The sequence below is a fragment of the Leptodactylus fuscus genome, chromosome 4, assembly GCF_031893055.1.
Source record: "Leptodactylus fuscus isolate aLepFus1 chromosome 4, aLepFus1.hap2, whole genome shotgun sequence".
Taxonomy (NCBI): Eukaryota; Metazoa; Chordata; class Amphibia; order Anura; family Leptodactylidae; genus Leptodactylus; species Leptodactylus fuscus.
The window spans coordinates 178176802-178237612 of record NC_134268.1 but is presented as its reverse complement, the minus strand read 5'-3'; the positions used below and the strand labels follow the sequence as shown (position 1 = coordinate 178237612).

At 42.7% G+C, this 60811-nt stretch overlaps 1 protein-coding gene across 1 annotated transcript; it reads left to right on the top strand.

The window, feature by feature from the left end:
* The first annotated feature begins 3537 nt into the window (after positions 1-3537).
* On the top strand, positions 3538-47587 carry SNX10 (sorting nexin 10). Its single transcript, XM_075269832.1, has 7 exons — positions 3538-3638; positions 31842-31900; positions 35429-35512; positions 35744-35844; positions 36893-36991; positions 45835-46038; positions 46531-47587. Exons 2-7 carry the CDS (start codon positions 31877-31879, stop codon positions 46634-46636), a joined length of 618 nt encoding a protein of 205 aa, XP_075125933.1. The 5' UTR covers positions 3538-3638; positions 31842-31876; the 3' UTR covers positions 46637-47587.
* Positions 47588-60811: the final 13224 nt, after the last annotated feature.

Genomic DNA, 60811 nt, shown 5'->3' with positions numbered 1-60811 from the left:
AAAAATTAAAATGGTTGGAGTTTTTTGTGCAGTAGTTGCTGGGTGCTGAGGAAGGGGGTGTTTTGGTTGTCTGTCTGCCCCTTCCATTAGCTTGAGGACTGGGTTGAGCACTGCAGATCCCCTATATTCAGTAGACTGGGCACTTTCAGACACAGGGATACCTAATGTGTATGTGTTTCATAGTAATTTTCTATTTTTATATGTATTCTAGGGAAAGGAGGGATTTACAACTTTTATTTATTTTTTATTATATATTTTTTCAAAGCTTCTTTTTTTTCACTATTTTGTGGGAGACTCTATACATTACTATTGCGGCTGGTCATAGACACATGCTACATGCTACATGGGGCACCAGACAATTTTTTTTTTCTTATCATTTGTTCTAGTCATAATTTTTAATGCTGCAACAGACAGCACCAATAAACCATGTATGAAACCATACTGTACTTTTTTCTGGTGAAACAAATGCAGCGTATTCCATTTTTTGTCGTATTATACAGATATTTTCCTCCAGAAGTGTGTTGCAACTTTTCAAGGCTGTTCCTTTATAGTAATGCTGATATGCAGTAAATGTTAAAGGGGTATTCCAGCAACAAGAAGTTACCCCATAAATGGTAACTTGCTGATCAGGTAAGAGTGATGTGGTCCTAGAAACTTGTCCGACAGGGGTCACAGCAGCCGGACCCCACCAATCAGAAAACTGCAGTGGGAAAAATAGAATTTCTTGTGGATTTGGCATGCCTATGCACTAGTTCTCTGAAAACTAGATAGGAAGGAGGAGAAGCTCCTACAAGTGCACAGAAAGCTGTTTTGTACAAGCTTCTCCTGTCCTGGACATTGCAGAAATCTGTGTGCTTGTTCTGTGTTCTGATGTGTTCTGTTCCAATGACACAGAGCACCAGACACTCCTTCAGAGAGGCATCAGATGGCATGCTTGTAGTGGCGAGGCCCTAAGACGAACATTTGACATGTGGCCCCCCTTCTAACTAACCACCCTAAAAATAAAAAAAAATCAGGGGCCCTCAGGGCCCCCTAATGTCCCAGGCCCTGCATACTCAGTTGTGTGCATCGAGCCTTATGCTGAGGCCACAGATTGCAGATAAGTTGCATTTTTGCTGCTTTTTGTGAGCCGCGTGAGAAGTAGCTTCAAAATAATAAGCAATATAAAGGAAGCGCTTATAAATTTCCCTTTTGCTAATTTCTCTTCTGGTTTCAGGTAAAAAAAAATAAAGTTGCTAAAGGGGCTCTATCATAGGCAGGGCAAGAGTCATTTTTAACTAATCACATCCTTGCATAGCCTTTAGAAAGACTATTCCACACCTACCTTTTGTATGTAAATTGCCTCAGTAGTATTTGAATAAATCCGTTTTTATTCATATGCTAATTAGGTTCTTGGTGCACAGGAAGTTATCAGCCAGCTCTCCTCTCCCTGCTGTGTGCTATATACGAGAGCAGGGAGGAGGAGTCTGCTGCAGCCTGTGCTGTATATACAAAAGACAGTACACAAAGAGACTTCCCGAATGCACGGAGAAGGCTAATTAGCATATGAATTATCTGACCCCCTGTATAAGCAATGCCGCCCCTGCTACCGCTTGTGTCACCCCCTCTACCTCATAGATTGTAAGCTCTTGCGATTAGGGCCCTCAGTCCTATTGTGTGAAATGACTTTCTTTGTAATGCATCTTTCTGTCTGTATTTGAACCCTACAAATTGTACAGCGCTGCGGAATATGCTGGCGCTATATAAATAAATTTTTTTTATTAATAATAATAATAAATTTTATTTATATAGCGCCAACATATTCTGCAGCGCTGTACAATATGTACATATGAATAAAAACAGGCTCATTCAAAATCTACTGAGGCAATTTACATACAAAAGGTACGGGTGGAATAGCCTTGCTAAAGGCTATACAAGGATGTCATTTGTTAAAAATGACTTTTTCCAATGATAGAGCCCCTTTAAATGTGCAAGAAAAACATGTGTGCAGGCCGAGTCTTTCCTGATGAAGGGGTCTGGTGCCCCGTTTCATTCTGATGATTATAGAGCTGGTTCTATTCTTTACGGAACAGAATGGAAGCCACCATTGAAGTCAGTGCTTTCCGCTATGAAATCAGTCCTTTTTCACTTGGTCGTGTTCATGTAGCCTCAGCTGCAAGGTTCAAGTGTAAAGGGGCAGCACGGTGGCTCAGTGGTTAGCACTGCAGCCTTGCAGCACTGGAGTCCTGGGTACATATCCTGCCAAGGACAACATCTGCAAGGAGTTTGTATGTTTCCTCCCACAATTTAATGATATACTGATAGGGAATGTAGATTGTGAGCCCTATATGGGACAGAGACGCTTTACTGACATTGTCTGTAAAGTGCTGTGAAATATGATGGCGCTATATAAGTAAGCACAATAAATAAATGTAAAGAAAATGACTATAGATTTCTTTACAGTTGCATCGCTAAGACTCTGTTCATATTTCCTCCTGGATTTTTGTTATAAGAACAGAAAAACTGAAATCCCATTAGGGATGAATGCCTCGGATGGACTCTGTCGTCCAGGACTACACTGGCTGCCTATTCTTTATAGAATAAAATATAAAGTTATTACTCTCATCCACAAAGCTCTCCATAATGCCGCCCCTCCCTACATTTCCTCCCTCATCTCTGTCTACCGCCCAACCCGTGCTCTCCGCTCACTCAATGACCTAACACTTACATCCTCTATTATCAGAACCTCCCACGCTCATATACAAGACTTCTCCCGAGCTGCACCACTCCTCTGGAATGCTCTACCCCGGACAATCAGATTAACTCCCAATTTCTACAGTTTCAAACACAAACGCATCTTTTCAGACAAGCCTATCACAATGTCTAACGTAAACCCTTAACCCTCCTCTGTCTCCGCTCCCACACTTCCCCACATGATATGATGTCATCTAAGGATAACTTTATCTGTCCAAGCTCCATCCACATGTTACAGGACACGACTGTCAACCGCTCATAAAGTCACCTCTATTACAAAAGTGTCTGACCTCTGCATAAGCAATGTCGCCCCTGCTACCTCTTGTGTCACCCCCTCTACCTTATAGATTGTAAGCTCTTGCGAGCAGGGCCCTCAGTCCCATTGTGTGAAATGATTTTCTTTGTAATGTATCTTTCTGTCTGGATTTGAACCCTACAAATTGTACAGTGCTGCGGAATATGTTGGCGCTATATAAATAAAATTTATTATTATTATTATTATTACATATAATAATACAACTTTCCTGTCCATTATTTTTGGCAGAACCTCCAACGCAAATGTGAACATATCCTAAAGCCCAATGTATCACATATTAAAGGGTTAACTAATTAGCTGCAGCACAACCATAAGCCACAAAGTCACAGCTCAGAATACTGTGTGAGAGTGATGTAAAGCCTGCTATGAATCACTAGTCATCACGTGACTGAGCCTTTCCTTATCTCTCCCCACCCCCTCATTCTACTGCCAATGGTTTAACCCAGCGACCTGGAATTCTTTCCCGGAAGTGTGTAGATGCCGATAAGTGGGCGTGGTCTGAAGTGATAGATTAGAGATTCCTGAGTCATCACGTGACAGTGTGAGTTAGCCGGCTCCAGCTGACAGCAGAGCAGGGGGATTCACCGCTGTAAGTACATGGCTCGGCTCATACAATGAATGGGGATATTGGCGGACACGGGGAGGACATGTTCTTAGTATGTCCTGTGTGTGTGACCAAACTTCTGCTCCGTGTGCACATGTGTGTGACTTCACTCCGGCTATAGCACACAGGTCAGAGGTCAGGTGACTGCCAGGATATATATGGCACAGAAATACGACTCCCACACTATTGTCTCCCGTAGTTACATCAGCAGTGTGAATAGCTCACAGTCTATCAGTATAGATAAGGCTCTATTCACACTTATTTGTTCTGGGCTTTATTTCCCCTATAAGGTCCCATTGACCCTGTGTATGTGGAGTGTGACCCCATGGTATATATGGGCTGCTATATGTTGCTGTATGGCATATTGGCTATAATGCTATCCATATGGTGGTATACAGTAGATAGAACATATACTACATGCTGTGTGTTACTCAATATACTACTGTACAGTAAGTACATCAGGATATATATGGCACTCATATATGGCAGTAATGATGTGTGAACCGCCCCTATGGCTTTAACTCTCAGGACCATGCAATGTGTTGCCTTATTAGCTGTATTGAGAAGACTTAAAGGGGTTGTCCAAATAAAATTATATTATTTTATAAATAGTCTGGAGCGGTGTGGGAAAGAATCACACTCCCCTTTCCTTGGTGACTGATTATTATACTCTAGTATAGTAGAAGTTTGTGGCTTTGGTCGGGACCTGAAATGTCTGGGAACTTCTATCGAGAACAGGCAGTCATCCCTATGTATGTGGAATTTTATTAGCATAAGAGCCAATGTGGGACACTTATATTGTGCGGATGGATCTATGGCATGAATTGGTGGGGGAGTCGCCCCTTTTGATCTACCCAGCCCATGGTACCCTTAATCCACCCTGCTAGTAAGTAATATATCTTACCACTCCTTAACTTATTCTGGACGGTCCGCTCTTCCTGCAAGGACGTAGCCCTACCTCTGCAGCGTTAAGCAACTACACAAAATCATGCAGGTGCAGAACCAGGGAGTCTGCCGTAAGTACAGCCAGGGCTCCTGTAGAGAAGATGGGGACAGGTTATTACAGTCCCTGCCTTACTGATGTATACAACTACGACGTGGTTCCCCTCTGACTTGGCGGTCACATGATCCGATGAGGGCCTGGAACTGTAAGAGCTGCTCAAAGGCTGGTCATACACGACCGTAGTGGTTTTTGTGGTCCGCAATTTGCAGACCCGAAACACAAATTTCACTCTAAAAACTCATTACGCAGATGTCCGTGCCCATCCGCAACGTTCCGTGTGTATCAGTATTATGTGGATTCGCAAAAACCAAAACACACCACAAAACACACATGTTGACATCCGCAATTGCAGATATACGCTGATGTATGTTCAGTGTATATCCGCATAACTGCACGCGCCCATAGACTTGTATGGGACAGTCCGTGCTGTGAAAACACGGCCATTACGGACATGCAGTATACTGTCTGGACCACTGTTACGGCACGCCACACCACGGACAAAATCTACGGTGGTGTAAGAGGCCGCATAGAAAACAGTTGGTCCGCAATTTAAAATCCGCACTTGTGGACCATTTGCGGCCTTAAACTACGGTCGTGTAAGACCAGACTAAGGTGTGTAAAATAAAAAAAAAAAAAAAGCCATATCACGCCCACATCACAGGTACCATAATGGAGAGGACACTGTGTATATTACAGCACAAATGTGAAACATACAAAAACCGAACACACTTCCCCTTTTTTGTTTACATTTTCCCGTGTGTATATATTAAGTGTTTCTCTTTGTGAATCATTACCTCTCCTACATAGAGGATGAGGTTGGATGAAGACATCAGTCCATCTAGTTTAACCTATAACCCTACAGTCCCCTACAGAGGAAAGCAAAAAAAACCCATGAGGCTCATGCCAATTGCCCCATTTCAGGAGAAAAAAATTCCTTCCCGACTCCATCTGGCAGTCAGTATAAAACCTGGATCAACGTGTCCTTAAAATCTAGAATTGATAACCCGTAATATTGTTCTCTTGGAGAAAGACATCCAGGCCCTCATTGAATTTTTGTGACGAAGTTGCCATCACCAGTTCCTGGGGCAGAGAGTTCCAGAGCCTCGCTGTTCTTACTGTGAAGAATCCCCGAATATGTTTCTGGTGGAACTTTTTCTCCTCCAGACGTAGAGGATGTCCCCTTGTCACTGTCACTGGCCTAGAAGTAAAAAGATCCTTAGAAAGTTCTCTTGTATTGTCCCTTCATGTATTTGTACATTGTTGTTCTGTCCGCCAAAATCCCTAAGTCTTTTTCATCGGCACTGGCAGTCTTACCCAGTAATTTACTGTTAAGTACATAATCATACATCTTATTTCGTATTGCTAAGAGAGCAGTGTTTTGCCAGTTTGCCAATGAGCTTGGGGACCCCTCAAACCGAATCCTAAACGCATAATAAAAAAAAAAAAAAAAAAAAAGCAGTTACCTAAGAAAACCTGAAGACCCCATAGACTGTAATGGGTTCTGTCTGGTTTACGCTCGTAAAATGCGGAGAGAGAAAAGGGCTGCTTGCAGGACTTTCCTCTCCGCATATTTCATAAGGATAGGGGAACGGAATGGCCCGAATGCAGATGTGAACCAGGCCTTAGTTTATGTTATATGTTATGTTAATTTCCTTCAGTTTTTTCTTGTTGCCTTCTGTTAGGGATCCTCTCCTATTATATAAAAAAAATGTGTATATTAGGCCTTGTTCTGGTGTATTTGGGTATCAGTGCGTAAGTAAACAATGGGGTTTACTAGCTGCTGGCCTGGCTATTTCGCTGTAGAGGGGTCACTGTGAATCCCTATAAACTTTCCTATTATGTTGGTATTAGGAGCATTCTTGTGATCCACAATTACATAAATTCCTGATAAATGTGGGGTCTCTCCTCTTGGAAAATCCCCCCGGAGATTACAAGGGTCTGTATCTGGTCACTTGTGTAAAAGGTCTCTCTGTTCTAGTGTATGGGCGTTATGGAAGTGGCTGGCAGGCAGGGAGGTGGACTAGTGGTCAGGGGACCACAGATCACCCCATAGGTGTGACTTTGCCACAGTGATCTCCAGGTTTTTCCCTGTACAAGTACCTGAGAACCCGTACTGGTGGTGTTGTTACTTTCATACATGGTCCTTTTATTGCGTTATCGCCAGATATTAATGTGAGCAAACATGGACATAAGGTCAGATGCGTAATTCCAGGTTAGGACATGATCGAGCTGCTAATGGATGTTTACATGGTGAATGTGCAACGCTCTGCACTTCTGCTTCCTCTCACCAGTCTTCTCCAGCTTTGTCCTGTTGCCTCCGTTTTCTCAGAATTCTGAGTAAGTTTTATGAATATGCGCCACTCCCCTGATAATAAACTTGTTCGGAATTCAGTTTTTTTTTCATTTCTATGTTGCTGTCTAGATATGTGAGGAGACCTTAGACTTATGTTTTTACGGCAGACAGTTACTGGCTATGACAGGTTTTAGGACAGGGTTAGCTGTACAAATTTCTTCTGTTTCTAGACACGTCACAGGTCATCTTCAGACCACGGCAGCGGCACGGCTTGTGTAACCATGAGCTCATGCCTTTGGTAATTCTGTTAGGCAATGTGTAGTGTTTGAGGTTGTGAAATGTCTAATTTCAATTTTTGTTTTACACAATTGATGGCTTTTCACATCCACTTTCAAAGCAGTCTTAGAGAATGATGGGGATCTCCACTGATCCCAAGAACCAGGATTGTGGAGTCGGTAGAAAGATATTCATCACCTCACCTCTCCTTCTTTACACATAGCACACAAGCAGTGCTCAGGGAGCATCACTCAGACTTCTGGTGCTCCGTGCTGGCTAATTAGCATATCAATAAAAGTGAATCAATTCAAAAACAGCTGCAAGGATTAAAGGGATTCTACCACTAAATCGCTTTTTTTGTGTGCTTTAGACGTTGGAATAGCCTTTAGAAAGGCTATTTGTCTCTTACCTTTAGACGTGGTCTCCGCTGCGCCGTTCCTTAGAAATACCGGTTATAACCGGTATGCAAATGAGTTCTCCGCAGCAATGGGGGCGGGCCCCAGCACTCAAACGGCGATGGGGGCATGTCCACCGCTGCCAGAGAGCTCTCTCCAGTGACGCCTCTATCTTCAGCTGCAACCCCGCCTATTCCATCTCGGTCCAACCTCGGACGCCTGCACAGTACGCTCCTGTATTGAACTGCAAGAGCGGCCTCCCCAAAATGGCCGCCAGCCATTGTTCAATACAGGAGTGTACTGTGCAGGCGTCGGAGGTTGGACTGAGACGGAAAACAGAAGGGGCGAGGTTGCAGCTGAAGAAGGAGACTTCGCTGGAGAGAGCTCTTTGGCAACAGTGGGGATGCCCCTATCACCGTTTGAGCACTGGGGCCCACCCCCATTGCTGCGGAGAACTCATTTGCATACCGGTTAAAACCGGTATTTCTAAGGAACGGCGCCGCGGAGACCACGTCTAAAGGTAAGAGACAAATAGCCTTTTTAAAGGCTATTCTGACGTCTTATCCACAAAAAAAGCGATTTAGTGGTAGAATCCCTTTAATGACTAAAAGGTATGTCTGGAATATCCGTTCTAAAGATAAGGAAAATGTATACTTGGTTAAAAATGAGTTTTCCCAATGATAGAATCTTTTTAATAAGTGCAAGGACATCTGTATCCTTCTCTAAAGTTTCTTATATTCACATGCTCTATTCATTTATGAAAATTTGTGTATTTCTGGAAAAACCACGGTGGAAATACATCCTGGCTTTTCCCGCAGCACTTTTCACAGAAAGCCAGCAGAGTTTACCGCTGTGGACTTTCAGCTTCAATTATACAAATATGGAAACCGCCAGCATTTCCATAGGTGTAATTGACTTCCTTCTATTTCCAAAAAAGCAGCTGCTTTGGAAATTGCAGCATTTCTGTGGATATTTTTTCTACAATGTCTGCATGTGATTCCTTACAATCCCATCCCCTTTGCAGCAACTGTGAAACACCACTTTTTTTTTTTTCCATCCCATGGTGGTTAAGCAATGTGGGGCCCCATCCTCAAGGTTGTTTTACCAACCAAGAACAAGGAATCTCAGATATTTTTTTGTAAAGAGGCGAACACTCATTTGCCGCAACCCAGAGGGAAGATGAGAGTTGTAGTGGGGATGATATGCCACCTGCTAGGCCGAGTACACTCCACCAAGCACTCCAAACCCGCTACTGGGCCGGACACTGTCAAGGTGGGTACTGCAGCACCACCAGATGGTGGTTGTGGGTTGCCCTGGGGCATTTCCAGTTGGAGAGGGGCCTCTCCTCTTTGAGTTGGTGTGGTGTTGGTCGGAAGGGCCGACTCAGGAGGCCAGAGATGCAGTGAAACAGGTAAGTTTATTGAGCAACTGCAACAAAAGTAAATGCAGCTTCCAGATGGAGGTAGTAATACAACACTGTCCAAAACCCCAGCCTTGGTTATAGGAGGGTGCCCTGGTATGTTACAGGCTCTATGGTATACTTCTCCTCCTCTTGTGCCTGTCCCAGATGAGGATGCTGGGGATAATGGTGCAGGGAGTTCTGACAGGGATCTGGTTACCTTGTGGTTAGGCCTGAATGAGTTACTCCTGTCAGTAACCTCCATTGTTGCTCCTGTCATGTTCTCCAGATGACCAGACAGCGGTGCTCCCTTACTCAGGGCTATCTCTGGATGAGCCTGGGGCAGAAGATAATCCTCTTTGAGGCTATAAGGCTAGCTGTGGGACCTCAGTCCAGCTGCTGGATGTGGGGATACTCTGCGCTCTGTCCTGCACTAAACTCTAGACCAGGGGTAGGCAACCTTCAGCACTCCAGCTGTTGTAAAACTACAACTCCCAGCATGCGTACTTGCCCTGCTCTTCTTGGAATGCTTATGAAAGTGAATGGAGCATGTATCAGTATAATTATGTGTGTGCTCATGTGTTGTTCCCAAGTTTGACCAGTGCTATTTTTATAGCAGTTTTGTATATGCTGCTTGATACTTGCGTCATGTTTTAATCTTTTTATCTTGTTTACAAACTTTTATTAACTTACCAATTCTTCGTCTACTATAAGGTCACTTGTGCTTCTGTCTTATCCCGGATACTTATGTAAGTGCTTCACATGACCATTGGGATCTGCTGAAGAGACAAGTCTTTGGGAAACTCCACATGCTCTTCTCCTCAGAGCTCTGTGCTACAGACGCCCACCATATAGATGGGTATACATATATATATATCTCATACTTCAGCAATCGCTTTAAAACACCTGACAATGGCACCTGTCAAGGAGTATGGTATTGTGGTGTATTCATACTGAATCATCTCTAGAGGGTTTTGAAAACCTTTAAAAACCTTATTCTGCCTTCCATTGCTTACAATCCCTCTATCTGCCTCTTTTCAGCACGTTGAAAATTGCTTTATGCGTCTCCAATGAAACACTTGCACATGGCCTCACACTGCTTGGCCTCTTTGTGTGATTCTGATCACATTTGCAAATATGTTAGAAACCTAAGTAAGGATCTGAGTGATTCTGACACAGGTATGATAGTGAGACGACTCTGTCAGAGCATCTTCAAAATGGCAGCTCTTGTAGAGGGTTGTTCCTGGTATGCATTGGCTAGTACCTACCAAAAGTGGTGTTACAAAGGAGATCTGGTCACAGGGTCATAGTCCAAAATTGTCAGCGGTGATGGAATATGGGTATGGAAATGGTTATCCAGAATATCGTTTTGAGGAACTGCTATTTAAAGCATGCACAGCATATCACGTTTTCCATGTGAAACCTAGTAATTCCAAATGTATGGATGTGTTATGTGCAGTGTGTATAGGGATTCCTATGGGATTGTGAACTGATCAGTACGGAGATGAGAAATATTCCGCTTTTTCTTTCTTTTATAGAACTGCCTAAAACCACTTTCATGTGCTCATCTGGCTGCACCCAGAGGTTAAAACCAATTCTACAGATATCCTAGACTCCTATAAAGGTTTTTTTTAGTCTCTGAAAAATTCTTGTGTGTCTTAAGGGTAAGTTCATACAGAGTTTTTTGGTCAGGATTTTGAGGCCGTATCTGCCTCAAAATCCTGACCAAAAAGACTGCTCCCATTGAAATCAGTGGGAGCCGCTAAAAAGTGAAATTCTTCAGGCTGTTTCGACTCACGATTCCAGACTAGGCCCATTCATTGGGCCTAATCCGGAGCGCATGCAGTGCACCAGCTTTCAGTCGCAGCTACCCGGCATTTGGACCGAAACCTGAGGCGGTCTCCGACTCAGGTTCCGGTCCAAAAAAACCTTGTCTGAATTTACTCTGATACTCATTAACCTTCCTTGCACTTGTTGTATGTATTAAAGATTGGCGGCAGTGATTGTAGACACTTTAACCCCTCAGATACTTTAAAAAAAAAAAAAAAACTAAGGGTGCATTCACACTGAGTAAACGCTAGCTTATTTTGTAGAGTAAAATTACACTTGTAAATTTTGCTATCCCATTGACTTCAATGATATTTTTTTACAAGTGTAAAAATACGCCTGTAAAAAATACGCCTGTAAAAATACGCCTGTAAAATGTCATTGAAGTCAATGGGATAGCAAAATTTACAAGTGTAATTTTACTCTACAAAATAAGCTAGCGTTTACTCAGTGTGAATGCACCCTAAGGCCTCGCGTAGTGCAACACACGGCAGTTTTCCCCACAGCGCTTTTCACATAAAGTCTGCAGAGATTTCTGCTAGAATCCAATTCACTTTGCAGGGACTGTAAAACGCCACTATTTTTTTCACGGTGCTTATGCCACAAGGGTCCCCAGCCTAAAATTTGTTCATTTCCCCCACACTGTAATCTGTTACATCCTGAACAAATAATTTTTATTTGTGCTGGCTCGGACTGTCGCCATAAACTTCTGGACTGCTCAATGTAGGGGATGGTTCCTCCCCCGATACTCTTACTATATTCATGACCATATTAACACAATCTCTGGTTGCTGACATGACAGAAAATACAATCTACAAAGAAATAGCCTTCTATTCTTTGAAGTTGTGTCTCCGGGAATCTGTGCTGTCATGAAACTCTACTGAATGGGTGTATTATGTGTGGTGTGGTCTACATATTACATGGGAGATGGAGCAGTTGTTTGATCTCTGTAGGTTACGTCTTTGTGCGGTGCTATTGAAAGAGGATTTCTATTTCTAGACAGAAATTCACAAATTCCCGTTAAACACGCAATTACACCACAGCAGAGAAGTGATCTGGGCTAGGAAAATGCTCCATGGCCTACTAGTGATTGCTCGTTCACATCTGCGCCCGGTCTCTCCTGCAGGAGAGGGAAACCTGCAGGACTCTTTCATACCCATTTTTTTGAATGGGTATGAAAAGATGTCCGGCCATGAGCGCCGGTGAGCGTTTTATGCTCACCGCCGCGAAACCGTTTTTTTTTTAAAATCGGACATGCAGTACTCTAAAAAACTGGTTTCGCGGCAGAAGACGGAAAGCTGAGAACGGACTCCGGGCGCTAGTGTGAACCTAGCGTCACACTGACTTGGTCCTCCTTGGTCTGTGTAGATATATTAAGAATCCAATGTAGTAGTTGTCACAGAATTCGGAGTTAAAGGGGTTGTACAACTACATGAAATGGTTGGCCTGCAAACAGCTGATCTGTGACTGTCCCGAAAGTCAGGACTTTACCAGGCAAAAATTGGTAGCTTGTCATAAAGAGATTATCCAAAACCTTAAATTGTCCAGGAATTTGGAATTTAGACCATAAATATGTGATGGGAGGGGGTCGAGAAGTAGGGCCCGCAGTGATCATCTATACAGGTCTACTTCCTGTAGCCATACTATGGGCAGCATAGGGCTGGATGCAGTTGGCTCCCCTCCCTGTGCTGTGGCTGGGTGCTGGTACTGCAGCTCAGCATATATTGACTTCAGTGAGAGGTACTGAACGCCTGGCACTACACAAGGCACAGAGCCAACTGCTTCTAGCTCCCTCTGTTTTATATAGTGCGGCACTATACAGTTGACTATTGGGTAGGGAGGGGGCACCTCTGATCATCACCACAATCAGAGAAGATCCATAAATACTAAATTCCTGGACATCCCCCTTTAATAACCTTTCCTTAGTGGCAGTGTGCATTGGTGACCACTCCTCTATTCACTTTATGGAACTGCAGACCCCTGTACTCTGTCAGTTCCATTGTATTGAATGGATAGGAAAAAAAAAAAAAAACTCCCTCTTTTCTTCTGATGTGACTTTGTATTCCCAGTGGTGTCCCTCATTGCACCCATTATATGTCTGCCTATCCACTGTCTGCAGTAGCCGTCCCTTATATTTGGCAGACTAGTTTGGAATTTCCCCTCACCTGTTGTCTTTTTACTGTTACGCCCTTGGGGATTTCGGTGTCTGAAGTAACATTGGGCTTGTATTTCCTTGTGCATAAGGAAGTGAAACTTTGTTATAGTTTGATATCCTCCATATGAAGTGAAGCCCGGTTAGAGTTACGTATAGACATCTTCATTCTTGGGGTATGTAATCGGAACACCCTTTGAGCTTATATTATACATTTTATATCTGCATTATATTAACCCATGGAGTCCTGGCATTGCTTCTGGGTCACGTTCTGCATGAGCTGATGCTGCAGGAGCAATATTACCAACTATGTGGAATGACCAGCTTTTGGAGGTATAGATAGAGATATAATATATAAACACATGCTTTGTTTTTAACCCCTTGTGACCAGGGGTTCTTTAGCTTATTTTGATGTATTCTTTAATGTCTCCGATTTAGAATATGTAATATATATATATTTTATTTTTGGCCCTGAAAACTTCTACATTTTTTTGCATCTTTATTTCCCATGCAGTACAAGTAACACTCCAAGCTTATTTCCTTGATTGATATTACACGGATCCCAAACTGTTAAAGTTGCCGTCTTTTTGTTATATCATGCTTGTGCAACAGTGGCATAACTAGGAATGGCGGGGCCCCGTGGCGAACTTTTGACATCCTCCCCCCCCCCCCCAAAGACCTCGAACGACCCCCCTCCTCCGCACTCTATTATGTCCCTTAGTAAGCCCAGCACACAGTATTATGCCCCATAGTGGCCCCTGCACACAGTATTATGTCCCTTACTGGCCCCTGCACACAGTATTATGTCCCTTACTGGCCCCTGCACACAGTATTATGTCCCATAGTGGCTCCTGCACACAGTATTATGTCCCTTACTGGCCCCTGCACACAGTATTATCCCCAATAGTGGCCCCTGCACACAGTATGAACCCCAATAGTGGCCTCTGCACACAGTATGAACCCCAATAGTGGCCCCTGCACACAGTATGAACCCCAATAGTGGCCCCTGCACACAGTATGAACCCCAATAGTGGCCCCTGCACACAGTATGAACCCCAATAGTGGCCCCTGCACACAGTATGAACCCCAATAGTGGCCCCTGCACACAGTATGAACCCCAATAGTGGCCCCTGCACACAGTATGAACCCCAATAGTGGCCCCTGCACACAGTATGAACCCCAATAGTGGCCCCTGCACACAGTATGAACCCCAATAGTGGCCCCTGCACACAGTATGAACCCCAATAGTGGCCCCTGCACACAGTATGAACCCCAATAGTGGCCCCTGCACACAGTATGAACCCCAATAGTGGCCCCTGCACACAGTATGAACCCCAATAGTGGCCCCTGCACACAGTATGAACCCCAATAGTGGCCCCTGCACACAGTATGAACCCCAATAGTGGCCCCTGCACACAGTATGAACCCCAATAGTGGCCCCTGCACACAGTATGAACCCCAATAGTGGCCCCTGCACACAGTATGAACCCCAATAGTGGCCCCTGCACACAGTATGAACCCCAATAGTGGCCCCTGCACACAGTATGAACCCCAATAGTGGCCCCTGCACACAGTATGAACCCCAATAGTGGCCCCTGCACACAGTATGAACCCCAATAGTGGCCCCTGCACACAGTATGAACCCCAATAGTGGCCCCTGCACACAGTATGAACCCCAATAGTGGCCCCTGCACACAGTATGAACCCCCATAGTGGCCCCTGCACACAGTATGAACCCCCATAGTGGCCCCTGCACACAGTATTATGTCCCATAGTGGCTCCTGCACACAGTATTATGTCCCATAGTGGCTCCTGCACACAGTATTATGTCCCATAGTGGCTCCTGCACACAGTATTATGTCCCATAGTGGCTCCTGCACACAGTATTATGTCCCACTGTGGACACCCATAAACAATTATTATACTCTGGGGTCTTTTCAGACCCCAGAGTATAATAATCGGAGACCCGGGGAATAAGAACATTAAAATAAAACACAGTTGCTTACCTGTCTCCCGGCTCCTATGCTGTCGCCCGCGCTCACGTCCTTCTTTAATGACGTCGGATGTCACATGACCCGGGAAGCAGGCCGGGTTCATGTGACGTCAGAAAAAGTAGGACGGAGGCCTGGCAGGATCGCGGAGAGGTAAGTAACAGTTTTTTATGTTTCTTACCTCTCCGGTCCACCGATCATTATACTCGGGTGGGGGGGGTGGGGGTTTTGCAAAGACCCCCGAGTATAATGATAGCCTTTGTGGGGCCCGCGGTGTCACTTGCCGACCCCGGCCCAGCCAGGATCGGCAAGTGAATAGGGCCCGTAACAGCCTATTGAAAAAAAAAAAAACGCAGCGGTAGCGGCTGTCACCAGGCCCCCTAATGGCCCGGGCCCTGTGGTAGCTGCCTCCGCTGCCTCTGTGGTAGTTACGCCACTGTTGTGCAATAATAACGGTTAGTGACAACGACTTGGTTGGGTGCAATAAAGTCTAACGTCTATGAAAAACAAACATGTTGCTCTATTTTATGGGGCTTATACATACTACAGTGAATAACCACAATGTGGCACCTTTTTTTGTAACAACCGTTTTAAAACCAATGAATGTTTATGGGTCTATTCACATCTATTTTAATGTTTGTTAAATATGAAGTAAAGGGAATACATTAATACAATTTAATGTTATGCCCAAGATTATAAAGTATTCCAGATATGGTGGGCAGTTGGGATATAAAGTTTATATTAAGGTGACTCTATCACCCTCCCCTTCACCTGGATAGAGCTGGTATGCCCACCACACCTCACATTCCCAGGAGGGATGAATACGGGTGTGGATGGAGGTCATACAACAATATGACTTTATTTACTAGTTCTTTTATGTACCAGAACAACAAAGCCCAGGTATTGTGTTGGGTCTGCCAGGAGGTGGGATAGAGTACACAGTGACTTAATCAGTATCTAATTCTTTTGTGTATGAGAACAAAGACTTGGTGTTTGGGGCCAAACCATAAGTCGGGATAAAAGGAGAACTCTCCATCTGGGAATACACAAGGACGGTACATAAATACCGTTATCTGATGGATCGACCAATCAGGATGGGCCACATTTTAGTCAGTGGCTATAATGTGGATTAAAAAGAGGCTTCAGAGGGCATAGAATAAATTAGAAGCTTCTCACCACCAGAAGTCCTGAGTCCAGACCATCTGACTACGCCAACACAAGCAGGGTTAGTATATTCCTTTCCCTTACTGTATTGTCTTCTTCATACATAGAAGTATGCTTAGTCTGGACATTGTATTGTACATTTCTGTTGACTTTGTACTCTAACATCTAGTATATTACCGTTAGTTAATAGACATATTTTATTCTATTCTACACTAGGCCTACATTGTCATATTGTGGAAGGTAATAGAGATAATCGTTAATACAAGGGAAAAGGTGAAAATAAGGGAACAATTAATATTGGTTATTGGTTGTAATTAGATATTAATAACCAATTTTTATATCCTTTTACATATGACTTAAGACTTTTTTAAAAAAAAAAAAAAAAAAAAAAATTTGTTTATTGGATAGAGTTAAATATTACTAGTGGGAACTTAGTTGTTACGAGATGCCCAGACATCCACGCCTTCCCGTATAGGCCACGTGTAGGCTTTATTCCACTAGGGGTATAAGTGTCAGATACTGGGGTTTGAAAGTTCTCCTACTTTATGCTCGATGTGAATGAAGTGCTGGTGCGACAAAAGCTACGTTCTCTTCTTCGGTCCTGCCACAATAGCAATCTCTGGCAGTTCAAGAGCAGTAAATACAGTGGTGGTCAAGCAAGCCCATCAGATCTTCATCCACACAGAGCATATGGGGATGTCTCTCCCCTCTCCCCAATTGTCTATGGTAACACAACCCCTTAAGCTTTTCATTTTGTAGACTGGTGCATGATACATGGCCTGACTGGCGTGGGAGAGGACAGATTTATAAAGAGTCTGTGGCCACTTCATAAATTTGTCAGGGGGTCCCAATAAGCCAGAATGGAACTCTATGCCAGGTAGGAACTAGTATACTTTGTCCCCAGAAAACTGGTGAGCTTTTAGTAAATCAGCCAGGCTGGTGGCGGGTGGGGCATGGCAAGAAATGTGTCTTAATTTCCTCCCACTATGCCATTTTTCTGGCATAATGGGAATGACAAATGTATTGGGTATAAATTTTGTGATGCGCAGACTCGATACATTTTTGCAGCTCTTCTTGCTGTCTTGATAGTTGCATTTGGTTTTCATGGCAGCTCCTTTTATGACAGTCATATACAGTAATCTGCCAGATTATAATGTTGTTTCCAGGAAGTTGAAGACCTTGTCATTTGAGACTATGGAACATTATTAATGGGTTCCAAAGCCTCTAAAATATAATTTCAGAATAGAAGAAAATTCTATGGTCAGTGTTATAATGGAGCTCTATAGCTCTTATGGTCTTGTAGTTTACAGTATATAGAGTGGAGCATGAGACCATAACCTTCCTGCAGACAGAGATGATACTGGCTCTAGCTGCCAATGTCGTACTGTGCTGAGAAACCTTGTGATTGGGAACGAAATATCAAAATATTCACAAATAAGTTGGTGTCTGTTCAGAAGTCAGGAGGCTAAAAAGCAGCAATATGGGTAAAAAGAATTGCTTGGTATTGTACACAATCGGATAGAGGTGCAGCGGTGGCAAAAAGTGTCTTTCTGGTCTGCTTTTTATAGGAAAATGGTCAAATGTATCATAAAGCAAGTCCATGCATTTAGGGTCTTGCACAGTGTACCAGGAAAATACCAAGGACCCACCCTTACCTGTAGATAAGATGTGGGCATGTTGGGTTTTTCCCTGGCAGTGTTCTCCTGTTGAATGGACTCTGCCCTATACACGTGTTTATGGGGAAGTCAGAGGATCTAGCTTTTGGCTGACAGCTCCCTTTATGCGTTGCATACAGAGACTGTGTTTTTATGGGCTTATGGCCTTCTGTGTACAGGGTTCTATTAATACTACTTGTTTGTGTTTTTCTAGTTGTAAAAAAAAGAAAATAAGACAGTCAATGTTTTAATTCCTGGAGATCCTTTTTAAGACTATAAAACTGTTATGAATGACGCTCTTTACACGTTGGAAGTGAAAATAGGAACATCTTTTCTTTCCTAGAAGACCAGCAATTCTGACTACAATTTTCTGCGAAATTAGAGCTGAATGCAACAAATTCTCCCCCCCCCCCCGCCCCCCGCCCCTTCCCATTCATCCTATGTTAGAGGCTTTATATTGGAGGATCGAGCACTAACATGATAGGTTATCTTCAACGCAGACGCCTTCAGATGTAATGGATAAAGTTACTTTCAAATGGGAGTCAGCAACACTTCATACATTAAATTTACATAAAATTACATACATTAAATTCTACATAAAGTGAATCTGGGGAAATCCTGGGGCTTGGTAGCTCCTAAACCTATAAGCTTGCTACTACCACTAACTTTAGGGCTAGTTCACACGGGGACATGGAGGCGGATTTTGACAGCGGAATTCACGTCGTAATCCGCCTCCATACAATGATAGTCTGTAGAGGGCTTGCTTTTTTTTTTTTCGCTAGCGTTTTTTTTTACGCTAGGCGAAAAAAGAAGCGACATGACCTTTCTTCAGGCATTTTCCGCCTGAATAAAGCAATAGAAGTGAATGGGAAGCGCGAAACGCATGTTTTTTGCGGCCAGTTCCCTTTTAAGGGATGGGAAAACCGCCTGGCCTTGTTGGAAGCGGTTTTTACAAGAAAACATTCCACAAAAAGCGGGCCAAGGTCCAAAAAATGCTTCCTAATTAGGAGGAATTTTTTTCCGGTACCAAAATAAGCCCACATGTAATTTATGTGTGAACTAAGCCTTAAGGGTTTTTTTTTCTATGCTTTGGCTATTGTATATTAAATATGTCAGGTTTGTACAATTACCTTTTGTGTTACAAATTGATAAACTATTTTACATGTCATCCCTCTAATGCAGTGGTTCTCAGCCTATAGTAAATGTACTGCAAGGGTGTGCACGTTATAGCTGGCAACCACTGCTCTGGGAGTGGCACAGGTTCTGAGGCTCCTGGGGCTAGTACCATCTTCAGATACTGACACACAGTGGCTTCTAAACACAGTCTGACATCAGAAGACTTAAGGAGCCTTCACACGGAGTAAACGCGCGTGTATTTTTGCAAAATACACGTGTAAACATAAGACTCCCATTGACTTCAATGATATTTTTTACACCTGAAAAAATACGCATGTAAAATGTCATTGAAGTCAATGGGAGTCTTATTTTTACAAGTGTATTTTGCTAAAATACACGTGCATTTACACGCCTTAGGGCCCCTTCACACAGAGTTTACACTTGAGAGGTAAGACCCCAGACTATGATAGAAGTGTTTGGAGTTCGTGGGCCGTGGCCTTACTTACCAATCCCTATTCCTGCTCGTAGCCGCCTCCACTTCCTTTGAGCAGGAGCGGGGATCAGTAAGTAAATGGGGCCTGCTTACTGCTGGGGTTACTGCAGAAGGTAATGACCAATAAAAACAAAACAAAACGGTATTTACTACGCCACTGCTGAGGAAAGATATTATCTGATGAGTGAAAAGTTGATGGATTCTTAGAACTGTGTGTGTGTCTGGCACTGGAGTTCCCACAAACAAAAGGATTTCCTTGGTACCTATGCACGCCAGTTTTTGTTTGCCACTCCACATCAAAAGCAGGATCTGTCACATGATAAACTCCAGTGTCTACTAGGGGTGCTCTGTAAATGGTTTTCAGGAGGGGCTTAGTAACATTGAGAACTCTGCTCTAATGCACAGATAAGACTGCACCCCCTCGGGACCTTACGGCCGAGTGGACTCATATTGTACCTATTGTGCTTCTTCACTCTGTCTCCTCCTTGTTTGCAATTTCTCTTTCACCTGTTTGCCCTGTTGCTGGACCGTGTTGTGCCTTTCTGTTTCGGATTGCTCTTCCTCCTTTTCTCTGCCTCGTTGGCTGGTCCGGCCTGCTGATTTATCGCGGTTGTTGCCCCTGGTCCCTCTGATGCCAGTTTTCCTGTGTGGACTTTGTTTACCCTGTTGGCACCTGACCTCCTGCTGTGTTTCCGATCTGTGCCTTTGACTGCTGCCTTAAGTTTTTTTTGCCCTGCTGGTGGCTGTGGTTGGTCTCGGCCCGCTGCGGCTCCCAGTGGTGTTTGCCACCCCCTCCTCTGTCTTCTTGCCTGGTTCCTCCTTGCTGCCTTATGTTGCTGCCTGGGGTGCGGATTGTGTGTCATGGTTTACGGCCTCTCCCCCTTTTCGTTAGGATTGGCAGCTCTCTGAGGGCGTTATGCGGCACGTCCTCGAGACCTGCATTAGTGGGTTTTTTCCCACGGTTCTTTTTGTTGTCCGCTCTGGACTAGCCTGGAGTGGTCCTGCTTGTTTGTACTTCCCATCACCCTGCTTTTGTATCTTGTCTTTTGTTTTTTCTCCCTCGCCCCCTTCTTTCTCTTCTTATGGAGCCCTGGTCTTCGGCCCTCTCAGTCATCCTGTTGTGTGGAATGGTGGCATTTTGGAGCTCTTTCCTAGGGAGGTTCTGGTTCTCTTCTTATATCCCTTTTATTTCTCTGCCTGACTCCCCGGGTTTGATAGTTCTTGCTTGTCATTGGAGGATTTAACTCTGGTCTTGATATCATCGGTTGTACTCTCTTGGATTCCTATCTGTTCTTAGCCTCCTGGCGGTCGCTCCTTTGTCCCTCCTTCTCCTCCTCTCCCCCCCCCCCATCCACCCTTCCGACACCTTTCTTCCTTTGTCTTGTTTTGCTGTGCCCATGTGTGTGGTTTACTTGGTGGGTCCATTGGTTCTGGGCCTACCTTGTTATTGCTCTGCCTTGTGTTTTGCTTTTTTGTAAAATGCTTATAAATAAAGAATTTATTAAAAAAAAAAAAAAAGGACTGCACCCCCTCCCCTGCCTAATGGAGGGGGGGGGGGGATACCAAAGTTGCACAAGGTTTTAGAGCCAACAATGATCTTAGGCTACGTGTATATGGCCATGTGCAATCTAGGTCAGTAAAAATGGCACAGATGACACAATGATTGGTAGCTTAGTATCATTCATGGGTTTTCAAACCGATACATTGAGGATGAATTGAGAGGGACAGGTATAGGACCCAAACACACAGCTGTTGTGGATAAAGTTACAGCCATGTGCATGAGGCCTTTACCCAAATGATGTATTATGCAAGCAGCGCCTAGGTAAGTATAAATAATAAAACTTTTACTCTAGATGGGTGCCATAGTGGCGCTTGCGAGCATTACTATGGTGCCTATCTTTTTATCTATATAATGTAGAGGTTTGTATTATTTACACTTGCATTGGTGCCGGTTGCCTAATGGCAGGTCAACCCAAACACATGACTATGCTGTATGTTTACAAGCGAACAGCGTGTACCATGGATGCGGTATTACAACATGGTGTTGATCACTGATCCCAATAAACTTGCTGGTCTCTTGTAGCTGTAGACAGTTGTGTGTTTGGGCATACACTGGTCATTCTGCTGGATAATAATCTGGGACTGTGAATGTTTACCCTGTTTTATGGCATCACTGCCCCCCTTATCACCCTGTTATGGGGCTGTATCATTGCAGGTAGTAATGTATTCCTATGACCGCACTATCTGCATCATCCATGTACTGTGACCCGGGTATTGTTGCGAATGCTTTTTCTTACTACTATGATGTGTCAGTTTATTATTAGAGATGAGCGAACACTAAAATGTTCGAGGTTCGAAATTCGATTCGAACAGCCGCTCAATGTTCGTGTGTTCGAACGGGTTTCGAACCCCATTATAGTCTATGGGGAACAGATACTCGTTAAGGGGGAAACCCAAATCCGTGTCTGGAGGGTCACCAAGTCCACTATGACACCCCAGGAAATGATGCCAACACCTCTGGAATGACACTGGGACAGCAGGGGAAGCATGTCTGGGGGCATCTAACACACCAAAGACCCTCTATTACCCCAACATCACAGCCTAACAACTACACACTTTACACACTCAATACCACCTCTCTGACAGTAGGAAAACACCTTGAAACATGTGTATTTGGCACTTGCAGTGAGGAGAGCTTGTCACCAGCAGTGAATTTGGCCCTTGTAGTAAGTTGAGGTTGGCACCAACATTTGTTTTGAAAATCAGGGTGGATTGAGCCTCTAACCAGCAGAGTTTGGGCAAATTCATGGTGGAGGGAGCCTCTAAACACCCCAGTTTGGGCAAATTCATGGTGGAGGGAGCCTCTAAAAACCCCAGTTTGGACCAATTCATGGTGGAGGGAGCCTCTAACCAGCCCAGTTTGGGCAAATTCATGGTGGAGGGAGCCTCTAAAAAACCCAGTTTGGACCAATTCATGGTGGAGGGAGCCTCTAACCAGCCCAGTTTGGGCAAATTCATGGTGGAGGGAGCCTCTAACCAGCCCAGTTTGGACCAATTAATGGTGGAGGGAGCCTCTAACCAGCCCAGTTTGGACCAATTAATGGTGGAGGGAGCCTCTAACCAGCCCAGTTTGAACCAATTCATGGTGGAGGGAGCCTCTAAACAGCCCAGTTTGGGCAAATTCATGGTGGAGGGAGCCTCTAAAAAACCCAGTTTGGACCAATTCATGGTGGAGGGAGCCTCTAACCAGCCCAGTTTGGACCAATTAATGGTGGAGGGAGCCTCTAACCAGCCCAGTTTGGACCAATTCATGGTGGAGGGAGCCTCTAAACAGCCAAGTTTTGGGAAATTCATGGTGGAGGGAGCCTCTAACCAGCCCAGTTTGGACCAATTCATGGTGGAGGGAGCCTCTAAACAGCCAAGTTTTGGGAAATTCATGGTGGAAGGAGCCTCTAACCAGCAGAGTTGTGGGAAAGCAGGGTGGAGGGAGCCTCTAACCAGCAGAGTTGGTGGAAATCAGGGTGGAGGGAGCCTCTAACCAGCAGAGTTGGGGGAAATCATGTTGGAGGGAGCCTAGTATTAGCAGAATTGTGCAACGCTTATGGTGGATGAGTATGAGGATGTGGAGGAATTGGAGAGGTTGAGTACAGACATGGAGTTTCATGTTGGGGTGCTTTACACAGGTGGGCACAAAAATGAAGGCTCTATCCAGTGGTGGTTCATTTTTATCAAAGTGAGCCGGTCGGCACTCTCAGCTGACAGACGGGTGCGCTTGTCAGTGATGATGCCACCGGCTGCACTGAACACCCTCTCAGATAGGACGCTGGCGGCAGGACAGGACAGCACCTCCAAGGCATATAGGGCAAGTTCAAGCCACAGGTCCAACTTCGACACCCAATACGTGTAGGGCGCAGAGGGGTCGGAGAGGACAGGGCTGTGGTCGGAAAGGTATTCCCGCAACATGCGCCTATACTTCTCACGCCTGGTGACACTAGGACCCTCCGTGGCGGCACTTTGGCGAGGGGGTGCCATCAAGGTGTCTCAGACCTTAGACAGTGTGCCCCTCGTTTGTGTGGACCGGTGAGAACTTGGTTGCCTACTGGAGGAACTGCCCTCCCTGCCGCCACTGTCACATGCTGGAAACATCTCCATCATATTCTGCACCAATTGCCTGTGGCAAGCATTGATGCGATTGGCCCTCCCCTCTACCGGAATAAAAGACGAGATGTTGTTTTTATACCGGGGGTCAAGGATAGCAAAGATCCAGTACTGGTTGTCCTCCATGATTTTGACAATACGCTTGTCGGTTGTAAAGCACCCCAACATGAACTCAGCCATGTCTGCCACAGTGTTAGTTGGCATGACTCCTCTGGCCCCACCGGAAAGTTCAATCTCCATTTCCTCCTCATCCTCCATGTCTACCCATCCGCGCTGCAACAATGGGACGATTCGAAGTTGCCCGGAAGCCTCCTGTATCACCATCACATCATCGGACAACTCTTCTTCCTCCTCCTCCTCCTCCTCCTCCTCCTCCATTAAACGCAGTGAAGCGGACAGATGTGTGGACCTACTCTCCAGCTGTGACGGATCGGATGCTATCCCTAACTCCTCTGTGTGATCTGAGTTATCCCTGATGTCAATCAGGGATTCTCTCAGAACACACAAGAGCGGGATTGTAAGGCTCACCATCGCATCCTCAGAGCTCACCCTCCTTGTGGACTCCTCAAAGACCCGTAGGATGTCACAAAGGTCTCTCATCCATGGCCACTCATGGATGTGAAACTGAGGCAGCTGACTTTGTGGCACCCTAGGGTTTTGTAGCTGGTATTCCATCAAAGGTCTCTGCTGCTCAACCACTCTATTCAACATCTGAAACGTTGAGTTCCAGCGTGTGGGGACGTCGCACAAAAGCCGGTGTTGTGGCACATGCAGGCGTTGCTGGAGAGATTTTAAGCTAGCAGCGGCTACTGTCGACTTGCGAAAGTGGGCGCACATGCGCCGCACTTTCACCAGTAGCTCTGGAACATTGGGGTAGCTCTTTAGGAAACGTTGCACCACTAGGTTGAAGACGTGGGCCAGGCATGGAACATGTTGGAGTCCGGCAAGCTCCAGAGCTGCTACCAGGTTCCGGCCGTTATCACAAACGACCATGCCTGGGCCCAGGTGCAGCGGCTCAAACCATATTGCCGTCTCATCGAGGAGGGCATCCCTCACCTCGGAGGCAGTGTGCTGTCTGTCCCCCAAGCTGATCAGCTTCAGCACAGCCTGCTGACGTCTACCAACGCCAGTGCTGCAACGTTTCCAACTCGTAGCTGGGGTCAATCTAACAGCGGAGGAGGAGGCGGTGGCGGAGGAGGAGGCGGTGGCGGAGGAGGAGGCGGTAGAGGAGGAGGAGGAGGGGGGTGTTCTTCTCGTGTCCCTGCCAGGAATGTTAGGCGGGGAGACGAGGTACACCGGGCCAGTTTGGGAAGCAGTCCCAGCCTCAACTACATTCACCCAGTGTGCCGTCAGTGAAATGTAGCGTCCCTGTCCGCATGCACTTGTCCACGCGTCGGTGGTCAAGTGGACCTTTGTGCAAAGCGCGGAACTAAGGGCCCGCCTGATGTTGAGTGACACGTGCTGGTGCAAGGCGGGGACGGCACACCGGGAGAAGTAGTGACGGCTAGGGACGGCATAGCGAGGTGCCGCAGTTGCCATCAGGTCCAGGAAGGCGGGAGTTTCAACAAGCCGGAACGCCAACATCTCCTGGGCCAGCAGTTTAGCGATGTTGGCGTTCAAGGCTTGCGCGTGTGGGTGGTTAGCAGTGTATTTCTGCCGCCGCTCCAATGTCTGAGAGATGGTGGGTTGTTGTAAAGAAACGCCTGATGGTGCCTTTGATGGTGCAGGAGAAGGAGATAAGACAGGACCAGGGGAGGATGAGGTAGAAGTCAACAAAGTGGCGGAGGCAGATGAAGTGGTGTCCTGGCTCGTCCTCTGGAGTGCATCGCCAGCACAGTCAGCAGTGGCAGTGGCAGAGGCAGAGGCAGAGGCAGTGGCAGTGGCGTGAACGGCAGGCGGCCTTTGTCCTGCCGTTGCTGCCTGCCACTGATTCCAGTGCTTGGATTCCAAATGACGGCGCATTGAAGTGGTGGACAGGTTGCTCTTCTCAGAGCCCCTAATCAATTTCGAGAGGCAAATTGTGCAGACAACACTATATCTGTCCTCGGCGCATTCCTTGAAAAAACTCCACACCTTCGAGAAACGTGCCCTCGAGGTGGGAGTTTTTCGGGGCTGGGTACGAACTGGAACATCTTGGGAGATTCCGGGTGTGGCCTGGCTTCGCCTAAGCTGCTGACCTCTGCCTCTGCCTCTAGCTACCCTTTTTGGTGCTGCACCTGCCTCAACATCCACACTACTTTCCCCGCTTGACATCCCCCCCTGTCCAGGTCGGGTCAGTGTCCTCATCATCCACCACTTCCTCTTCCAACTCCTGTCTCATCTCCTCCTCCCGCACAATGCGCCAGTCAACTGGATGCCCTGACGGCAACTGCGTCACATCATCGTCGATGAGGGTGGGTTGCTGGTCATCCACCACCAAATCGAACGGAGATGGAGGAGACTCTAGTGTTTGAGCATCTGGACACAGATGCTCCTCTGTTAGGTTCGTGGAATCGTGACGTGGAGAGGCAGGTTGAGGGACAATGAAAGGAGCGGAGAACAGCTCTGGGGAGCAGGGACAGTTTGGGTTATTGTTCTGTAAAGCTTCGGAATTTTGGGAGGAAGGAAGACAAGACTGTTGGGTAATAGGAGGAGAGGAGGCAGAGTCTGACTGGCTGCTGGACAATGTGCTGTAAGCGTTCTCTGACAGCCATTGCAAGACCTGTTCCTGGTTCTCGGGCCTACTAAGGTTTGTACCCTGCAGTTTAGTTAATGTGGCAAGCAACCCTGGCACTGTGGAGTGGCGCAATGCTTGCTGCCCCACAGGAGTAGGCACGGGACGCCCTGTGGCTTCACTGCTACCTTGCTCCCCAGAACCATTCCCCCGACCTCGCCCACGGCCTCGTCCACGTCCCTTTCCGGGAGCCTTGCGCATTTTGAATTCCTAGTTAGAAATTGGCACTGTATACCAGTAGTAAAAATTGTGGGTGCACGTAACCCCAATATATTCTTTGAATTCCCAGTCAGACACTGGCACTATATGGCAGTAGCAAGAAATGAGGGTATTTGTATTCCCAATATACTCTTTGAATTCCCAGTCAGACAATGGCACTGTATACCAGTAGTAAAAATTGTGGGTGCACGTAACCCCAATATATTCTTTGAATTACCAGTCAGAAACTGGCACTATATGGCAGTAGCAAGAAATGAGGGTATTTATAACCCCAATATATTCTTTGAATTCCCAGTCAGACAATGGCACTGTATACCAGTAGTAAAAATTGTGGGTGCACGTAACCCCAATATATTCTTTGAATTCCCAGTCAGAAACTGGCACTATATGGCAGTAGCAAGAAATGAGGGTATTTGTATTCCCAATATACTCTTTGAATTCCCAGTCAGACAATGGCACTGTATACCAGTAGTAAAAATTGTGGGTGCACGTAACCCCAATATATTCTTTGAATTACCAGTCAGAAACTGGCACTATATGGCAGTAGCAAGAAATGAGGGTATTTATAACCCCAATATATTCTTTGAATTCCCAGTCAGACAATGGCACTGTATACCAGTAGTAAAAATTGTGGGTGCACGTAACCCCAATATATTCTTTGAATTCCCAGTCAGAAACTGGCACTATATGGCAGTAGCAAGAAATGAGGGTATTTGTATTCCCAATATATTCTTTGAATTCCCAGTCAGACAATGGCACTGTATACCAGTAGTAAAAATTGTGGGTGCACGTAACCCCAATATATTCTTTGAATTACCAGTCAGAAACTGGCACTATATGGCAGTAGCAAGAAATGAGGGTATTTATAACCCCAATATATTCTTTGAATTCCCAGTCAGACAATGGCACTGTATACCAGTAGTAAAAATTGTGGGTGCACGTAACCCCAATATATTCTTTGAATTCCCAGTCAGACACTGGCACTATATGGCAGTAGCAAGAAATGAGGGTATTTGTATTCCCAATATACTCTTTGAATTCCCAGTCAGACAATGGCACTGTATACCAGTAGTAAAAATTGTGGGTGCACGTAACCCCAATATATTCTTTGAATTACCAGTCAGAAACTGGCACTATATGGCAGTAGCAAGAAATGAGGGTATTTATAACCCCAATATATTCTTTGAATTCCCAGTCAGACAATGGCACTGTATACCAGTAGTAAAAATTGTGGGTGCACGTAACCCCAATATATTCTTTGAATTCCCAGTCAGAAACTGGCACTATATGGCAGTAGCAAGAAATGAGGGTATTTGTATTCCCAATATACTCTTTGAATTCCCAGTCAGACAATGGCACTGTATACCAGTAGTAAAAATTGTGGGTGCACGTAACCCCAATATATTCTTTGAATTACCAGTCAGAAACTGGCACTATATGGCAGTAGCAAGAAATGAGGGTATTTATAACCCCAATATATTCTTTGAATTCCCAGTCAGACAATGGCACTGTATACCAGTAGTAAAAATTGTGGGTGCACGTAACCCCAATATATTCTTTGAATTCCCAGTCAGAAACTGGCACTATATGGCAGTAGCAAGAAATGAGGGTATTTGTATTCCCAATATACTCTTTGAATTCCCAGTCAGACAATGGCACTGTATACCAGTAGTAAAAATTGTGGGTGCACGTAACCCCAATATATTCTTTGAATTACCAGTCAGAAACTGGCACTATATGGCAGTAGCAAGAAATGAGGGTATTTATAACCCCAATATATTCTTTGAATTCCCAGTCAGACAATGGCACTGTATACCAGTAGTAAAAATTGTGGGTGCACGTAACCCCAATATATTCTTTGAATTCCCAGTCAGAAACTGGCACTATATGGCAGTAGCAAGAAATGAGGGTATTTGTATTCCCAATATATTCTTTGAATTCCCAGTCAGACAATGGCACTGTATACCAGTAGTAAAAATTGTGGGTGCACGTAACCCCAATATATTCTTTGAATTACCAGTCAGAAACTGGCACTATATGGCAGTAGCAAGAAATGAGGGTATTTATAACCCCAATATATTCTTTGAATTCCCAGTCAGACAATGGCACTGTATACCAGTAGTAAAAATTGTGGGTGCACGTAACCCCAATATATTCTTTGAATTCCCAGTCAGAAACTGGCACTATATGGCAGTAGCAAGAAATGAGGGTATTTGTATTCCCAATATACTCTTTGAATTCCCAGTCAGACAATGGCACTGTATACCAGTAGTAAAAATTGTGGGTGCACGTAACCCCAATATATTCTTTGAATTACCAGTCAGAAACTGGCACTATATGGCAGTAGCAAGAAATGAGGGTATTTATAACCCCAATATATTCTTTGAATTCCCAGTCAGACAATGGCACTGTATACCAGTAGTAAAAATTGTGGGTGCACGTAACCCCAATATATTCTTTGAATTCCCAGTCAGAAACTGGCACTATATGGCAGTAGCAAGAAATGAGGGTATTTGTATTCCCAATATATTCTTTGAATTCCCAGTCAGACAATGGCACTGTATACCAGTAGTAAAAATTGTGGGTGCACGTAACCCCAATATATTCTTTGAATTACCAGTCAGAAACTGGCACTATATGGCAGTAGCAAGAAATGAGGGTATTTATAACCCCAATATATTCTTTGAATTCCCAGTCAGACAATGGCACTGTATACCAGTAGTAAAAATTGTGGGTGCACGTAACCCCAATATATTCTTTGAATTCCCAGTCAGAAACTGGCACTATATGGCAGTAGCAAGAAATGAGGGTATTTGTATTCCCAATATACTCTTTGAATTCCCAGTCAGACAATGGCACTGTATACCAGTAGTAAAAATTGTGGGTGCACGTAACCCCAATATATTCTTTGAATTACCAGTCAGAAACTGGCACTATATGGCAGTAGCAAGAAATGAGGGTATTTGTATTCCCAATATATTCTTTGAATTCCCAGTCAGACAATGGCACTGTATACCAGTAGTAAAAATTGTGGGTGTATATAGCCCCAATTCTATTGCTAGGGGACTTGCAGGGTATTTCTGGGGTGAAGGTGGGGGGGCACACCGTTGGAACGGGTATCGGGGTATATATCGGGTATACGGGAATACACTGACAGTGTATTCCATTCAGGATCCTGGGAAAGCTGGGTTGCGGCGATTGAGCCCGTCAGTGCCACGTTACACTGACAAGCTTCTCCCTGGAATTTAGCTCTTACAAGAGCTGTTGGTTGTCTTCTCCTTCCTATCCTAGCCTGTCCCTGCCTACCCAGAATCTAAGCCCTAGCTAGCTGGACGGAAACCTCCGTCCTCGGTGAATTGCAAGCTCAGAATGACGCGAAGCTGGGCGGCGCTGTTCTTTTAAATTAGAGGTCACATGTTTTCGGCAGCCAATGGGTTTTGCCTACTTTTTTCAACGTCACCGGTGTCGTAGTTCCTGTCCCACCTACCCAGCGCTGTTATTGGAGCAAAAAAGGCGCCAGGGAAGGTGGGAGGGGAATCGAGTAATGGCGCACTTTACCACGCGGTGTTCGATTCGATTCGAACATGCCGAACAGCCTAATATCCGATCGAACATGAGTTCGATAGAACACTGTTCGCTCATCTCTATTTATTATCCTTTGCGTATATTTTGCCACTTTGTTATATTACCATATACATTATCCCTTTTTGTTGCTTCGGTGTGTTTATTATCCCTGTGATGGAATATCACTGTGTATTACCCAGAAATAATCCCATAGTATGACATCACTGCGCATTTTTAAGGGTTTAAAGGGGTCCAGTTTCAGCAAATGTTTGTATGCTGTATTCAATATACTTTCTGTATCCTCTTCACTTTCTTAGATCTCTGCTTGCTTGGATTCAGTGATTACTTCAGTAGATAAAAAATCAGTTATGTACATGTGATAGACACACGGGCGCATGGCTCCTTACTGTCACGGAGCCGTAATCTGACATCTATGGGAGGCTCCATCACTTGATGGTGGCCAGACCTTTATCTACTGGAAGTAAACAAAGTGACAGCAAGCAGAGATTAGGAATTGATATTGAAAGTAACCTAAAAAAAATTGTGCAAATTTATTGTACAAATATTTACTAAAACTGGACAAAAAAATAGGCCACAACTGAAAGCAAAATGTGTAAAAAAACAAAAAAAACAAAAAAAAAAACTCCTTAACGTCACTTTAGGTTTGTAGTACTGGTATCCTCATGTGCCCTCTTAGGTAAACATTACTAGGTGCAGCTGCAACCACGAAGTTTATAAGCATTTATTAGTGTCCAACCACAACCACTCAGACCCCCACCGATCTTCATGATGGGGGAATCCCTGTCTGACCCCCTACAGCTAGGAGGAGTTTGCGTTTTGTGGTGAAGGCGTGTGTACACAACATAAGTCATACCGATACCCCAGTGGATAGGTGATGAATGCTTTTAGCTGGAATACCCCCCTCTGGGATATGTGAGGGGCAGAGGTTTCCCCTACATATGATGGCAGTACTATAAAGTACATGTTCCTACATACGTCATGTATCACTGCCACTAATACATTAGATCTTTGGTGTCCAGAGCCTGCACTAGCTATATCACAGTATTCCTTCCAATGTCTCTATACTGCTGACACAGCAATGCAAAGCACTATGGCACGTGGATGCCGCCTGCCCCCACAATCTACTGTCCAGGTTTCGGACATCTTTCATTCTGTCAGTCTTTAAGACAACCTTTTAAGACAAACAAGAAGCAATGGGATGAAACTAAAGGGAAAGAGATACAGATTAGACATTAGGAAAAACTTTCTGACAGTGAGGGTAGTGAGAGAGTGGAATAGGCTGCCACGGGAGGTGGTGGGCGCTCCATCAATGGAAATCTTCAAGCGGAATCTGGATAAACATATAGCTGGGATGATTTAGGAAAACCTGCACTCGCAGGGGGTTGGACCCGATGGCCCTTGAGGTCCCTTCCAACTCTACCATAAAATAAAATAAAAAATAAAATAAAACAATCCGTCATGTGCAAAGTAAAACCAGCGTCAATAGTATGAACTACCTCTGCTATAACCCTGTGTGTCTCTGGACCCCCCAGTGTATAACGATGAGATGTAGGAGCATAGTAGCACATTTTAGTGATGGTAGTAAATATTAATATTCTTATCTGGAGTGGTTTTGGTCTTTCTAGCTTTTTCTTGCTCATTCTGGCTAGTAATGTTTCATGCATGGTCTATTAGAGGTACAGGCAGTGGGAACAAGGCTTTCTGTGTATATACTCGATGACGTTTAACAATGCTTTCTTGTCCTTTTAGGTTATTTTCTTTGTCACACTTGACCTACGTGAAGTATGCTGCCTAAGGAGCGTAAAGGGGTAAGTGTCCATTCAGGATAAGTGTGCTCCAGCTGTAAGATGCCCTTGTTTGATAGAACTGAGGCTTATGGATGACTCCTATCAGAAAGCAGCACAATGATAGCAAAAAGTGGGACATTAAACATGCCGTATACCATTTTTTATAGGGGGTTTATACCAGTCTGTCATCACAATAAATGTGGTCAAAAGCTACTGCTGCATCAACATGGTTAGACATGGACAAGGGGGCTCATATTTTGGATAACCAGACTCTGCTGCCACTAAATACTAGATGTTAAAGTGCATCTGAAATAATGCAAGAAAGCAAAAATTCTGCTTGCTGCCCTACTATTGTTCATAGTGACATGCTACCCAGTAAGCTGCTTATTCAAGATGGCCTCTTCTCTATTTACGCAACTTCCTTGATAAACTTATTATAGCACCATATGTTTTCCATGCATCAGTCAGGGGCGTAGGTAAAGGTAGCATTATTCCCTAGGGCTAGGTGGCTGAGGGGCAACAGGGCTTTTTTTTTTTTTTTTTTACCACCTAAGCACATCCCATTATAGTGAATGGCACTTGGAAGGTGGGATACAGTCACAAATTCTGATTTGGGGCCCAGGAACTTGACATTATACCCCTGGTAATAGGATTTCTAGGCTACTTCTTACCATTTTTATTGGCTCAATATGGTCATGGAAAATATTGATAGTCAAAAAAATTATGGGTGGCATGACACTTACCATAGGGAACCAGAAATGGTTGTTCTATGGCCAGCACTGATGTGGACCCTTATGGATCATGCAAATGGAGGTCCTGGAGACTATTGTATGGGTGATGTGATGGCATGTGTGATCACTATTCACATCTGTCAGTCCTTTAGAAATGAATGGCATGGTAGCCTTGAATGTTGGGACTCTGGGACCCTATTCTTATGATCACTGGGGATTTGGATCAGGGATAAGTGGGGTCTATAGGGAAACCTCATTTTTAATGATTGATACACTTGGAGTATGTAACTTGCATGTGACTCCTATGTCAGGAATTTAGCTTTATTCTCTTCATTTCTCTTCTGTGAATCAGCACACATATGCTTTTCTCAGAAGAACCTGAAGGACGGCAGTGACTTGTTACATGCTGGGAACTATTAATGATTTACCTTTTGTTGAGTCAGGTATCAATGAAGGGAGCTTAACTGGAGATCCCTTAAGTGAGATATATCAGCAATAACCAATGAGTCCGTTGTCAAAGAAAGTGCATAGAAAGTGTGTGTGTGTGTGTGTGTGTGTGTGTGTGTGTGTGTACGGACATGTGGTGGTTGGACAATTATTTTTTTTCTTTTTGGTTAACAAGGTCTCATAAGGTTGTAAACTGCGTCATTTTTATGTAAAAGATTGTTAAAAATAATGTCTATGTGTCACTGTACTTATGGTGGCGGGCTGATGAAAAGGTATATCTAATCCTAATGATGGTCTCTACCTGTGGTCATTGGCCGCATCAGTGACACAACCATCAGCTGAGCAGCTTTTTCAGTGTTAAGGGATCGGGAAGTGGAAAACAACAAGGACCCATTAAGCGTAAGAATATGAGCAGAGTCACTACAATGGGTGAAATGGGTCCCCTCTATTACTATGATTTTGCCTATTATTGCTTAGCAAACTCATCTCTCTCATCTGCAGAGAGATGTTATGACCACTGGTGAACTTTTTCTCCTCCCGACCAACCCCCACCATAGACCCCGACTGACCGACATCCCCCCCTTCCTCCTGCATGCACTATTATGCCCCATAGTGGCCCCTGCACACAGTATTATGCCCCATAGTGGCCCTTGCACACAGTATTATGCCCCATAGTGGCCCTTGCACACAGTATTATGCCCCATTGTGGCCCTTGCACACAGTATTATTCCCCATTGTGGCCCTTGCACACAGTATTATGCCCCATTGTGGCCCTTGCACACAGTATTATGCCCCATTGTGGCCCTTGCACACAGTATTGTGGCCCTTGCACACAGTATTATGCCCCATTGTGGCCCTTGCACACAGTATTATGCCCCATTGTGGCCCTTGCACACAGTATTATGCCCCATAGTGGCCCTTGCACACAGTATTATGCCCCATTGTGGCCCTTGCACACAGTATTATGCCCCATTGTGGCCCTTGCACACAGTATTATGCCCCATAGTGGCCCTTGCACACAGTATTATGCCCCATTGTGGCCCTTGCACACAGTATTGTGGCCCTTGCACACAGTATTATGCCCCATTGTGGCCCTTGCACACAGTATTATGCCCCATAGTGGCCCTTGCACACAGTATTATGCCCCATTGTGGCCCTTGCACACAGTATTATGCCCCATTGTGGCCCTTGCACACAGTATTATGCCCCATTGTGGCCCTTGCACACAGTATTATGCCCCATTGTGGCCCTTGCACACAGTATTATGCCCCATAGTGGCCTTTGCACACAGTATCATGACCCATTGTGGACCACCCATGAACAATTATACTTTGAGGCTTTTTTTAGACCCCAGAGTATAATAATCGGAGACCCAGTGGAGGATACAAACAGAAAAAAACACTGTTGCTTACCTCTCCTGGGCTCCGAAGCTGTCCCTGCAGATGTTGGCCATCTTCAATGACGTATGGGACTTCACTTGAGCCAGGCTTGCGTCGCAACGTATAATGATGCAATGCAGCCCATGTGACTTCAGAGATGTCACACATGTAGGCCTGAAACCTGTCGGGAGAGATAAGTAACAATGCTGTTTTATGTTTCCTCACCTCTCCTGGGCCTCCAATCATTATAGTTTGGGGTCTGAAAAGACCCTTGAGTATAAGAATAGTGTTTGTGGGGCCCACGGCTTCACTTACCGATCCCGGCTCCTGCTCACAGCAGCCTTCGCAGAAGGAGAAGCGATGGTGGCCATGAGCAGGAGCCAGGATCAGAAAGTAAACTGGGTCCGTAACGGCCTGTTCAAAAAAGAAAAAAAAAAAGCCCCTGGGCCCCCTAATGTCCTGGGCCCTGTGGCAGCCACTATTGCTGTATTTGTGCCCCTGGTTATGACCACTCTTTTTGCTGGAAATAGAATTTATTTATTTTTTCTCTTGTAGGGTTACTGATGGGATGCTATAAGGGATTCTGTCATGTGTATATGTGTGTGTGTTTGTATGTATGTAAAATTAGTCTACTTCTATATCTATATGTGTGTGTTCAACTTTTACATATATTTATACATTGTATGTATAGAAAGATATGACTGCCTGGCATGACACAATCCTGCTCCTGTTCTTTGATATTCTCCCTCAAAGCTTCTTTTCATGGGGTCAGTCCTGATGCAATCTTGGAAAGAGTCTCTTGTCCTCCACAAGCCTAAAGCAGAATTTCCAAGTCCTGTTTAATCTGGTGACTTCAGCACTGAGGTTTTTTTTTTCCCTCTTCTGCTTTGTAATCCTATAAAAGTACTTCCTCTTGTAACTCTGCATTTCTGAGTTGCTCCTCGTGCAGATTACTTGGTGCAGAGCTCTGACCTTACACTATGCTATTACAGGAGACCATCAGCGTGTGGGTGCGAGATCCTAAGATTCAGAAAGATGTCTGGCATCCCTACCTGGACTATGAAATCTGCATCCATGTAAGCTTATTGGGACTTTCGTGTATTTTATAGATATTATGACTTATTTTTAGCTTGGATGACTTGTTTCCTTATTGTAACATTCATGTATATGTTATGGAAATGCTTAGATTACAATGATTAAATCCTTGTATTGAGGCTGAAAATGGAAATATGTAAATACTAAATACAATAAAGATGAAACTTATTCAGATTTTTTTTTAACCCAACTTTAACAAATTGTCTCTGCAGACAAACAGTATGTGCTTCACAGTAAAAACTTCCCGGGTTCGCAGAAGGTTCAGGGAATTTGTGTGGCTGCGCCAAAAACTTCAGAGTAATGCAATGCTCATGTAAGTGTTTCTGTATGACGTGTATATATTGTATATAGTATTGTTTATGGGTATGGTATATGCTGTAACATAATATCTCTGGAGTGGAAAGGGGTCTGAAACTTTTTGTAAAACTATGTTCACACACTGTTTTTGCTGTATAATAGCCATATCGAAGTGCAACCAACAACTGTGTATTTATTAAAGGCTACCTAGCCTTGTAACAGGCTTTACACAATGACACGGGGGTTTTGATCAGGGGGATTCTGGATGAGGAGACCCCCTGCTGTCTCTAAAACGGAGGCATACACTGTCAGCTGAGCGCTGTGCCTCTTTCTTTTCTGCCCTACCATCCTTACAAAATGTAGTGAAGGTTGAATGGAGACATAGAAAGCATATGAGTTTGTGTAAATCCATACAGGGCATGCTTTCTCTCTGTATACAGAAAGTAGGCACTTCTGCCTCATTGTTGTAGCAATAGGTAGGGATCAAAACTTGCATATCACTGACATGAGAAGCCTGTGAAACTACATTTAATTCTTTGTATTTTTGTTATTAATTAATTTATTTATTTATTTTTTTTGGGGGGGGGGAATGTTAAAATAAAAAATATTAAAGTACCTATTAGTTCTTAACAATAGTACCTATTGTTTAGTGGCAGCACGGTGGCTCAGTGGTTAGCACTACAGCCTTGCAGCGCTGAGGTCCTGGGTTCGAATCTTGCCAAGGACAACATCTGCAAGGAGTTTGTATGTTTTCCCTGTGTTTGTGGATTTCCTCCCATACTCCAAAGACATACTGATAGGGAAAGTCTACGTTGTGAGACCTATATGGTGCTCACAATCTACAAAAAAAAAAAAAATAGCACCTATTATTCGTTAGAACCCTACACTTCTTGTTATCCTGAAATGACAGAATAGGTTTTCACAGTACTAAAACTCTATAGATACGTCACACTGTAAATCTGAATATTTATTTATTTATTTATAATTTTAATTTTATATTCTTTTGGTAACAGATCACAAATGGGTAAATGCAAAAACAGTTAATTTTTTTTTTCTTTTTTCAGTGACCTCCCAGATCTCCCACCCAAAAGCCCCTTCTTTAATATTAACAATGCACATAATGTGGCTCAGCGCGCTCGCGGATTACAAGAATTTCTGAATAAGTGAGTATATGCCAGAAAATTCATGTCCTGTGTAACAGAGCCATCTAGTGGCGGCCGTCATGGTCTCTGGGCTTTTTGTTATGTTACAGCGCCCTCCCCCCACAAGAGGAGGATTGTTCAGTGCTGATTGTCTGTATAGTAGGTGGAGCTGCAGTTACTAAAATGTCATGCCAGTGCACTCTCTGTCCTTTATATAACCTTATGTCCTTGCTTCAACCCACATAAAAGAAAGATATGTAGATATGCCGTATCCTCTTTGTGTGCGGTCCCTTGATCTGTTCCACTATGCCAGCTGCATCTCTTGGGATGCAAAGTACATGGGTAACAAATGACGGACTGAAGACTCTGGGTGCGCACAAATATTTTATTGCCTCAGTTCAGAAATCAGATGTCAGTCACTGTCCATAGGAATACATAAAGTCTGCTAAATATCACTAACAATGCAACTCGAGGCCATAAAAAGAAGACTGCAAAAAGGAGGGGTTTGTATGACAAAGGGCTGGTATACCCTTCCCCTCCTCCCCTATTGTAGTTATTGGTGGGGATCCCAGCAGTCCTACTCCCTACACACCTAAAATGTTATCACCTATCCAGTGCATGGGTGATGCATTTTTTTGACTAGAATTCTACTGTAACCCCTTCATGCTGCGGCAGGGTTTTTTTTTTTTTCCCGCACTTTGCAAGAGCTCTAAAAGCTTTACCATTGGTTTAGCAGTATGATTTGCTTTTTGTGGAACAATTTTATATGCAATGATGCAATAAAAAAATACAATGTATTGTAAGAGAGTTGTAAAAAAAAAAAAGAGAAAAAATTGTGGCGTGTATATATAATCTTTTAGTCCCCCCCCCTTTCTTAGAACCCTTCACCGAACGTCTTTTCCCCCTTTCTAAACGATTGGCTTTACATTGCCATATTGTGACACACACCTAGTGCTTTTCAGTACAGTGTTGTACCTCCCTCTCCCCCCATACATACATACATACATACATACATACATACATACATATACACACACACACATACGCACACACACACACTTATCAGCTGAATAAATGAGCTTGTTGTGTAGTGGCCATGAATGGTACTGCAGCTCTCTCCACATGTTAGAACACTATAAAGTGGTCAAATTGCACTCCTTGGTAGACACAGAGGGATCCATAGGACGGCGGACCATGTGTAATAAGTAACTATGGCTATCGAGAAGGAGAAAAAACTAACTTCAGTACTGAGAACTGCATGTACCAGTTCCTGACCCTGGAGTAAACCAGTAACATGAACACGTACAGTATAAGCACCTAGAAATCTGATGTTTTCTTTTCTGATCACCATCTACATTAAAACCTTAAGTACATTGCACTGCTTTCCATATTGTACTGATCTGAGGTTGTAGACTGTATCACAGCCCTTTCTCATCCATAGCTGCAGTCACAATGTACTACTGAGCCCGCCATCTCCTAGCACTTCTTGCTGGTTCATTGTCTATTCAGGGCTATGGAAATCTGAATTCTGGGCAGTACAGAGATTATACTAAGCACTGGTCATTGGTGAGCAAAAGACTTTAGAAATGCCTTTACTTGGCCGTCTAGTTTTTTTTCTAATATGCTTGAACAAATCCATCAGAGGAAACTGAAATCTTTCCAGCTGATTCCCCTCTTTTAGGATCTGTTCAGGGCAAGAAATAGGCTGGGAAAGTGGAATGAAGGCTGGGAAAGTGTGTGTATGTGTAATATATCTTTTGCACCAAATCCACTCCAGTTGGCTTCAGCAGATCAAAAGTCGTACACTGAGTTTAAATGAAAAAAGTACCAAATACTTTATATATGACACAGAGGAAAAAATGCCACTGTGTGAGCTAAAAGAAGCTGAATTGTAACTAAGCTGCTCTCTATAAATCCTAAAACTGTATATTAACAATACCCAGTTGTATAAATGTATATGATAGTATCCAACATTCTCAGCAGTTATTGAGGACTTCCCATCACAGGCCCCCAGCTGTATCAGGAATTGGAGGCTTTGCATGTCACAGTCTTGTTTACCAGAGGATGGACCTATAGTCTGGAAAACCCCATATACCACATTACTTATTCTGGGGTTTTCTGCTTTAACCATATTTAGACTGTAAAGCATGTAAGGATACATCCAAATCACAATGTGAAGCCTTTACTTGTACATGTGCTATATATCAGCTGATAGAACTTGTCTGGCGCTAAAGCAATTTGCTAAAGTTTAACATCAAAGTGAGCAAAGGATAAAATAGCAGCCACTTTAACGTTGTGTATTTGGGTTGAGATCAAACCCCTATGAACCAGGCAGTCTGCAAATTGTGTCCTCCCTCTTTTTAGACTTTGTAAATTGCTGTCACGTAATACGTTGTTTCCTGTTTTTAATGGGGTTGGACAATCCCTTTAAATTATTTTTATAACCAGCTTAAAATGGTCTAAAATAAAATCACTTAATAATTATCTGACCAATCCCCTGTCTCTCCCATTTTTGGGACGCTCTGTGCTGACCACACATGACAGTGATCACGTCTTGCTAACACGTGGTATTATGGTATATTCTGCTGTTTTGGCTTTTGAGTTGTTCACATGTGGCCTGATAGGTGCAGTATACTTTGCCTTTTTTTAACAAGAGTTCTGGATTACATCCCACCCTTCGGAGAGCTGGGTGTTCGGATTCTCCTTTTGATTAAATGTGCCATTCAAGAAAGTGGATCTAGCAAATCCATGATGTGCAAGGGGCTCTAGATTTCGATATCGTGCTGAGTTATTACTTGTCCTCTTAATGTAAGTTCACTATTGTATGGTATAATGGTTTTATCCGGTGTTGTGTATGTCAAAGTTTAAATCTCACAGTTTTTCAGTGTATACGCTGCTTAACAGGGCCCTTTGGAACCCACTAAATGAAACCACAAGTGTGAACAGCCTTATACATAATACCGTATATATCATAGGTGCATGTACAGAATACACTTTACTATTAATCCATAATACCTGCATTATCTCTATTTTGCTAAATTCTGTATACAGGACTATAAATCTGGGTGTGTTCTGAAAGCAGGTCAATACACTTTATGCTCAGTAGAGGGCAGCAAACACTGTCTGTTCGCCCTCCTCATTTTCTATACCCAATGTCTGACTTTGTACAATTTAGTACATTTAGTCTTTTCTCCTAATGACATATAGCCGTGTATTTGACAAGGTTGCCTATCATGCTGCAGGATATTGTATGTATTTCTGATATGATAGGAAGAAGTGCAGGTTTGTGCTGTATTCTCTTATGAATCAGTGATCACGCTCTTCAGTTCCATTGTGTTACATGTAATGGACTGCAAGGTACTTCAGACAGCAAACAGATAAACCAAGGTTCTTTAAGGAACTTGCAGACACTATAATATACATTTCTATTATCCCCCTTTTTTTATCTATTTGTGCCATTAATCAATAACTTTATAATTTCTTCTGGGAAGACCAAGTAAGATTAGATATGGCTGTCATTCCAACCTCACTGACGTTTCATCCAGCTTTTCTAAGTTCCTTAATGCAGGTGGAATTGCACAGCATGGAAGCTTTGAATATGCTAATCAGTCACCATGACCATGCAGAATATTAGGAAAGTTTGATAATGACACCTATGACTGCGTTTTATGCATGGTGTAGACATGCCCTGCCAAATCCACAGCATATAGTCTTTCCTGTAGACTTAGTCCGTGCTATGTGTCAATTACACAAATGTTGTTTTCCAACATGTAAGTAAGATTTGTTAAAATCTCATCTGTTTTGCTACACAATTCTGATTTTCTACTCACAAATCTGGACTGAAAGTGTCCGGCTTTAACACAATGTGTAATGTAGCCTTAGAGTAAGATGGCAAAATTCAGGGTGAGCTCTGATGCTTTGTATGGCCAGAATGGAGTTTATAAATGGTTTAATCTATGAGAATAGGAGAATTTAATATTGTAGGTGAAGCGAGAAGTTCTTGTCTCCAATACCATCACCTTACTTGTGTATACGGCTTAACATATGTCACCGCACTCCTGGGGTTTGTCCGCACGTGACATGTGCAGGTCCTTCACTGCAGTGTTTGATACAACTTGCTGCTGATTTAGAGCATCACAATGTAATGTACAGTAAATCTGACTGTCATGATAAATCTCCCCCCTTAAATTATCACTGCTCCGTCTGCATCTTGTCCATCTTCTCCAGAGTTCAGCCTCCCATGGTACTTCTCTCTTGGCCTCCTCTTGTCTTGCTGCTTGCAGCCAGGACAATGTAAGACAGAGTCACTGAGAATCCCTTACATCATATGGGTGTGAGCCCTGGAGGACTGATGTACTATTACCCATCACTGACTCACAAACAGGTTTCCATCGCTGTCCCCAGGTGACCGCACTGTCGTGACAAAATTTCATGTGAACAATTAAAGGTATAGTAAAAATCAAAAGTTATGGCTACCCTAAGGAGCTCATGGCGTATTATCTCAAAGGTCTTGTCTGCCAAATGCTGGCTACTTTACATTTAGACAACTAGTGAATATATCTTCCTGGCAATTGTCAGCGGCCTCTTCTCTGGATAGAGTAATAATTTCTAGCCGCTGCAGTCTGGCAGGATAATTAGTCTAATATTGAAATGCCTTGGACCATCCTGTAGTTCTTCCTGGTATTTTATTGCCATTATCTATATTAGCTTTCCTGACACCAATCAATACTTGGTCTTGACTTTTTATTGCTCTTCCCTTTCTCAATGTACAGTAGCTACAGTGGGAGTCTCCTTAAATCTGTAAGGCTAGACATGGTCTATATAAGACAGGTAATCTGTGCCTTATTGCCGGAGGCCTCCGATACTTGGACCTTCCCTGATCACTAAACGCTGGGGGGATGGTCTTCTGTGCACTAGTCTAAATTCAGTAGGGGAATGGCTTAATAGGGTAAGGTCTCTTTAATTCAGGCAGGTTCCCATGTGCGAGAATTAAAATATTTGCCAGGCAGGAACTGACCTAGTTTTTTTTTTTTTTTTTTTTTTTTTTTTGTATGAGTTGCAGGAAATTTGTCAGGCCTAGGTGTATCTGACCTGCCTCTGTTTTAGCAGTTTCATATGGTGGCAAGAAAGTGCACAATGGTCAATGTGGCGCAACTTAGGGTCAAGAAGAGGGCCGTGGGCCAAAGGTGTGCTAAGTTTACACCCATGTACATCAGTTTTCTGGTTTTCCTCCCTGTGTGCTTTGAGACATTAGAACGGAGCAGCAGTCAAGCATGTGCAATGCTCTTTTTTGGATGGATACAGCCTAGATTATGTGTGGGGGTGACCTAAACAAAACCCTGGTACGGAAGGTTACTGAGCTGACACATACAAGTCTTCAAGAGTATCTTATTATATCTTAAGGTCTCTGTTTCCTTGTAAGCAATTGTTGAGCGAGAGAGAGATCAGGCATGTTGGAATTTAACATTAGGTTCACATTTGCATCCGACCCCATCGTACTGTTTAGACACATACATATATTATAATTATATTATCTATAATATAATATAATTTGTCTTCACATGGGACGGCAAACAGTGTGACCCCAGGGGTTGTGGCAGTGGCTCGTGTGTCCCTGCATATCTACGCAGCGTTTCAAAAAAGATTCCACCCCCAAGATGTGTCTGTGTCATTGCTGGGCCAACCAGTGGCCTGCAGTCCCATGATGTTTGAACCCCTGTCCCATTAAAACCAATGTTCTCCTGGTCATTGGTGGTCTCAGAATTTGGATACTTATCACTTATCCCGTGGATGTGTTTTCTATTGCTAAATCCTTCAAGTTGCCACCAAGCTGATCTAACTTGAAAGAAAAAAAAAATCTGAATATCTGAACAAGCTAACAATTCAAGGGCTTGCTTTTGCTGGTGATATTTCAGTTTCTCTATTGCCTGACACTCTGGTATCATATATTTGTCTCCTCTTCTGCTCCACTTCCATCATGAATTGCATTTCCTCCTTGCAGCTTGCCACATGCAGTTGTCACTGTATATCAGTTTTTCCTATGTGCATCTTGGGTATTGCTCTGGAAACTCTTTGGTGGCGGGTAAATGATCTCCCCCTCATTCTTCTTTTGCGTTGCTGCCGCCGACTCTCCAGGCTCCAAATTCTTGCTGTCCTGCCGCTGATTCATTGGCGCACATGGCTGTTGTAATGATTTAGACCAGGCTTTGCCCATACTTGTTTCTAAAGAGACTGTTTGTTATTATGTGGCACACTATTTATTTGAGGTAGATATATAGATTACAGTGTAGTTAAGATGACAGAAGTATTATTCACCAGAAACCACTACAGCTCCGATAATTTGCTCCTGTATAAATTTACATGATAAATACGACCCTTGATGTCTTAAGAGAACCATTACACGGCAAGAATCATTTATAGTCATTTGTACGTGTAGTGTATTGACCAGCGCCGCAGTGACACCGAGTAGCAGCAGGTGATGCTGAAGACCGAAATCCAAGATGCATGGAACTTGTTAACCAGGTCAAGCTCTTCACATATCAAAGTCTAACTTTTTCCCTTGGCTCTTCTGTGCACACAAGAACTTTTTGTCCCCAAACTTCTCTTGTCATTGTAACCTGTGTATTATAGTAGCTTTCTTGTAACAAGGCTGTTCTGATAGAACCTGTGAAGATTTGCTTGAAGTTTCTCAAAAGGATCAATATACGTTCACTTCATTTTAAGCTTGGCAGCTTGTTTTTATATATTAGATATATATATATATATATATATATATATATATATATATATATATATTATATTTACTTTTTTTTTTTTTTTCTTAAAGATTGTGCTAGACTATATATCTTTTAACCAAACTCCTACATACCCATTGGTTGGACAAATCTGCTGGATTTTTTTTTTTTTTTTTTTTTTTAAGTATGACCTGACATTTTTTAAGTACGGGCCTGTATTAAGTCTGCTGACTTTCTCCAGACATTATGATTCCTATCTTGCTGATTCCTTAGATACCAGCTTATCATCCAGAGAAACGGGTGTCTGACAGCAGCTTACCCCAATTCCTACTGAGCCAAGAGTGCTTGTGTATAGGAAAGTTGGGAGGAACTGTTGGTCAAATGAGTTTGATGGTTCTCTGTTCTATATGCTGGATATAACATTTTGGTTATAGAGAATCCATCCTCTCCTTATTGTCGCCTCACATTAGAAGCAGTTCATGGCTGAATGGTCATGTTACAGACTCCGCCATGCACCTTTTAGGCTGGGTACCTTCCAGTGTTGGCTCTCCGAACAGGGATTCCGTTCCATCATCCTCCCACTTTTTTTTCACCGTTTTCAGCTGGAAACCATGTGGACTCCATCATAGTCTATGGGGTCTGCAGGTTTCCTAAGGTAACCGTTTTTTTTAAGCGGATTAGGTTTCTGTTCTGGCGGTCCCCAAGCGAACCTCCCCCAATTAGAAATCGAAATGCAGATGTGAACCTAACCTTAGTCCTTATTGTTACAATAGTGTAAACTGACCATAGATATTCAGGGACCGCCGTGAGACTAAATTAAAGGAACCTTGTTCATGGACAGATCGTCTTCTGACTACTATCCAGTAGAGGATGGTGGTATTGAGCTAACCCAATTATTAAACGTCACCTGACGAACTTTAGTTGTGGTTGAAATTGACACTTTATTAGCTTTATATCAGTATTTATGGATTTATAATGATTGGGCAGGACTGTGAGGGAAAATATAGGGAACAGTAGATTCCCGTGAATCTGGTTCTTCAGATACAGATCTTTTTGGACATTGTTGGGTGTCTGTGGCAAAGCATTTATTATGTAATGAATAGGACCTGTACATGTTGTGTGCTCTATTTTATTGCAGGATTATTTCATCTATATATATCTTTTATGGCATGATTTAGTCTTCCTGCTATTGGGTATGTCCACGCCTTCTCATAGGACACTATACACACCAATGAATGACTCTCCAGTGGTAACTAATACATAAAAGTACCCAATAAAATAAGTTATTCCTAAATATTCCGACCATGAAGTGCATCTGTAGTTTCACTATTCTCGTAAATCCAATATTAACTACAACCATGGCCACTATTGTAATTTCAGAGCTTGGTTTCTGTGGTCAGTTGGTCTACTGCCTGATGTTCGTGTTGATGGAGGGGCCACATACACTGTAATATTCCTGCTTCATACAAAGGGCAGTGAGCTGTCGGTGTTCTTTAAACCAAACCACAACTATGACAGCCACCTATCCAAACTAGATAATGACTATGATAGTTCCCAGTTTAAAGTCCCATTGTGTGTTCTTGCAGGTCATCTGACATTCTTAATAACATACTATATCAGTCTGTATCTTCTGAAAACTGTAGCCATAGTACTCAGTCTACTTATAGTCCAGACTATTGGGTTTTGATGTGGGGAGATCTATCCTTGGCAGACGTTTACGTTGTAAGTTTAATCGTTTTGAACCATCAGAGAGTTGTCAAATGTATCTAAAGGTTCTGAAGAAGCGAATATACAGAATTGGAGGAGTAATGTGGGTTATGGGACCTATTGATCTATGTAGTTGAGCTCCTTCCGCTGTATGAAGAGTAATAAATGATAACCAGACTAAAGCTTGAAATGTGGAAAGTCTTTTATTGTGACTCGCTCACTCTGGTCACCCTTTGACGTCCATGCCAGATGCTGGGCCAGTTACTTGGGCTGTTACTTACCTTTCAGTCTTCACAAGTGTATTGTGACCCAGTGTTTAATAGGCAGTGTACTTGTTCATATCCTGCACGCATTGTATATAATTATTATACCACCCTGCAGAAAGTGACCTTTACCAGTAATGACTTCCGCTCTGTTTTCCAGGGTCATGCAGTGCCCGTTGTTGCTGTCAGACAGTCGCCTTCACCTTTTCTTGCAAACGCAACTCTCCCTGGAAGAAATGGAAGCCTGCGCCTCCGGCCAGACAAAATACACAGTTTCTGAAGCCATTCAGAAGTTTGCCTCCTCGAACCGGCGGTTTCCTGCAGAGGAGGAAGAACAAACAAGTTGTCACTTACTTCCTGAGAGGTACTTTCATGTGTGGTAGACCCTCTTATTCTGTTGTTGGTGTTCGACTCTGATAATGAAAAAATTAATTGACTGAGATTTTATTGAGCTGTGACAGCTTCTCATAAGAGTCCTCGCACACCTCCACACTGAATTAATGGATGCAGTAGAAATTCAATTATCTGCATTCTGATTATGTGAATTTCATTTAGTCAGACTTGAATTATTCGCGTTTAAATTATCTGGTTAAAAAAAAAAAAAAAAAAAAAAAATCCCAACCGCACTCCAAATGGCTAATTAAAAGTCCAAATTTCCTGTCTTTCTTTTTGAAGGGAGATAATTAAAGTTCTCCTCCGCTACTCAGCCTTTGAGTGTGTTGTGAAAACCAATTTCCTTCCCCCATCCCCCCATCAACCCACTTTTATAGCGCAGCTACCTCAAACCTCTTTTTTATTTAATTTTTTTTATGTATTTTTTTTTTTATTTTCCTAATATACTATTTTTCTTCCAAAGTTCTTCAGCATTGGAGACCAAGCATGACTATCTACACAGTTGCAAGCCTGCACAAGAACATAGAGAGACATGGAAGACTATTTTGGCCCATTCATCTCCAAAATAGAGGACAAGTCCACTGCTGCAAGGACACCCAAGTGCAATTCTAAATCCTCAATGCAAAACATCTAGCGACGGTAAAGATTGTATCTGTTGGGCCTTATTCACAAGGTCAGTGATTGCGACCCAAAACAAGGACTGGGAGACTACACAGATAAAATAGAATAGAAAGATTTGCACGTTTTCTGCGTTTTCAACCCGCACATGGTTTTGGCACGCAATCACTAAAGTAAATCACTGATCGTGTGAACAAGGCCTTAATGGAGGGTAAAGTGTTGCCCTAAAGGTAAAGCAAACTTTAAGGTTCTGTACAAAGCTCATCCTCTGGAAGGCTGACGTGAAAATCCTGCATTTCCAAGTGTATGTTACTTGTGCCAATTATGAAGCTGGAAAAAATCTTCATGAATTTAACATGCATTCATTTTATTTTAGATGTTGTGTTTTTTTTGGTTTTGTTTTTTTAATAGTATTAGTGGGTGAGAATCTACTCTGAGCTGCCTTAAGTTTTCACTCTGTAGCATTCTTAGTATACATCTTCTTACATACATCTTGTTTTAGTTTACTGTATATGTTCTGTTGTATTTATAAGCTGTATTTTGCTATATTGTATGCACCAGACTATTGATGTACGTTTGTGCTGTCTTATCGCTTTCCCACCCAAGACTTTAGTGTTTATTAGAAACGTCTGCAAGATAATATAGTGGTTTTTCGAGATGTTCACAGAAGTTTAGTATTTTACCCTTTTGGCCTTGGAAACTCTCTGGATATTTAGTTCTACTCTTAAACACATCAGAAATGAAAGCTTTATGAAGTCATCTCGTCTGTTTCAGGAAGACAGTACGCACTTTATATATTGTCATGTAACTGACACAATGTGAAAACCAAAGTATAGTAATTATTGTGTATTATCTGTCATCCCGGTCAGCAGGTCATACTAGCTTTTATTTTACTTAGTTTCCTGCCGTAACTATTTCATATATTTGTACCTAAAATTATGTCGTTCTTTTATTTCATTGATTTGCGTAAATAAAAATTTGGTTACAATAAATGGTATCAGTGTTTGGAAAGCACAACTTATACAATTACTATAGAAGGGACTTGTTTTTGTTGTGCTTTTTTTTTTTCTAGATTTGTGCATATTCTCAAAACGTATGCATTCTTTTAGATTAAAAAATATATATAAATGTAACTTTTGAACAGTCAGACTATGCACAAAAAACCCCTATGGAATAATGGTAGCGATATAATAAGTATATTACATTCTACACTAATCCAATTCAAGAAACTTTACCAGTATAAATTACAAGTTTGCTCAACTCTACATAACTTTTCTTTAGCAACATACAACCAGTCACAACTACATACATAGTAACAATAGCAACAATAGGTTTGCAGAATATTATTCACTTGCTATAATATTGTTGCATGTTAATTCCTATAGTTATCTGTATGATAACAATATATTCCAGCTCCCCAGCAGAATGTCTGGTTTGTCTGTTTTTAAATATGGATTTTTCAGATTGTCCACAATGACTTTACTTTTGATAGTGTTTGGGCCTATAGGTGATAAATATACTTTTAGTATTGGCAAGTTGGCCTCAATAGAATATACTATACACCAGAGCAATGAATCAATGCACATGGATATGTAGTAAAACAGATAAATATATATAAATATACATATACACATCACTCAAAATATATTTATATAAAATTGTGAAAAGCCTATGTAGAATATATTAGCGTATATATAATTTTTATGGTATTTGTATCAATGTGTGATGTTAGTATTTTTTTCCCTTACCTGGGCTCAGCAGTAGCAGCGGCGAGGCTTGTGCTGGAGTCTCCTGCAGTCTTCCCTCCTCCCTCCATCCATTCTCAGTGCGCAGGTCTGGGGCAGCAGCACAAGCTCCATCTCTTCGCTCCAGTAAGCTGAGCAGCCTGTGACACTGGGAGGAATGAGCTGCAGAGAGGGAGTCACCATTGTCTGCCTGTGAAGAAGACGTTCATGATCAGCTGGAGCCTATGAGCAGATCACTATAAATGCAAATCATTGCATTGTGTGGAGTGAGGCCCAGGTTATTAGCAGGAAGCTGTGCAATGTGTTCAGTGCCCTGCAGACGCTGCCTGACCCTCCTCAGGGCAAACCATGGCATGCTGAATTATAGATTCACCCAGACTGCTAAACTACATGATCTATCCCACACATGGGAAGATGACAAACGGGCTAGAGAGTATGGGGGCTGATGTTAGATGTCTGCCAATATATCTAATCTATATACACACCCACATACTTCTATGGGGCTGACATCATGCACACCATCCACCAGCACATCCAACCAATGGTTTCTGACTGTCCCCAAAATGTAAACTTTTGCATTGATTGATCAGTCTCTGCAATTGCCATTAGAAAGTAGTCCTGACAATCCAGTATGTTCTGAGATATCCTATGTGTGCGTGTGTGTGTGTGTGTGTGTGTGTGTGTGTGTGTGTGTATGCATATTTATATATATTTATATTTATATTTATATATATATATATATACACACACACTCTGATAATCCAGCTCAAACCTGCTATATATTGAACAGAAATAAGGTTTGATGTTAAACTATGTCCACCTCCTGACATACATGCTGAATTTGCTTATTGGGTTATGTTCACCTGGCAAATTGTGCCTTGGCCTTCATCTGGCCTCTAGTCTAAAATATTGTTTTGTCTGTACTTGAACCCTACAACTTGTACAGTGCTGCAGAATATGTTGGGACTATGGGGCAACACGGTGGCTCAGTGGTTAGCACTGTAGTTTTGCAGTGCTGGAGTCCTGGGTTCAAATCCTTCAAGGAGTTTGTATGTTCTCCCGTGTTTGTGTGGATTTCCTCCCATATTACAAAGACCTACTGATCGGAAAAAAATTTGCATTGTGTGCGCTATATGGGACTCACAATAAAAAAAAAAAATATATATATAATGGCGCTATATAAATAAAATGTATTATTATTAGCTGCCTTTGCCAATCGCATCCTATCACAGAGGTGACTTGTCAATGTTTGGCCAAATGGTCATCCAGGAAGTGAAGGGTAGAAAAAAAGAGGATAATGGTCCGCAACACTCCAATCTTTAAAACTCGCAACTTTAATTCATCTTCTTAAAAAAATAGATACATGACACAAACGAAGTGGTAGAAAGAAAACATATAGAGTGAAGTAAAAACCGCTAACGCGTTTCGAGGTAGGTAGACCTCTTAATCATAGCGTATTAACTCTCTGAACTAAGCACACATTTATATGTTCTTTAACATCCGGTGTATTGGTGTCACCTGAGGCTAGCTGACATTTGACCTCTGCTCTCGCCTATCAGTAGTTTTTTAAAATTTCCACAATTAGTTATTCTCAATAATACATATAGATAAACTGTCTATATGATATGTAATATTCTCTTACAATAGGCGAATATTCCTTAATAAAGAGTAAAAGATATACCCAATAGCATCCCAGTCACAAATACATAGATGCCGTATGTATAACAAAAACAGAAAAAAGAAGAAAGAAAAAACCTATGGATGTACTCTAATAGGATCATCCGAGTTTACAATATGTAAGGGAAACCTGCATTACCTCCAATAATAGACTTCTGTATTTCTCTAAGCATAGGTGAATAATCCAAGCGTCACAGTAATCCATTCACGTGATATCACCGATCATGTGATACAGAGAGGATCACATGATATGGGGAAAGGCTACGTCTGCCAAAAAAGAAAGAAAGAAATCCCGCCCCTCTATGAATATCCTTATTAATCAATGGAACGTGAAGTACCTCCCATTCTATGTCACATGGTACCTCTCTCTCCAATAAGATTACAGCATATAAATAACTACAGATGGATAGCCGCAACAGCGCCCTCTAGTTCAATCATACACCGTATATTGAAATTCAAGGATAACGGAAATCAAAAAGTTTTGACAGAAAAGAGGAAACGAAACCCAAAAAGGCATATATTGGATATATTAAACACAGTAAGTACCAAAAGATTATATTCATATTACAAATGGAACCAGAAAAACGGGGGGGGGGGGGGAGAATGAGAAGAGGGAAAGGATGGCCCCTATCAGTATATATATGATAAGTCTGATTTAATATTCATCCCATAAGGGGCTCTACTATTAAATTGATGAATGTGCCAAGCTTCCCTCTTCAATAATAAAGCTTTCATGTTTCCACCTCTAAGCGGTTTGTCTATTTTTTCTACTCCAAAAAACCGCATCGTGTGTACTCCACCCTGATGTTGAACAGAAAAATGCCTGGATACCCCCGACATACTATCATTTATGTCTTTGCCACTGTCCCTAACGTGTTCTCCTATTCGAATTTTTAAGGCTCTGGTTGTACACCCTATATAATCAACATTGCACGAAGTGCATTTTATACAGTAAATAACATATTCACTATTACAGTCCATATAGGTTTCAATTTTACGTGAAAAAGGAGAAGCATAACTAGAGACAATGGCACAGTCATTTGTAAGTTTGCACACATTGCATTTTGGAGATTTACATTTAAAGAAACCCACTTTTTCGGATGAGAGAACATCATATCTAGGAGAAAGACAACTCGGGGATAAAATATTACCCAGGGTTTTAGCTCTTCTTGGAATGCATTGAACTCCATTTTTTAGGATCTCTTTTGAGATCACATCCGTCTCTAATATAGGTAGATTTTTCATTATTAATTTCCTGATTTCATTAAACTGGGGACTATAAGGAGTTGAAAATACAACCCCTTTTTTGTTGTAATTACCGCCATTTCTCCTATAATTCTCCCCCTTAGAACAAAGTAGATCTTTTCTGTCCCTCCTTTCCACCTTACTACTAGCACGTTTCAGCATCCAATTAGGGTACTTCCTACATTGGAGTCGTGATATTGGAGTATTGCTTTCTAGTTCCAAAAATTTAGATTCCTCACTGCATGCTCTCTTTGTTCTTACAAGCTCACCTATAGGTACACTTTTGATGGTATGTGAGGGGTGACAACTGTCCGCTCTAAGTATCGAATTACCCGCCACCTCCTTTCTATATAGAGAAGTACTAACCCTGTTTGGGGCAATAGAGATCTACAGTGGTGGCCAAAAAAAAAACCGCACCATTTCACAAAATGTAATGATTGTAGCGAAAATTATTTCTTGTCTTTTTCTATTTCTGTCCTCTTGTCTCCTGGATGATGAGTATTTGGCAATTTTGTACATGTACATTTTTCAGTCGATTTCGTAGTAGGAGGTATACAGTACATATCATCTGAGGGGACTCAAGTTATAAGTATCAAATACATTTGAAAAAAAATCCACTGGTGGTGCATTTTTTTTGGATGCCACTGTTGGTCCGATCATTGAGGGTCCCTCTGCTAGGAGTCCATCAAAAAAAGGAATCCTGTACTGTTACGTGAAAAATGGTTTATTAAATTTTAAATTCATATTTGGGCTAAAAATCTAAAATTCGAATGGTACAATTTATTTACAATACAGATTCCACTCTGATCCCTTATTGCTGGTTTCCATATTGTGCCCCCCCCCCACACACACACGCCACTGCCTTCATGGCTAACATCCCTCAATGTATGCTGACGTGTTATACCTCATGTAAGCCTAGGAACGAATTATACTAAATAAAATTAATAAAGACATATTAATAATTTATGTTTTGCCAAAAGGTCCATATGTATATGTAAATATGCAACCATATACTTCACAGAATAATAGTATTGACTTATAAGGTGCACATGCCACCTGAAGGATGCCACATACACAAGGAGTGCCATACTTTGCCCACAACGATAGATGCCTTCAGTGCCTACATAGGTATACTGCTCTACAGTGCCATGCAGTACAAGAACACTTTTTCGAGATTTAAATAGTTTTCCCCACACATAACATCCCCATCTAGTACCATACTGTGCTTATATAGACCCCAAAGTGGCGTGTTATGTCCCCTTTATATTACTAGCTTCCCTATACTGCAGGCTTCAGAGTCCCTAATGTTTTCTTACACAAGACCAATCAGGATGATCCCTAAATCTGGGACTGACTGCATGGATGATAGCACTGGACATTATTGTTCCTGACTCCGAAAACAAAGTAACTTCACATAAAAACTTTGTTCCTGTTTTTTTGCACACTAAGCAGCTCGGAGCGTTTGATGAGTCCCGCCAGTGTCACTGCGTCCTGTCTGTATGTGTGAATCTCTCCAAGTCAGGCTGGTGACAGCTCGATGGCAGTCCCGCAGATTGTCGGACCTCCTGTAGTAGTGGGTTTAATTGGATTACCCATCACATGAAAGACATATCATGTTCACACTGAGACTGTCATACAAGCAGTGGCAAAAAGTTTGTCATTTGATAATGGAAAGTGACATTTTTTTTTTTATTTAGGTTTATGTGCTGAAAATATATATATATATTTTTTAAAAACAAACCCATCCCACATGCCAAGGGATAGGTATCAGATTGGTATTGGGATTCCAGGGGTCATAGTGATCAAACTCCCTGTCAATCTGACACTCCTATCCTTTGTTCCCATGATCATTCAGAGGGAGGATTTAGGGTGTCTTTCTGCTTGTGGGGTCCTGTGGGGGAGGGCATAAGTTTATATAGTAGCATAACCCCTTTACATGAGTTGTTCCATGAAAGACACTTAGGGGATAAGTTTGGACTGCTCGTTCTTCCCCCTGCAGTCATTGCATTGTGTAATAATGAGCGCAGACATGTATACTGTTACCGTTCATGTTATTGCTCACTATCTGCCATGCAGACCCTAAATCCACAGAAATCTTGTAAGAATAGAACCAATTATCATATTCCTCATCTGTTATGATCATTCTCAAATAAAGCCTTCATATTCCCTATACCATAGGATATTTCCGATACTGTTCACCGGCTACAATCATTGTGAATGGCAGAAAGCTTTTTCCTTGCATCTACTGTTTTGTCACAGATGAGACAAAGTGGTTTTGCCACAAAGCATATTTATTTACCGGCCGCGTCATGTTCAATGTCTTCCGGCGCAGGCTCGTAACTTCTAGCAGAGCAGACTGCACAGGCTACGGGAAAATGGCCGCTAACAATACTGTGCAAGTGGCCATTTTCCCGTGACCTGTGCGCCTGCGCAGTCTGCTCTGCTAGAAGTTACGAGCCTACGCCGGAAGAAGACATTGAAGATGGCGCGGCGACGAAGAAGGAGGCGGCGCTTGGAGACACTTCTCTGGCAGCGGTGGGGCGCGCCCCCGTCGTTTCAGGAGAACTCATTTTCATACCGGTAAAAACCGGTATTTCTAAGGAACGGCGCGTCGGAGACCACGTCTAAAGGTAAGAGATGAATAGCCTTTCTAAAGGCTATTCCGACGTCTTATCCACAAAAAAAAAGTTTTAATGGTAGAATCCCTTTAAAAATGGGGAATGGGGTGAATGTATGCATGCCCCTCCTGGACACCATGCCTCTGCGCTCCTATTCACCTCAATGGGGATAGTTGAAGTACAGCATTCACCTATCTCAGCGTTCCAATAGAAGTGAATGTGAGCTTGGGTATAACTACCAAAGAAACAGTCGTAGCAGCTGCTAGGGGGCCCAACAAATAAAGGGGCCCATTTCTACTGAGACCGGATAGGTACTATCCCAGTACTGTGACATCACTGTGTACATTATCTTTGAGTCCGAAGAGGAAAACTCTGCTGACTTTACATTGAAAATTCCTGCGGAAAAAAAATCAAAGCGTTTTCGCCACAATCTTTTCTGCAGCATTTTTTTTTTCTGTAATCACTATGTGGGGCCTTAGCCTAAGGCCGGTTGCAGACGACCATTCAGTAGGTCAGTGTGCTATTACGGAAAGTACACTGACCCATTCTTTTCTATGGGTCCGTACATATGACTGTGATTTTCTGTGATCGGACCGACAGTCCAGGCCGCATCAGATAGGACATCACCTATTCTTGTCCTATTTTGTGGCCTGTGCTTCCGTGGCTCCTATTCATTTAATAAAAGGAGCCTCGGAAGCATGGACGTTGTACGATTTTTGTTTCCATCTCTCTATACTTTGCTCTCTCTATGTGCAATAATATTACTTAAAGGGGTATTCCCATGTTGCATACTCACCAGTCTTCACTGCTGTAAAATCTTTTTTCTTCCTGGTTTCTTGCATCATTTGGTGGGCGGGTTTCACATGCAACCTACGTACAGAGATTGCCTGTCTCTGCCATAATAAACACAATTGAATTAGCTAGCCTGATAACTGGGAGAACAGAAGAAATGAAAGCAGCTCCTCTCCCCTATCTGATAGCAGGAAGCTAGGTCACGTGGTGTAGACACAGGAATAGCTAGAAACACAGGCTGGCTCCCGTGCACTTAGCCCCTCCCCCCTGAGAGCAGCAGATACATCACTTGACTTATGACCAGATAAGTCAAGGGCTGTGTCAACAATGAATTGAATAAAGTAAGATAGTGGACAAACAAAGCAGTTTTGCTGAAGCAATGTATTTAGGAAAAGTCTTACATCCACATTAACAAGCAGTATAGATAGGATTCTTGTGATGGGACAACCCCTTTAATGCATCAAATTTGACACTTACAAATATTCCTCATTTCGGATTAGGACACTTCTTTATTCCAGTGCTTGACTCAAAAAAGTACCTTACCTTATAACTATGTCTATAAGGTTCTATGCTATGGGTTGCTGCCATATGATTAAGTAGGATGCATTTATGTGCCACTGTACATGAAAACAAGATGTCCTAGAGGGGTTCAGCTCCCTGGAACACTGCTCTTGCCACTCAGACCCCTACCATTTCCTACCTGCCCCAGTCTGTGCAGTGGGAATTAATCCTCCCCATCAGCCATCCTACTTAAGCTGTAAGACTAGTGCTCCAGGGAGCTGAAGGCCCGCCCCCAGTGCACCAACTGCCTAATTTGCATAAGACATCAAAGTTGTTTATCTCCAAACCTACAAAAATGACATACATAACAGAGGTGTGATGTTTGGGGGCTGGTGATAGACTCCCTTTAATATTGTGACCTATCCTTACTATAGCCTAACTATACATCAACAATAACAGGATTAATAGCAGTCCAAACCTAGAGATAAAGGGCCCACAATGCTTGTGTACGTGTTGTTTCCTCTTGTTGTAACTATAGTATCACATCCTTCTGACAAGCCTAGAAAACACCGAATATCTGATTATTATATCACAGAGATCAGTCACCTCGTCTTTTACGGCTCGGTCCCATTCAGTTACAATACCAATCCCCTATGAAATATATGGCGCTGAGCATAGTAAAGACATACAAGGCTGCAGTAGTTAGTCGTGCACTGCTACAGCTGATCTGTGGGGGGTCTCTGAATTTGGATTCTTACTGATGTGATATATTCTACAGACCGATTAAACGGAAAAAAGGAGCATATTAGAAAAAAAAATATTTAACTGTTTTCCATTTCAAGAGCAGACTGACCCTTCATTCACATCTGTGTTTGGTAATCCGTTCGGGAAGTCTGCATGGGGACCTCTTGTACGGAATACCAAACGCATTTGCAAGCGCTGTACAGTGAAAGCACACGGATTCCATAGACTATGATGGGGTCCGTGTTCTTGCCGCGCGCTGCCAGCACTAATCATGCGGACAGAAAAGTACATTGTGAACTACTTTCCTGTCCGCATGTTCGGTGCGGAGATCTGACGGCAAGCACACGGACCCCATTATAGTCTATGGGGTCCGTGTGCTTTTACTCCACAGCGCTTGCAATTGCGTTAGGTATTCCGTTTGGGGGGGTCCTCATCTTTGGAATACAAACGCAGATGTGAACGAGGGGTTAGGCGTCCAGGATTTCCAAGTTTTTAATGCTCATGCCCTTTATAAACCCTTATAGACACTTGATACTTGGTTTATGTTAATACAATTCTTTTTGAGGAGCATTTTGCATTTTTCTTTGCAGATTTATGTAACAGACTAAAGCTCTTCAGTCGTGTTCTGGCCATGAGTCCCCAGGAATTGGCCCAATTGTCAATGCAAGAAAATTTTCTTTGGGGTACTTTGTCAAATGCAGTGTGTTCTTGTAGTTACTATGCCTGTTTCATTTGTTATTTATGGGATTTTGCTTGTTCATTGTGCCTATTTGTATAAACCCTAGTGTACTTTCTTATGCAAAGTTTGTAGTCTCTTCTTTATCTGAGTCGTACAGAGCGCACACAGAAATCGCTGAGGACTTTAATTTGATTTTTTTTTTTTTTCACAAAAGCAATTACAGAAAAGTGCAAATTTAACATCTGACATTTAACATTTTGCAATGGCAGGCAGCCTCAGCTTAAATGGGGCCTTTCCATGCAACAACAGGAGCCAAAAGGCCTTGTGTCATGAAGTGATGTAAGACACAATCTCAGCTGAAAATGCACAATGAATCGGGAAGGATTTATGTAATTAATTGACCAGTCTTAACCTGTTATCGTGATGTAAGGAATTTGGAACTCATTAATTTGGGCTCTGACAGATTTCATATTAGGCCTGGCAAATATGGATTGAACCTCTTATTCATTGTAGCAGTTAGAATTTCCATGACAGTGAGGATTAGTGAGGAAGACCTATTGCCGGAGTCAGACTGCCTCCCTTTGTAATCAACCGCACTGTTTTCAGTTAACGGATAATGAAAAAAAAAAAAGGGAGAGGACATCATTGTGTTGTATGAAAGGTTGGAGATAATGCCCAATATGCTGAAATGTACATTGAGCGCTAACATTCACAATTACAGCCTCCAAGAGTCTTGTTATCTGGAAGCCTGGTAATTATGTGTCTACCATCTGATGGGCAAACACTTTTTTTCCCTGCCTGAAATGAGACTGTAATTTAAAGATATATAACATCGGAGAAGTGGAAAATCCACCACTGGTAGATGTGCACTAGGCTATATCAATGTATCAGAACAAAGGGGGGCGATAATATGGGGGAAAAAGGTGTAATTAAACACAAAGGATTCATGGACTCATATTGGATGCCATCTTCCTCCTTTTATATTTGCATGCCTAATGTGTAATTTTTTGTATTACTAGATTTCTGAAATGTTACTTTTATTTTTTTATTACTTTTGTATCTTCTTATATAATGTTTCTGCCCATTATTTCCTGTTCTCAATTCCTAATCTTGTGTGTACCATGTTAATATGATATATATATATATATATATATATATATATATATATATATATATATCTTCTTAGGGTTCATTCATAGCTGCAACCGTTCTGTTAATGATAGAGGAAACCAACAGAGTCCGACATGTCCCATTGAGTAGAATGCCCAATGTTTTGGCCAGTAATTTCATCCACATACGTTTCATCTTAGACCAACTCTGCTACAGATTCTCTTAAGGTCTGAACATACCCTAACATTTCTGTGTTTTTACATTTAAAGGGCTTGGCCAAGAAATTGTTATGGCTCTCCTCCAGCAGTTGGACCCCCATCGAGCATGAAGTTGCCCCCTTATCCTATTGACAGGGCATTTCTACTGCTCTATCTGTGAGCATGATGTGACAGAGAAAAAGATCTTGATCTCTGTGATATATAGGTTTATGTGATTTTAAGCAGAATTTCTAAGTAAATCATGTTCCACCAATAGTCTTATCTGTACACTCGCTAATGTAAAGCAAGCTGTCATTCATTGTGTTGATGGGGTAAGTAGGGTTCTCAATGCCTAAGTGTATTCAGGATAGCTTCAAAACTTGGTGCAACCTCCATAGGGAATAACTTGTTTCATAAAACATTAGACATGTCAGAAGTTTTTTGTCCCTAACACACAGAAATAGCCTTAAGAAAGGCTATTCTTCTCCTACCTTTAGATGTCTTCTCTGCACTGCCATTCTGTAGAAATCCCTGTTTTTGTTGGTATCCAAATGAGTTATCTCACAGCACTGGGGGTGGTCCCCAGCGCTCAGACAGCACTGGGGGTGCTCCCAATGCTGTGAGAGAACTCTCCACCGCCACCTCCATCTTCTTCAGGAACAGGCTCTCTTCGCGTCTTCTTCCGATGGTGGCTTCAAACTTCTAGGCCTCTGGCCTATGGCAAAGCCGACTGCGCAGGCCCGCCGGCCACAAGAAAATGGCCGCTTACAATACTGTGTAAACACCCATTCTATACTCTGAGCAATGATAATTCATACTTCCATGTGATGTAGTTTGTTATGCCTAAATTAGCATAAAGCCATTATTCCTCTCTAAAAACTAAGTAACGTAATAAATGTCAGAATACTTTGATACACAGCATCTGAGTATGCGTATCTTTGTGTCCTCTGAGCTCGTCAGCCATATGCAGTATGTACTCCCTGAGGTGTTCCCCCAACAATACCGATGAAAACCAGGATTTCTACGGAATGGCAGCATGGAAAAGACATCTAAAGGTAGGAGAAGATTAGCCTTTCTTAAGACTATTCCTATGTGTTAGGGACAAAAAAATTGAGTTTTAATGATAGGATCCCTATAAGCTCTTGTCAGATGGGTGGGATATCTGAAGAAGGATTCTGAAAAAACCAAGGAGTGCTGATCATAGAGAGGTATAGCAACTGGACCAGCTCCTCTGGCTCAAAGTTTCAACAATCTGTAGGGGGTCTCAGTACCTGGATCCCCCACCAATTAAAACTTCTGACATTTCACTATAACTTGGCAAATGTTTTAGAAAATGGCATTTACTATATATATATATATATATATATATATATATATATTGGCCCATTATGATTACCAATGGCTCTGACTTTGCTCAGGTTACACAACTACATACCTATTTCATATCCGAACTATTCACTATGATACTGTGTATCAACCAACCTCACCCTTTTATAGTTGTACTTGTCACCATTTCAACTCCAGTATGTTCTCTGCCTGCAAATCTTTATATATAATTTTATATATAATGAAGGATAAAGAAGGATTGGGCATGTTGAATTTCAATATGTCTGATCCTGTGTTTCCCTAGGCTATAAACTCTTTTAGGCTTATCATTTCCACAAACACTTGGCTGGTCTAAGCATGCACGTTTTTAGGGAATTGAGGGCCGTAGCTTTTTGGCTAAATATGCAATTGACTGCCACCTATGACTCTTGTAACTACTCTTTAGCACAGTCGCCATGAGTCACTGTTCTCCAATCACTTATTATAGCCGGGCACTACATTAGCTTTAGTTATTGATCATTGAACATAGTGGCTCCAAAAATACGCCACAGCTTTCAGGTTTCCAGTCAAAAGTCGGCATTGGGTTTTACTACTGTAATTCAACTATGACAGTTTTCCCAATATGTGAAACTTCAACAATACATGGTTTCATTTACCATATGGATTTCCACTCGTATGTGACCACATCTCTTACTGGAATTCGAAGCTTATTTTATCTTTCAGCATCGGGTTACTCTACTAATCTCTCTTATAGAGTAACCTAAACTGCGGCGATGTCACTATGGTATGTGGATAGCAATGTACTCTAGTTCTCATGCCAAGAGATAATAGATAGGAAAATAAATGTGATCGGTCTACGATGTCAGTGTTAGTTACAGTCAGCTCCTGCATACTCTCATCATATGGTGGATAAAGGATATCAGCCCCTTTTATCTATGAGTCTTGTGTAAATGCTGGTGAGTTTGGCTTTAAAGCTTAAAATAATAAAAGTATAATAATATTTTAATCAAGACAATTGCTTCTGTATTTTATCTTTTTTTTTGTATTTTTTTTTATTTAGATTTTTTAGGTTAGGTTGAACACTGGGAGAACATAAAAACTTCATGCCAAATTTGTCCTTGGTCAGATTCTAACCCAGAATGAACAGTGTCAACCACCAAGCTAAGGCCTGGTTCACATCTGCATCGGTAATCTGTTCAGGGAAGTCCTCATGGGGACCCCTCCGAATGCATTGACAAGCGGTGTGCAGTGAAAGCACACGGATCCCATAGACTATAATGGGGTCCGTGTACTTTCCACACAGACTCCGCAGGAAACATGCGGACAGAAAAGTAATTCACAATCTACTTTCCTGTCCTCATGACTTGTGCAGAGACCATGCAGAAAGCACACGGACCCCATTATAGTCTATGGCAGACCTGGGCAATGTGCGGCCTACGGGCCACATCTGGCCCTCTGACTGCTTCTACCCGGTCCGCATAGCTAGTGGAAG

Excerpts from the sequence above, each read along its gene's own strand:
- SNX10 (XM_075269832.1), top strand. The coding sequence starts at position 31,877 with ATGCTGCCTAAGGAGCGTAAAGGG. Across the intron at positions 35,513-35,743 it reads ACTATGAAATCTGCATCCAT|ACAAACAGTATGTGCTTCAC; the intron begins GTAAGCTTATTG and ends TTGTCTCTGCAG. Across the intron at positions 46,039-46,530 it reads TGTCACTTACTTCCTGAGAG|TTCTTCAGCATTGGAGACCA; the intron begins GTACTTTCATGT and ends TTTCTTCCAAAG.